We start from the raw sequence: 72,089 nt of genomic DNA, 5'->3' as shown, positions 1-72,089 counted from the left end.
TTGTTTGTAAAACCATCTACATCTGAATAGGTTTGGAACTGCCAGTAAATGTAGTGGTGCATACACCAGTGTATGTATTGTTTTTGTGTGATCTGATGTATCGTAACATTTTATTGCATGTTACAGTGTGATGGTGACTTCTTTCCGGAGACTAGGGACTGTACGCACATTCTAAACAATGTGACTGTTCTTGTCCTCCCTGTGTACACCATGTGACATGTACACATGATACATTTTTCTTCCTTCTACCGCAAGAAGCGATGGGTCACACACGACTATAAACCAACTCCCACTGACACAGTTACTTAAAAGAATAGTCACACTCCCTGCCTTATATTATATATAGACATGAAAACATAATTCATCCTGATATAACAAAACTGTGGAAGGACATTAGTTTTAATTTTGTTTTTGTTGGTATGAACATGGTACGTTTATTGATTTTAGATGATACATATATCAACGTAGAAGAGTCGTTTATATACGTAGAGGTATCATGTGCGTAGACTTAAGTATCGTCTACGCAGATAATGTATCTTCGACGTAATTCTATGATCTACGTAGCTAAGAAATTGTTTTAGGACCGTTACTTTTATGCGCTTCAAAACAAAATTTCATAAACCTTTCAAAATGCATGTTGCATAAGGCATAACTGCAATACTTCATCGGCTTAAAATACAACTCACTCACTTCTCTTCGCGTGGAAGATATTTTAATTTCATGTACTGTTTAACACTGCGGAATTCCCCTTGTTGTTATTTCCTTAATAATATAAAATTCGCAGCAATTTAGGTTAACCTTATCACTAAATTCTTAGTCCAAACGCCTCTGCAGGGGTTATAAATTTGAGCGCACTGTTCGACACGAATAAACCGAACAAGCTGAAATACTCATTAAGTGAACACTCGAGGTCACTTTATAATGAAGAACACACCCCTCCCACGTGCTCGTTACTATGCCACTGTTAAGAGTTGAGGTGGAGGTCTATTGTATTACTACTCGCGTACCAAGTTTGATAAATAAGAAGATATTAGGGATTGACAGACAGTAAACATGTCTATTGGAGAACATGTTAAAGGCCAAGTGTTTGCAACGATGACACATAGAAGGAAAATTTAATAAAGAGATACACAGCGAAATCAATAGTTAGTGTCTGCAGTCGGGGAAACATCAATGCTTTGTTGTGTTTGTCTTGTGTAAGTGACTACGTGTGACGCATGTATAGATTATGGTATACAGCGTGTTGGTGTGCTGGAAATTTTAACTAGACTAACGCTTAATCTCTGATTGAAAAGGAGCCGCAGGGAGACCAGAGATTCAGAACCTGGGGAAAGCTAGACGTCCTCCATTAAGGGCTTGAGGAGTCTTCAAATTGAAAAGGAGCCCCGGAAAGACCAGGGATTCCAAAACTTGGGAAATCTAGACTTGCTTCATTTAGGGCTATGGCATTGCAAGAAGAACTGTGCTGAAGGGAAAATAATATTGTTTATTGAGATCGTTAGTCAGACTAGGGGAGGGGACGCGAGGGTGGCATGTGTTCATTGCAATACCCTAAAAGCCTAGTTTTTTAAAGCAAGGACGGTACATATTTGGCATGTGCCATCTTTGACGTTCATTTTCACAACAAGAATGTTTCAGAATCCCACTGCATGTTTCAGAATCCCCCCCCCCCCCCCCCTCCCATCCACCCTTTTCTCAACAGTGTCTTCCACCCCCACACCCAATGATCTATCACAAGTTACCCCGGAAGTACCGCCTCGCGAGACTATCAGGCCCTACCCTATACGTGTCGAGGGAGGGGAAGCACGTAATGCGAGGTCAATCACATGGAACACTATGCACGTTACATTCCTTTGTCTGAAACCACTCCATCCTGCTATGTGACGTCCCAAGGCAAAAAATATTATTCTGACCTTGCAAATTTGCGAAAATGTCGGAATAAATCCACGTTCTTTTGAAAACGTATTTTTAGTACACAAGAATAGAAACATTATGTGTCAGTCGTGTATATTTTTATTGCAATGACATCCCTTATTACCATCAGGCAATGGCTAGCACGGATCGGATACAGATCGACACATAGACAGGCTTTTGAGAGGTCATAGCAATATATATTATGGTATCGTTTTGTAGTAAGCTAACATCCAAGGGGTTCTGTGAAGGGTTTGTACCGCTGTTGATATTTTTAAACGTGTGATGCACATCACCAATGAATCGTGGAACCTCGTTATAAACAAAGGTGTGTTTCCTCTGAAACATCTGGACAATTAATTATAGCTGGAAAGAAATAGGTTGTTGGTAGGAAAATTATAATCATACTCGGTGCCATGCGGATTACAAAGAACTGCGTTAATCCATCCATTCATTGCTATTAATGATGTAAATTTTACGAGCGCTTCAAGCTTTATTCTGTTTCGCACCTTGTCAAGTATGTTGGGAAAGGCCCCTATTGTGTTGACAGGTCGGTGACAGTTTACCTATGCGATTAGCCCGGGTAGGAGAGAACAGAACAATGGGTTGTCGACCTCTCTACCCAGCACATCTGTCGCGATAGGAAGGGGTGGGAACAGTATGTGGGACTATGATAGTGTTATCATTTATGGCTATACTATGCCACTAACGAGCGATGTGCTCCTGGGGGGCATTGTTACAAGCTTATGCAGAAGACAAGGTATCGTCATAGCATGTGATTGGGGTTTAAATGCTGTACTATTACCGTGTCCCCCATCAATCTCAACTTTTCATGTAGATTTTCATGTTTGGTTTATGTATTCCTCAATTGCACGTCCTTATTGTTTCTGTAATAACTATTTTGAAAGTCGGGTTCATTTATTTGCTCACGTGGTTACCGATTATGTCCTTCAAGACTTTTTCTGCAATATTTTTCAAAATATTGTATAATAATGCACTTGGGTTTGGGCTTCAGTTTGGGACTGAAGTTGGCGGGGGTGTGGGTGGGGTGGGGGGTGGTAAGAGAAGGGGAGTAAGTGTCAAAGAGCTGTTTATCCACTGGGTGTTTGAGAATAATGTGAACTCAGTACCGTTTATTGACCAATATTTACCTACTGATCTTCTAGTAGAACTTTATGTATTTAATATATTCATGTTTTGTTGTGGCAGCGAGTGATATACACACTATACTATTTACATTCCTGTCCTTCAGTGTGGAGTGATAAATCAAATATTTACATCTGCTTCAAACAAGCTTCAACCAGCGGGTAGATTATACAGAAAAGATTGTCATAATACGATCTCGTGTGGTTGTATTTGCATTAAAAGGACAGCATCGAGTACCGCGGTGGAGCTGAATCTCAAGAGAGTCAACACAGAAACAACAACAGATTGCCCGATCCATGATGTGAACTTCTGACTGTAGCTCCAGTAATATGTGGTCATAATTTCAGAGAGCTTGCATAGAGCTAATGTGCATGAGTGTTTTTGCAAATAGAGATGTTAGAACAACACTATTTAACATGTTTGTTTTTCATTGTTTTTTTCTGTCTGTCTGTCTCTCTCTCTCTCTCTCTCCGTCTGTGTGTGTGTGCACTGTTGTTTTGTTGTCGGGTTTCGGGTGTGTGCGTGTTTCGTTTTGGTTTTGCTTTATGGGTTTTTAAATTTTTTTTGTGCCTACAACTCATTGGTGACCCCCACCCCGGGACTGCGACTGTATATACGTAGCTGTGACGTTGACATTTTAGGGACAAACACAACAACATTCACCTATTAAATCAAAGATACAAGAAAGGGGTGGGGGCGGAGGGAAAACCCGGGTGCTGTCTAGTCAGTACTGTCAAGCATCGCGCCAGAAACGTAGATTCGACTGTGTATTTCGGAATTAGGGTAGACTAAACATTATACGCATATCCAGCCATAACTGCCCTCAACTGGTCAAACCTCAGCAGCTAGATAAATAAAAAAAACCCAGATTTTTAGTTTTTAGGAAAGCTAATCAGGGTTATAGAGTTTCCTTACGGAAGAATCGACAGATGTGTTGTATTTAACAAAGGCCAAACGTGTTGATATCATTTTACAAATAACAAAGACTAGCAAGGCTGCACTGTATTGAGTTGTTTGTTTCGTCCGGGCTTTCTTTAAGATTCTTTTTTCGACGACTTTCTAGACAGGAGTTCACACGTATTCAGTAATGGCGTCGCTGCACTGACTTTAAACATTATTAACTGTCTGTCATTGTACCTGACGTCCATTGATCACACCTCCCCACCTGATAGATACCTGTCAAAACACATGTCGGCAAGTGGGCGGTGCCACTGATATCAACGCCGGCCCACTCACCTGTCCATTTGAACACATCTCTACGCACATCAAAGTAGTTCCAGGGGTTGTGGAGTACAAAGTTCAACAAGGAAGCTTCATACGATCAACGAGTGGATATAGCTCCTTGGGCCTACAACACGAGCAAATATTTGCTCAAGTAAACATTAACACTAAAGCCTGTGGTTTGCGTTGCCAACTTCTCCCTATATATTTATCAAGTCATTACCTGGACAAGCCAATCCCTCAGTGTTATCATAACTAAAACGTGCTTCGTATCAACGCGTTCCATTGATTTCAGGTGTAATTGGCTTCGATATATCGATCACATATCGCGTACCTTCACCACGACTGACCCGGGGGTCTTTCGACTCGATAATGGGCACAGGAGATGGAAACTGGATACGGAGGGAGGCTGACCCGGAGTGTAACATGCATCTCGGGTCACGGGTCCCCTTGTTCGCAGTGTGAATTAACACCGCTGTTGGGGAAGACCTGAATGTGGTCTAATTGCCATGCAGTGGGTATTGCATGTCATAGATGCATGTCCGACGGGACAACAGTGCGATGTGGGAAAGTAGTTTTATCAGCAGGTATTTGTAATGTGGCGGCAACTCTCATGTAACTTCGCACAAAAGCGGTTTATTGGAGAACCTTGAAAAGCGATTCTTGTTCGCTTGACTTTGAAATTTTATCCTTTTTTGTGTCATAGAATGGTAATATTGTCGGCATGATTGATATATGACACTTCAGTGTCTGTTGACAAATGCCTGTTGTGTGGTGCGTTGATTCAGACCGTCATGAATATTTATTTAAAAATACTGTTTGTTGATGATTACGTGGTGTAAGGCTCCCCCGGGGCATAGCCGTGTGTTCCAGATTGGTGATATACGGATACAGATGTTATCTTATTCCACGCAAATTCATTTTATTCCAGTCATTATTCTTTACAGAACGGTCAGCTATATGCCCTAGTTATCACAACATGTATCCATATATCCAACCCAAAACTTATTCAACTATCATCAACAAGAAATTGTGTAGTTAATTACATAAACCTTTGCTATATCGTTGTAATGAACGCTGCCGGTATAATGTATTATTAATTCTGAGATTATGACATAACTTTGCCAATCCTGTCCTTGATATCGAAATAATAATAATAATATATATATATAATCATCATCATCATCATCATCATCGTCATCGTCGTCGTCGTCATTATATGAAGTAAATCTGTATGACCGTCACCGTTCTTATCGCCAATAACACGAGTAAGAAATTGAAATAATTGACGTTTTTCGAACCCATACTGATATTATTAGTGACAAGTAAACTGCCTTTAGGTCAACCTGTTCTGAGAGGTTCGACAGAACTGCAAAAGTATGACTCAATGGCAAATAACAAGATTCGACCGTCAGTTCTACATATTGTGCTTCGAAGCACAGATGTTTCATGTTCTTAGAAACAAAACGAGGGGTTTTATACAAAATAACAAATCTCGCATATGTCTCTTTAACGTTATATATATGAGTTCCCAATCCTGCGATATACCGTCACCATTGCACCAATGTAAGAGGATTTTGATGTTACAGTACGAAAGGTTCTTTTTCGATGCTTTGATCTGTTGTAAACCTGGCGCTCTTTGCTTGTTACATTAGCTCACTGGTTTCTACTGGTCGCACCTACCTCGTGGGAATCGCGGATAACGACACCCATGCCTTGATAATCATATCTCCCAGGTGACTTAAGGAGGCCTGAAAATACGCGTTAACATCACCTGAACGGAGGCTAAATTATACATATCATTGTCCTGGCCACCTCTGGGCTGTTCAGTGGGTGTGTTTTCGACGGCACTTACTCACGGTAATGCTGAGACGATGTAGATGAAACTGCCATTATCAAAGGGGGATATTTCTTAACAAGGGTCGTAGTGGGTTTTTTCGTAATTTGAATAAGATTCATTTGCGTCGTCTAGGTCGGCTTTGGTGGGATAAGTTAAAGCTGTGGTCACTGCTTCCATGGTGGATTATCTCAACCGTACAGCCTATCTAATCTCGACTTCTCATACTGGCAGAGATCGACCTTCATCCTGTCTGATCTCAACCTCTCACTCGGGCAGATCTGAACTTCTCACCCTGGCTGATCTCAACTTTTCATCCTTGGAGATCTCAACCTCTCATCCTGGCAGAGGTCGACCTTCATCATGGCTGATCTCAACCTCTCTAACTGGCAGATGCAAACTATTCATCAAGGCTGATCTCAACCTCCCACCCTGGCAGATGTCGACCTTCATCCTGGTTGATCTTAACACTTCACCTTGGATGATCTAGACCTTTGATCCAAGCCCATGATCGCCCGACCATCCTGTTTAGCTTATCTTCACCCCCAGCTACAAGAACGATTTCTGCTCATATATACTACTTCCATAGTACATATGAATGAGTATTTGTTCAAACTGCCGGGCGACGGGAAAAGTGGCCGTAAACACTTACAAATTGAATCTGGCCCCAAATTTACGAACGTTATCAAGCTGCGGCCATTTCAGTCAAGATACAATGGCAGGTTTCAGCTCTGTCCTCATCTACGGAGACAAGCTATACCTTCCCTAAACCCAAATCACTCGCCATCATCACTATGGGCAGCTTTAACCTGTATCCCTGATGGTAAAATGCGTAGAACAGACAATATACTGGTCGGTCCATTTTTGCCACCCTTTGCTCCAGACATCATCCAAATGCTGTTTCAGACCGTTTACTGTCCGTCTCATTGTCCAGAAGTCGATGTCCAGACACGTCGCTGCCATGACCAACGTAGTAGCCAGTGGCGTCAGTACCAGCCACTGAAACATTGATGAGTATTTGATTGGCTTGTGACGAGATCATAGACACATGACAAGGCAGTGTGATTGCTCAGATGCCATTGACCAATAAATGACAAGATCGCACTATAAACTGACCAATCACTGATAAGCCCGTGTTTATTGACCAATCATTTAGCAGGATATCGATCGCGGTGACGTAGGGCGTTGATTACAAGGGTGCTGTATTCATTTCGAAATCAAATAAAAATTTAACTAAGTGTGCATCCGCAGGCAATCTTTTTCTGCTTCAAAGAGATGGATCATGAAGTATTTCATTTTCATGTCTGGGCGAGGCAGGTTAATGATACTATTACATGATCAAAGACCGGGGACTAGCACGCGACTTAACGCGCAGAAACCCCATATACTAATGAAAGGGGTTTTAATTATAGGGCTTTGTCTGGGACGACCTTTTCCTTGGCGTGAAAGTCCCTCGTTTCTTTACATCTTTCTAGTTAAGGTGACATCTAAAACAAAGCTTACCAAGAAAGCTGAGCTAAAACGTGGAGAGACGGGCATCGATTAGTCAGAGGTTTGTATGTTACTAATTACATATTGAGGAGAAATACATGTGCGATTAGTCATAAGAGCGATCAGGCTTGATGACATAACGTACAGTGTATGCTTGGAAAAAACTAGGCCATTTTATTTCTCCTTTTTTAAAACAGCGGTGACAGTATTGAAATATTCATTGGCGTCTGTCGTTACAACGTTGAAGCAAATATCTTTTAACTATTTTCTTTTGCTTATGTAATTATTTGCTTTTTGGTGTGATGAATTGTTTTGCTTTCGGTGTTTTGTTATATATCTAAAGTTTAAAGTGTTTGTCGATGTGCCAACAAAAACGTGCTTAATCCAACAAAACTGCATTCAGTGTATAGAAAAGGCTACAAGGTATCACAGGGTTACGTGGGATATAAGCCGTCTAGTACGTATGGTATCAAGTGCATCTGTTGTACGATGTCTTCAGCGCATTGTGTGTAGCTCCAAGAATATGTGGCTGAAGAAGTACCTCGAGAACATTAAACTGCTTATATCGTGTGCAGAACGTAGGGGTTGCAGTTGGGAATTCAAGTGCAGTAACCTATCCTGAGTCTAGATTTTCAAAGCTCTCGTAGCACTAAGAGAGTCGTAAGTGCCATACATTGACATTAACTTTCGACTATCTTAACGCTAAGAGAGCTTCGAAAATATAGGTCCTGGCTGCAACAGACAACCGACGGAATCGAATGGTAGTCAAAACCAGTGGTAGTCGGTCGGCATCTATGACCTCCGTGGTTTATTGCGTGTCATCGTGTAAGTGTTCATTGTTGCTCACAATGTCAGTCATTAGATTGTCTGGTCTGGATCATTAGATTGCTTTCCAACAGCTGGAATATTGATGAATGCAACAGTAAACAGCAATGAAACCCACAGACAGACTTAAACAACAGCAAACCCGTCAAACGTTAACGATACGATATATATCATCATCTATGTTAGGTATAAATCACTCAAAGACAAAGGTCGTTTAAGTACAGTCGTGTGTTCAGAGTGATCCCTCTCGAGCCCTCGGATCATAAACCATAAAGTATAAATATAACCAATGATACTTGGTGCCCACCCACGGTAGGTTGCCCTCTAATGACATTTCAGTATTCTCTTAAGGAAATATCTGCAACTGCCTATTCCATGATGATATTGCTTTGCTAAAAACTACTCTCATTGCCAGTTCTTAATCTTACATATAGACCAGCCATCATTTCTGATATTCACCGATTCGAACCCAAACTGCGACAGCGGATCCCCAAAGCTATTATATCTCGTATGCCGTCATAATATTCCTCAGAAAACAACACCATCGGGAAGAAAAATTCCAAGTGATGCTGGACGAGAGATGGGACGCATATTTATGTCTGTTATTTACAGATTCAAGGCGTCGTTTGATTCCATTGCCATTCATTAAATAGAAACAGCACATATAACTATAACAGCCTCTATAAGCGCCGCTATGTCACACAGTAAAGCTTAAAAACGATATTTGTCTCTTGGCAACTGCAGACCTGTGTACATGTAATTGTATGACGGGTACACATTCAGTCCTTGCATCAAAGGTGACATATGCGTTTTTCTTCACCCTTACCGGAGGCCGCAGTGTCCAGTCATGTGGATAAACAAGAAGCCGAGCCTAACGGTGTCCATATGGGAAACACAGCTAGTGTTTGACAAACATCAAACTAGCTCTATGTCAACTGATGTGATGTTTGAATCGTTCATCCTAAACAGGCGTTAGGTAAACCATATCTGTTTTTTTCTCAACTTCCTGGTAAATGATAGCTGAGGACAATGATAAATCCGTAAACGTTGTATTCGCTGTGGGCGATTCCAAAAGTGCTTCGAGTTCTACGCATAACATGAGCTTGAAGGGAATCCATCTGTTGGTTAGCCTAATATTTATACTAAGTGTGTGTCTATTAGACTTTCTTGTTAGCCTTGAAGTAGAATCACTCTTGTAGGTTTTGAATTGTTGACCAGGCTACCCAAACCAGGAACGCGTTTTGTTTGTCAGCTTAACTGCAGCGATAGATTGGGCATTCCAAACACTGCTCGTACTTAGCAAGCTCAAACTTTGGCAGCCTTCAAGACAAATACAAAATGGCGATCAGATTTCAACTGTTTGGAGTGTAAATATAAACACCGAACGATCTCCTCTGTTTAATCGGTAAATATAAACAGTGAAAGGCTTAAGACCGTACCATCTCTACATATAAGGGTCGAGGAGGATATATGGACATGACGATTTCTTCCTGTAATTGTTCTCTCGTATTTCCATGCATTGAGTCACGTTCACATTTCCTTCAATTATGAAATAAGAGCTGCTATTTGTACTCTGCAAGTTATCTCCCCTTTGAACCCTTTCAACGTATTACTTTCGGATTACGGTAATCGGACCAATAGCCTGTAAAGACATGCGCGATGACATACAAAGTTTATTTTCGTTTTCCCATTTGCAAACGACGTCTGCAATGTGATATCGGGGCTGTATTACATCTCGTCTTTCTCTGAACCTTGTTCGGAAGGTAAATGTTTGCTTTGGATGTTTAATTTATGAGTTTAAACATCAAAACATATTGACTGCTTGCCATGACAATGTGATAGAGGGATGACAAAAGTACCAGGTAGGTGTTGGGGCTTGGTACGAGTGTGCGCATACAGCTAGGTGTTTATCAATAATTAGACTTTGTTTAATATGTTACACGGCGCGTTTTAGACCCAGGTTGTATATTGATTAGCTCAGTCTTGAGTAAATGTAATAAAAATAATCTATATCTAATGTAAACCTTCGTTTGAGCAATTGTCGATTAAATGTCTGCTTGAATATTCATGCCCTGATGGCCGACGTTCGTATTAGAGTCAGTGATAAATCGGTTTGTAAGCCTTCATAAAGGTATATAGTCACAGACTTAATTATATTCTGGCATATCTCCGTTCTTAATACAAATGACAAATTGATGAGACGGGGATATAAAGTTGGCGCCGTCTATTCAAACACTGTTCTTTCTGTGAGCTCCAGACCAAAGTCTCTGCAGTTGTAATGGTCGTTTACTTTGGACTCATACACCGTGCCTCCTATGAAATGATTTCTATTTAATCGGCGTTCTATAAACACAGTTTGCTCTATAATTGACTTCTTGTTTATTTCACGGTGTAATGTACGATGTCGATCAGCTGCAGGGATTGGAGGCCGCGAACCAGTTCAAGGGAAAAATCATTATGAAACTATTGTCCAATACCTCAGCTTAGTGAAGCATCAAGGACACCCAAGTGCTGCCATACTTTGGATTGTGCTTTTGAGTGGATGGGTGAATGAGGATTAATAGCACGCAGTTCCTGGACTGTTGGCATCGACGTGCCAAGGATGTGATGCTACACTGAATCGGATTGAACTTCGAACCACATTGTTGGATGGGATGTTACACAAGAACAGAGAGAACCTGGAACCACATTGCTAGACTAGAACAAATTGCAAGTCGAACCACATTGCTAGACTAGAACAAATTGCAGGTCGAACCACATTGCTATACTAGAACAAATTGCAAGTTGAACCACATTGCTAGACTAGAACAAATTGCAAGTTGAACCATATTGCTATACTAGAACAAATTGCATGTTGAACCACATTGCCATACTAGAACAAATTGCAGGTGGAACCACATTGCTATACTAGAACAAATTGCAAGTTGAACCACATTGCTATACTAGAACAAATTGCAAGTTGAACCATATTGCTATACTAGAACAAATTGCATGTTGAACCACATTGCCATACTAGAACAAATTGCAAGTTGAACCACATTGCTATACTAGAACAAATTGCAAGTTGAACCACATTGCTAGACTAGAACAAATTGCAGGTTGAACCATATTGCTATGCTAGAACAAATTGCAAGTTGAACCACATTGCTATACTAGAACAAACTGCATGTTGAACCACATTGCCATACTAAAACAAATTGCAAGTTGAACCACATTGCTAGACTAGAACAAATTGCAAGTTGAACCATATTGCTAGACTAGAACAAATTGCAAGTTGAACCACATTGCTATACTAGAACAAATTGCATGTTGAACCACATTGCTATACTAGAACAAACTGCATGTTGAACCACATTGCTAGACTAGAACAAATTGCAAGTTGAACCACATTGCTAGACTAGAACAAATTGCAAGTTGAACCATATTGCTACACAGGTTCAGACCACACAGGGTGCTATGCTACAATAATTATGATCAAACATCGAAACATATTTTTGGATGGGATGTTGCACGAGAACCTTGAACAACACTGCTAGACTACAGCAAATTGAAAGTTGAACCACATTGCTACACAGGTTCAGACCACATTCCTGGGTGCTATGCGACTCTAATTCAGATTGAACCTTGAACAACGGTGCTTCACTAGTGCAAACCGAACCTTGAACAACACTGATGAATGCCATGCCTCACCGCTAACTTGAACCTTGAACAACACTGATGAATGCTACGTCTCACTGACTAGATTGACCTTTGAATAATACTGCTGGTGACGACTGTGTAGCCATCCCTTGCATAGATTACATCAACCAGTCCCCTCAGACTGACAATGAATCAACGAATACTCGACATAAGAATCATCTGATCATGGAATACTAGCGTCAATCCATGCAGATTTTGGACAGCATTATCTCAAGCTCGAACTTGTGGTCTAAGATGTTCGACTGGGTTTCATTAGTGTTTGTCTACTAATTGACAAAAAGGCCCGACGACGATAGGGTCTAGCCTTGTCGCCTATGAAATTTCGGACTAGCAAGGGGATGGTCATCAAAATATGGCACGACGGTAATATGTGTTCTGCTCGTTATAGCGCCCCCATACCCGACAACGGCCCTTGATAATGTATAGAACACAACGACTCTTATCAGACCAATGAACCCAAAGCCATGTCCTCAATTTGCGGAAGAGCCTCGGTGCGTGCTTCACGCCAGACTTACCTGTCTGACCAATAGCCGACATCCTCCACCCTCATTTGATAATGCTGGTGGAGAATCGAACTCTCATTCTTAATTCCCGCGAAGTTCTTGGGCTTGTTTCTTGGGATGGGACCAGGAGTCGGTCATCACATTCATTGGTCCCCATCACCCATCGTACTGAAAATACCTAGTTGGTTAATGTTCAGGCCAGCATAGATGTTGCGACAGGATATCTCTGCGTCAAGCATGCCAATACCTCGTTTTTTCTGAAAGAAATTACGATCTGCCATCTCTGTAAATTTATTTTTCAAATCTGATCAGAAACGTGTAGAGCACATATTGCAATTTGTAAAATTGATACCATGGTGTGTACGGGGGTCTTCGCAGCGCATGAATATGGGTCTTCGCAGCGCATGAATATGCCACCCACAGTTTCTTAGAAAATGTGTGAAACATGTACTGTATATGTGCTCTCCAAAATGACTGGGTAAGGTCGTCGGTGCGGATAAGAGTCACGTGTTGCCTTAATAATTCTCATGTGTATCACTGTGTGTTGGCTTGGTGTGAGGGGGACATCCGAAGTGATGCAGGTGTAAGGCTTTAACCACTTCGGTGAAACCTATGGGCAGAGATAAGGTGCTGATAAACATAGTAACATTACCAGGGCTAACCGGGATTCGAATAAAAGTTTTATGATGTACTCAGGGACTCGATCGACCACTCATGCCAACATGTTGAATTTCTGTTCTTCACGTTCAGTCTGTCTACATGTTTAAAACGTAATGTCTCTGACATCACCAGTTCGATATTCGTAAATTCGTAAGTTCGTAAATCTTGCCTCCAGCAGAACATCACGTCCACATAACGTTTCAGGATGCATCGATTCCATTCATCCTCCAAATGTCAAAATGTGAGAAACTGTTTGACCCGCATGACCTTCCATATTTTCTGTCAATGTGTCCATGTATGTCACAGTAGCAGCATGACCTCCCGCTGATTATGGGAGATCAAATGGGACAAAACTTCCACGATTTATATCGATTTGCTTTACTTTTCTTGACGTAAATTTCTCGAGATACGATATGACCCGAACAGTATACCATACTCCACACGCTCACAGCGTCAACTTCCACCAGCCCCTCATGGTCCACTTTGAGATTATGAAGTTACCTCCATATGTTTGTTTGATGTCAAGCCTGTTATCTTGATATTTTAGGAGAAGCTAAACCCAATGATAGTGAGAATTCAAAATAGCAAAGAGTTTACGGACAGCCTTGAAATTTGTTTGCCGACACATCAGCTTAAATCAAATAATCTACTTTGTCAAAGCTCTGAACACTTTTTTCGCATAGATACACAACCGCGTGGTTTCCTGCTATCTTTTATTTGTCTGTTTTATCAGGGTTAAACCACTTTGTGGTGATTAATAATGTCAATTTAAGAGGACTGTTCTGTCAACAGTGTTAGTAAAAGGTATTTAGAAACACCCTGTTAGAGAGATTTGCTTGGCAATATCATAAGATTAATTTAAAATCTTGTGGTGGCGTTTCTCTGTCTGTTGTCACAGGATACAGATTCCAACGAATTCTCTGGCGTGGATCTGTTCATTATGCAACATTTATTTCCCAGAATAAATTATGTCATGGCACGTCCTCCCGATAGAGGAAGAATAAATAACAGATTTGATCGTCGACAAAAATGACGAATCACGTTGTCATACTGGTCAAAGATTAATACAGTTTACTCATTCTCCTTGTTAAATATCTCTTGAATCGTGAACATTCCTAATAAAGAATATGAACAGGCAGTTTACACTTGTATATGGCAGCTCACTGATGTATTTATAGCTTTAAAGAATAGGTCTTTTGTAACAGGCGCATTGACTTACTGCCTGTGAGATCGGGGTTCGATTCTCAGAAAGCGTGAAAGACAATTCCGTGCAACGTGGGTCAGTATTGTAATTGAGGGTTTAAAATGGCGTTGTCCTTTTTCTGTGTATGCTTGTTGGTGTATGAAACGTGAGAATGTATCTCATGATCCGGTCAGCTATGACAAATAATCAAAATCAACTGCTGACTTTAATCCTGAATGTAGCTTGTTCAAATATAATTCTTGTTCGAAAAAACGCCTTAAAGTTTTTATACAACACAAGTTTGCAGTTAGGAAAATAATGCCTTTGCATCATTGTGGACACTCGCTAATCCGGACTTTATCTGTAGCAGTTTGATATTTATGAGGCTTATTCATAAGCGCACTCGTTTTACAAACCCGGTAACTGCTCAGCTACCATTCCAGCGCATGCCACTCCCCATCCCCATGTATAGCTAGCACTATCCCCACCGGCCACGGGAACCGCAAACCTTGTGGCTTATAACAAAAACTCAGTTACAGAATATATCATATCCGGTGTACTATGTGAAAGAATACAGTTTGTTTGTTTGTTTGTTTGCTTGTTTGTATAACACTAAACTCATCAATGTTCCCGCTATTTGAAGGCGGTGTGTATATACTAGAGACCAGATTCTCCAGTGATTGACATCATGGATATCGAGCCACCCTGTTTGAATGGGATGACACACATCATTCATCATTTATTTTATTCCGAAAAAATGACCATAAGGCCCAAAGTTCAATATGCGCAAAATATGAGCGAACAGACATAATGCGCCGCTGCGACACACAATAGTATAGACCAATAGTAACCCGGATGTTCACGTGTCTTAAAGGAGATAGTATTGACACTTGTCATAACCGCTAGTAATTGCGTCTTAAGCCCCAGCTATGTATAGTTGTGTGACTCTGTATAGCTGATACATTGCAGTTGCGGTTATTGGTATTTACTAAAGATGCATGCTGTTTGAATGACGTGTTTATCAAACCAACATGCATACCATGTGCCATTTAGATAACACAGCCATGTTTGGAAGATTGTGTCAAACCGATGACCTGGAGGTATTTAACAACACACGATATTAACACGTGTGAACACATGGGTATGGCATGTGTAGCATGTAGTATGTATGTAAAATATATGTCATAAGCCATGTCATAAAAAATGAAACATTAATCTGAATAGAACACGTTCATTTCAGAAACGTTATCAACAACTCCATTCTAACGCGTGTCCCCATCTGCGTCCGTAGTATTGAGGTAAGAGATATATATCACTATGACGATTTCTGATAGAGACGTAAGTTTTCATCCCAACTGGCGTTATCCCCAGTAAAGTCGAACTGCGCCGAATGCTGTCTCTTGAGGCCATTTTTGCGACTGGGTTCCGTCTAATCGTATACAGTGATGTGTCAACATTACAAATGCTGTTTAAACGAACTCTCTTGCTTAAACTGATAAACAGTGTGACCGAACAAAAACAAACTGATTTTTAGTATATTGCACTGGGTACTTGGACATACAGTTTCACAAGTCTGTAAGATAATAAAATTATAATAAATAACAAACTTGGGTCCTTACTGTCCTCTTATCTACACTTGCCTTTTGGAAGGTCAGAATTACAGTACATCCATGGGCTTAACATTCTGTACAGCACTGGAGCAAGGCTGAATGGAACAGTACACTGTAACACATGGCCATCAAGTTTAACCCCCCCCCCCCCCCCCCAAAAAAAAAAAAAAAAAAAAAAAAACGTTTAGAAATTTATTGGGTTCAATTGCTGCGTTTTACACTAAGCCTTCTGACAAATGATTACAGTCAGATATTCAATGGATTGAACAACATCGATGTTTAAAAAGTGACGGCATGGAACACCAGAATGATTGAAAAGAAAGGTTAAACCCACTGTTTTGTTCCTCCTTGGATCCAGTATGCTGCTATTGTGGCGTGATCATGAGATTTCATTTCGAACAGATGCCACTTAAGTCATCTTAATCAACTTGGAACTGCTGCCATTAAACTGTATCATGCACGGTATAAAAAGGGCTCCTGCGTCAATTTCAACGAGTTATTTTCAAGATCGATATTCGTTGTATCAACATTTTCTCATAGAATTGCGTAAAATAGAAATGAAATGGACCCTTGTTTGGTTTTAGGGGATGGTAACCATATATGTTTGTACCGGCAGAAACCAAGAAAAAGTTGAAAAAACGCACACATTGTTTTACCAAACAGGAATATGCTGCTGGCGACTCTCGACGACTCAGTTTGCCGGATCACACGCTGAAGGTTCGGAGATCTCTTATGCTTCGTTTTCGTAGAGAGAACGAATCGATGAAAGGGTTCTAAAGGACCCAATGTATATTTAATAAAAAATAAACCTTGCAAGTGTATTTCATACACTGAAATGATAGCATGGAGTTTAGTCCACTTTTAGCTTTTCGACACTCGAGATGAAATGCTTTTGAAATTAAATAACGCTGTGACTTTCTCCAGGGTCTCAATACAGATCTGGTCATCTTGAACTACGTGTGTTTAAGTGGGTGCTTTACAGAGGGTCTACGGATTCAAAAACATTTTTATTTTGATTATTTTTTTTAAGCTGATTGAACCATTGAAACTTTTTATTTTTGTAGAGGGTACGAAATGTTTGACATTTTAATGACGTGATCTAATTTCCGGTATTCGTATTCGTAACAACTCGCTTCTTTCCGTGACCTACAAGACGACTCGAGACGCCACCCGGCTTGCCTGAGTGACTCGATCAGTTACGAATGGGCTGGGCAAAAAGGAAAGCACTATTGTACAATGAGTGTGAGTGTGATTGTCAGACGCAACTGTGTAAAATATGACAGTTTTAGTACAGCAGTCGGGGAAAAGTCGAATCTGAATCCGACCGGAGATGTCGGAAACACGCCATTAAATCACCCTGTAGGATCACAACGCAATATACGTAAATGGAAAGGAGATTATAGAATGACAATAATATCTCACATAAATTGTCTTATTAAATGGTTTCGTCTCACAGCCACGAAGAACGTCTCTGTTTGCCTATACATGTAAGGTAAGATCACTTGAATACGAAGTAAGATTCTGTACCTACATTTATTGGACGATAAAGACGCACAAAGTAAGTATGACTTTAGGCAAAGTTTACCAACATTTTACCAATATCTCAGCGGGAAAAACTGGAAATAGACTTCACACATTGTGTCCATACGGGGAATAGAACCTGAGTCTGCAGCGCGACGAGCGGACGCTTGTCCACTTGGCTAAACCAGAGTCCACTTTCACCATGGTCACTTTCATTGAACGGTTTACGACCCTAACAGTGCCTACCACAGTCACCACTAAGCCACAAGCAACCAATTACCGATCGGAACATCCGACAAGTGTCTCGAGCCGTCAACATAAATTCCAAGTGGTGTTATGAATACAACGTACCACTTAGAATGTGGTCAAACATATGTAATATCTGGGGTTGCACCGTGTGCTAGCTTCGGAGTCTGAGTGAGTTAAATGGCTATGCTAGTGTAGTGGTGCCTGACTCGGAGAGAGTATGGGTTCAAAATCGTTCCAGAATCTGTAATTTACTCAGACGCCTTTACTCCAATTATAATATATGTTATAACTAAAGTTTTGTTGCCATTTTATTCAAGTAGTCAATATGCATAACATAAGTAACCGTCAACCAGAAGAAAAATACACTGTTATGTTAGTGATTTTATTTTACACTGGTATGTTAGTGATTTTAGTTTTTCTCCGCTTTCAGCGACATTCCAGCAATATCACAAGAAATCGGCTTCACAGACAAAGCCCATGATGTTAATCGTACCCGAGTCTTCAGCGTAACGAGCGACTGCTTTAACAATACTATCCCAAAAAAAGAAACGCATGGGCGATTTGTATTTTGAAACATCAATTTATTACCGCTTATGTTCAAACAGTCGTCAAAAACATGTAACAGAAGCTTTGATAACATGATTTTACACAATTGTACATGTAAAATATCGATTTAACCTGAAAATGTTTTGATGAGATTTCTTACAAGGATTAGAAAAGCATCGACACACCGCAACAGAAAGCACCTTCCAGTTGAAATTGTGCAGCAAAATGCAGTCACTGTCTGGCAATAAAAATCAAGATTACTTTCAGAAAGTGGCATTCGTTTTGAAGGAGTTTCAAGGTCAAATCACTACGTCACGTCTTGACTCCAACCAAACAGGTATAACAAATGACCGTCCCCGTACAGGCAGACCTGAAGTTACCACTGCAGCCCCAAATCGGTACATCTGGGTACAACAGTTGCGTGATCGTACTGACACGGGTGAGAGCGCATCAGCCAGGGTGCCTGCACTTCAGAGAATATCCGGTCAAACTGCACGGAACAGGTTGAAAGAAATTGGTCTGAGAGCCAGGAGACCCGACGCCGGGATCGTGCTCCGTCGTCACCAACGTTTGCGTTAATTACTAGTATCCACTTGGTTTATAGACATTATCCTCTTCTAAACTGGTGTAAAATGTCATGCACTAGAGTCTATATGTGGACGAGTCTATTTATTTCTCATCTATGCGTTTCTTTTTTGAATAGTATGACTAGACAACCCCACCAACTCGACAAATTCACTAAGTCACATTGTTTCTGTATGTTTGTACAAAGGACCAAACAACGTACAAAGGTGTTCTCCATGCTTGTCGAAAGAGCCGACTAACAGGATTGGGTATTCATCCCCGTTGATCTGGTGGGCAAATGCGGAGATCGATGTTCATGATATCAATCACTTGATTCTCTAGTCCAGACACGAGTATTGACAGCAAATGTCTTCAAATAGCTGGAATATTGCTCTTTGAAGCGTTAACAACAAACAAAACAAGTAAAACAGATATTCACAGAGTTCACCCTTCGTCAGCCGGTGTGTAACTACTTCGTCGCCATGTGCCTGATGGCTGTCACTAGTCAGTACCAGCATACAACACACTGTCACAGACGTAGGAGGAAACCATGGCGAAAACTTGTTTCCCAAAACCCATGGTTGATATCTGAGCTGACTAACCGGTTCGGGGATTTCGTTGATGCATGTCAGCATATCGTAACAGAGTGACTTGATGGACGCACTAACCCATATAAATTGAAAAGTATCCCACGGGAGACCAGAGATTCATCCTGAGCTTGAGGAAATCTAGACTTGCGTAATTTAGGGCTTCAGCATAGCAGGAAGGACTAGGCAGAAGGGAAGTGTGTGGTTCAGGGCCTGCGAGACAGACTCCTTGATGATGCTCATAATGTCAATCTTCGTTTTGACTAAAGCGCTTTACTAAAGACGTCCCTGTGTATATTTCTACCTAAGAAATATAACATACAAAGTGCTACTTTATAGCCTTTCGAACTTCAGAAAACTGATATTCCATTCAAAGATTACACATATTAATATACGGCTTACGTGCAACAAGTGTAAATGATAGTGTAACACCCCTGACCTTAGTGCAAGTGGGTTGATTCATAGCCAAATGCTTGTGTACTCTAGTCAAACCCAGCTTATAGTTACACTCGGAGTACGACTCCGAGATAGTAAAAGTCATGTAGGCTGAATATAAAGTCCTTGACGTACACTTTGTTCCCGTGACTGACTAGACATTGGCCAAGTCGGACAGCCATTCACCGGTATTATGTAACGGCCTTATACAAACAACCGATTTTAGGAGAAGATAGTACCATAATCGGGAGTGAGTCACCGATTAGAGAGATATAACTGATATTATTAAGGGAAGCTTCGCCCTTTGGGTCGAGGAGGGTGACGGCAGTGGAGGGAGTGAAGACGTGTTCCGGGTCTCCTACCTGTAATGACACCTGTCAACACCTGTGCAAGGTGATCTTTGATATGATATCATGTTTCAGGCCACGTAGGTTATCGGGGACGTGTCACGTGGCACCTCGTGGTTCACCTGGGAGAGAGGACCCTGAGCAGTGCTAGATACCCATCAATTACTCCGATAACCCGGGTCACTCGATACACGGTGCTTGAGATTCTTAGCCCATGATGTTCATAGGCGATGGTGTTTGGAATAGGCACTCAAAGCAACTCCTTGACTTATATATCAATACAAACCTACTTTTATGAGCAAATATTGATATGAGTTTATGGTTTTGTAACGGACATTTGGAGCTATTTACACAGCCGTGTCAATATTTGGATATAATTGTGGTTAGCCATGTCTGTGGGAATGGCCGTATGTTAAATGGGGTATTTGATTAGGATTTAATTTAGTGAGAAACGTGTAAAGGAGAGTCCAATATTGACCGATGAAAAAGATGGAGGTCTTGGATAATATACCACTTATAGAAGTTATAGAACTACCCACCTCCGTATACCGTTGATAGCATGTTTTGGAAATACAGAACAAGGGTGATGTAGATTCATCGATGTGAATGTACTTGTGACTTTTGGTTCTCGTTTTCGAGCAAACTGATTTTGTGCCAACTTGACCGTATTTATTCTGGATGTAAATACAAGACTAATGTAACCTAGATGACCAAAAGTAACACACACGAACAAATAAGCCCAATTGCATAATTCGCAGCGATCAATGTTTGATTTAACAAATTATATCATTTTAAAGAAATTAGAAGCAAGAAACATTTGTAGACTGAAAATGTAAAGAGTTCCAATACATCAAGGCCAAATTATTGATGAGCATGGGAATGTCCCTTTGTCGATGCAGGTTCCACTAAAAACCACTAAAAGCCTATTCGTGTACGTTTATAAGAAGCCTATAAGGAACATGAGCATCCTTCGTAAAACACAAAATGTAGGATGCAATACTCAATTCATTATGATTTTGTATCGTGCACCGTTCGTATGTCTAAGGTGATCGTAACTCACTAAGGTAACCATAGTGCAATGTTACAGAATGGGAGTTAAAGTCAGCCTTAGTAAAGGTTGCTTGTGAAAGGAGTCCCTGAGCTCTAACATGATGCATGCTAATACGGACGTTGAGTGAGTTGAGTTTCGCGCCAAGTTATTATTATTGGATATTTATATAGCGCACGTGCAACTATTGCTTGCTCAAGGCGCTGGTATTTGAATAATATTCCAAATTACATACCTTACTGTATCAGTTTAACTCAAGAAAGACGCAACTGACGCAACTCTTAGGAATTAATATTTTAGCGAATCTTGTAGCAGATGCTGGTATAGGAAAGGGAGCATCTATGACCACTGAATCATTTTTTTTAAGCTGATTGAACCATTGAAACTTTTTATTTTTGTAGAGGGTACGAAATGTTTGACATTTTAATGACGTGATCTAATTTCCGGTATTCGTATTCGTAACAACTCGCTTCTTTCCGTGACCTACAAGACGACTCGAGACGCCACCCGGCTTGCCTGAGTGACTCGATCAGTTACGAATGGGCTGGGCAAAAAGGAAAGCACTATTGTACAATGAGTGTGAGTGTGATTGTCAGACGCAACTGTGTAAAATATGACAGTTTTAGTACAGCAGTCGGGGAAAAGTCGAATCTGAATCCGACCGGAGATGTCGGAAACACGCCATTAAATCAATGAATAATGAATCAAGAGATACTGGTATATTACTATAATGATAGAAATGAACACTGGGGTTTGTCGTATAGCACCGTCTCAAAACATCTTGCCAATTCTGTCATGCGTGAGAAAGTATGATTTACGTAAATCGGCTCACTGGTTAAAATTGTCTTGGGGCGATGCGGAGGACACGCATAATCTTGCAATCTTTTAGCTTCAAGAGTTACTGAAGAGGGATTTACGCAGGTCTGTCGATATAATAACGTGGCACACCAAGAAAGGCTCCATGGGGAATGGGACTCAGACCATCGACGTTCCAAGCGAAGAACTGTTGTTTCTTTTTTTTGCAATTAACAACGATTCCGTAGAGTGAAAATCTTTACGAATGATTATTTTTTTGAGTGGTAGTACCCTAACTAGCTGATGTGAGACACAGTGGTCGAGGTCAGAGTACGCTCAAGCCTTACACATCAGGGTGTACACACCTTCACCGGACAAAGAGTTAAAATATCACGACGTCTTGACAATTCGCGTCAGGTTGCTTTTTTTTCCCTTCATGAGGCCCATGGGCCCGCCACCACTTGAGGAGCAGGTTTCCACACGGAAATGTCCCTATGTTTGACGTGTGCAAGACCTGGCGCTCCTTTGTTCAACAATGAAGAGCTAGAGCGCCAAAATGTCAGCGAGCAGTTGTCGTCTGCTCCACAACCTATCTCTACAACAGCCGTAATGACGTGCTAACAAAGATGGGATTAAGAAAAAGTACGAGGAAAGAAAATACCAGCTTTTCTTTCTTCATCCTTAAAAGTAAATTTGTTTTTTCTTGTTTTCATGATCTTCTATGTGAACTCGGGATTACCGGGAAGCAGTCGAGGCGCGGGCCAGCCTATATTGGACACCATCTTGGATCGTCTGCCAAGGGCCACATATAAAAGATGGAACTTGATTGAGACATGTCGAGAATTAGAAAAGAGACTGTAATCCGTTTTTTTTATCTAGCTCCAGGGGCATTTGAATGATTGCGTCTTCTATGACAGTGCTAGATGAAAGCTGTCGTAATCGTGAGACATGATATTACAGCACGTCTTTGTAGTGCGATTTCAGCGTTTGACTGGGAATTGAACATTTTTTAAAAAGTGTGCTGTTCGCTTATATTGTCGTGGCTACACAAATATTGAAACTAGTACTTTTGCTTTATGTCTTACCGTCCTGTTTGATTTTTTTTGCCAGTGCGCTCTAAAATGTGATTGATGCTTGAGATGCATGAACCAACATCATGGAAGAAGTTCCACAACGGCAAAGACAGAAATCTGATTACCTGACGTTAGAGGTTCTGTGAAAGTAAGAGCCCTGAACATCAAGCCAACCTAAGAAGTAGGTTGGTAATATCTAGGTATGGCATCTAGGAAGGACAACAGAATCACTACTAGTTCAGGGAACGTCTGAGACCACGCAAAAACCAAACGCCATATGAAACAGATACACAGATATCTGATGGTTTGCGACCAAATAGTCCGCGATTGGTTTAATTGTTGTGTATACATCACTCCGCAATGTTACAGGTATAATATGGCTGTAAATAATCCAATGAGACAAGACAATCCAGTGACTGACACCATGAGTATGGATCTAAACAACTGGAACACAATGACACCAAAAATGTGAGCCTAATCACTAGATTCCGTTAGCCACCTCCTACGACATGTATGATTACTGAAGAATAACCGTAACACTGTATTCAAGGGTATAATAGTCCTTGAAATGGGCTGGTTTGAGCACGTTCAGGGAAGCAGTGTTTCCACATCAACACCGACACCCGCACCTACACATACACATTTCCCTTTTCCTCCATTTCTGGAAATCGATTTTATTTTATTTTGTTTTTACGCATAGAAAAGTAATGCCGCACTGTGTCACGCCGTCTACTCTCAATAATGACATTATTCACGGTAATGACTGGCATTCCTGTGTTTTGTGAAGCCTAATGACTATGACAATATCCTTATGAAAAACATCGGAAGCACAGATATTGAAGACATGCAAAGACTGTTGACTTGAGATCCAGATTTTCGCCATCCTGCAGGCTCTGTCGAGATGGTCGATAGTGGTTGCGATTGCACAGACCACCCGATCCATGCTCCATGTTTCGTTTATTGAGAAGATGTCCTTCGATTCTAGGAGTATTACCGTTTCCTGTTTAACGTATTCACGTCGAAAGACACTGTAAGGTCAAACAAAAAATACACATAAGTCTCATAGGAGGTGTTGGTAGCTTAGTGGATAAGGCGTTCGCTGGTCATGTGAAAGGCCTAGGACCTTCCTCAGAATCGACACTGGCGGTGAATGGCTCCTAGGTCTTTTTTAAAAACTTTACATTGTAAAGGTCGTATATTATCCCTGATTATCGAGGATGGAGAATAGTGTTTTGAAGCCTACTGGCTTTTCAGCGTCTTTTCTTAATGACATTGCTGCCCAGTAACTCTTCTAAGTCCTCTTCAAGGCGTCAAGATGCAAAGAAGGTATATTATCTTGAATTATGCTTGAGTTGGTGTTAAACGCCAGAGTCATCAATAATCCAGTCATATGGGGCGGTCTGTAAATAATCGTGTCTAAACCAGACAATCCAGTGATCATCATCATGAGCATCGATCTACGTAGCTGGCGTTAATATAAATGAACGAGAATGGTTCCTTTCCGCTTTATCACGGCATGGGGAATACAGAAATAGGCTTTGCACATTGTACCCATGTGCTGAATCGAACCGGGTCTTCGGATTGACGAGCGGCCGCTTTACCTCTTCCCTTACTCCCGCCGCCCCAACCTACGTGGATAAATATTCGCTTACGTTCGATCATACTGGAGACTCTTCATTGTCATATCAAAATAAATATGTTGCAGTTTTCTACCACTCATTTGTGTTGGAATTGATGCAATCGTGGCCAAACATAGCCGTTCATAATTAATAATTTATCTATACCATCACAAACATTTTCGTTCTGTATATTTCAGTACGAATAAATAGTCAAATTGATTGTATTTCGCAAAATACAAAAGCTTCTAAATCCACTGAAATAACGTAAGTAAATCGATATATCGCTTCAACATCGATCGTGAGAGACAATACGACATCACGCGCACAGAAAACAGGCCTGATTCCACAGCTTGATGCGACAACCCGCTTCCCAACACAATGTTTCCCGTCGATTCAGAGAGTGATCATTTGTTTTGTATTCGACTAAAAAATAAACATGAAACATGTCTGTACTTTCTGACAGCTACATAAACGATTAGTTTTCCACTTACAATATCAATGTGCCCGATGTAAACAATACGTGTAATTAAAGTGGTATTTCACAGACCGTTGTCGGCCTTCGGAAATATCCATTGGCTGTGGTCTTCTTCTGACTGGAGAGGCCTGAGATGGGTTCACATTCCTTTCAGAAGGACTCCCTCATGTGGGCGGCCACAATAGTTCGGGAAAGTGCACTTAAAACACTAGGAAGTACAACTAGTTTACAGAGAGTCAACACCACTCACACACTACACCCTTACCATAAGCATGTGTACTCAGTCTCAGGCCTCGTAAATATCTACAAATATAGATATAAAGGCAAAGGTTTTATTGTTTTGTTAGGACATTTCCTACAATTGTGCTCCGCAAGAAGGAAAGGCGTTGTGACTAGAGTGACTGAGTGCTCAAACAAGGTGATGCAGTTAGTAGAGTAAACTATACTATTCAACTTTGACAAGGAAACTGAGCTAGTTAATATCCTTAGGAAATAAGAGAGGAAGTATTCGGAAATGTTTACAAATATTTTTCACGCATAAAGTTAGCTTGGCCTAATGCTTGGAGCAAATACTGTTCTTATATGCAATAAGAGCCAAACACGTTCACGCTGAAGATATCCCTATCAACGGCGAGTAACATCCACTTAATTCTTTACCCGGGCCTAGATGTTTGAGGCTCTTTTAGTCCTATGGGCGATACATAAACTTTGACTACCCTTACGCTAAGAGAGTTTCGAAAATCTAGGCCCTGCACCTTTATGCTACCCACAGATGGCAGGATTATGCCATGTAAAGTAGACAGTGTCAATTGTGGATGATATTCTGATACACTACATGTAACGAGTGAGGTAGGCTTTACGCCACTCTAACCAACATTCCAGCAACTGGGGCTCGTGTCGCGAAGAAGCAGTTAGAAAGACACATACGCGTTTATCCTTTTATATAGTACATCTTTAAGTGTGTACACCTGTATGCTGTTTTTGTATCACCGTTTCTAAGCCATACAAGCCTCTCTGGTTCCAGCAATATCACGTGGGGGACACCAGATATGGACTCCACACACTGTACTCATGTGGGGAATCAAACACAGGTCTTCCACCTTATGAGCGAACCCTTTCACCACAAGGCTACCCCACCGCCCCAGTTTGCATTTACACCGAAAACAACGTATTCAAGGAATGCAATAGGTCAACATCTGATTTCATGTGGAACGGCAGCTATGTTGTTTGTCATGTTGTTCCCTTACCTCATTTCCCTTTGCCAAGTCCATTCGTAACTACTCGTGTAGACTAACAGCTAGTCTCTGAAATGAACATATGTTACTGAAATAACGTTCATAGTGAAAAAAAAATAATATAATGAAATGGAGCCCTGAAACTTTCTTCATTTTCAGAAGCTATGAAAATCTAGACTTGCCTCATTTTCTAGACCTGCGTGGGCTTTCTTGGTTATATATATACTTCAGGGTCTGCACGGCAGACTACTCGTGATATTCCGGCAAGTAGGTCAGGGAAAGAGACGAGTAGTTACGAATGCGCCAAGCCCTAATAACAGCCACAACCCCAAACGAAGCATCTATATTTTCCCCACAGAAACTCCCATCTCAATGAGGCACCTTTCCAATTTACATTTTACTATCCAATTGTAGACTTTCAGTGACAATGTGGTCTTCAAAGTGATGTGGATACGGAATATTCTCTTCCCAAACCAAATGGAAATAAATAAGCATCTAATGAGGTCTTCATGTTTGGAGGGATTGGGTATGGATTCAAGCTGCCGTTGGCAATATCAAGGCAGAGGACACCAGAAAGGGCTTTTCACTTGGGGGAATCGAACCCAGATCTTCAGCTTGATATACCCTTTAACCACTAGGCTAACTCATTGTCCTTTTCATGTTCTTATCAAACATGTAGTCCTTAGCAAATGTTAATCTTAAATGTCTTCCAATAGTTTGGCTGGCAAGCAGGCAATATTTCATGGTAGTCCATGGTGCCTTGAACTTGAGCTTGGAAAAAACGGAAGCAATTTTCTCGCTTCTCAACAACAACTGACTTCTGGTTTAAATTCATAGGTAACAATTTCACTCTTCAGTCCTTTATCCATTCTTAATGAATCTCGAAGAGTGAGACAGCGCCTGATGACTCGAAATAAAACTAAAGTCTTTCTTAGATGTGCTGGAAACATTTATTCATGATGTCTATAATCTTCACAAACAGTTTCCTCATTCAAACGACAGTAAATAGCAACATTCAACACTCTCCCATCCATTTTAGCGATCAAATATGGCTACCATGCCCACAGTGTCACTATGGTAACAGTCCTCACAGGACAGCTCCAGTGCCACTTGTATTCCAAAATGGCTGCCAAACGAGTCCATCATCATGGTAACAGTGAAGGCGACCAGCTCATAAATGACCAAGTTCAGCACTTGACCAACTATTGTACACTCAAACCTAGTCTTTACAGGTAATTCACATCTGTTCTGAAAACAATATTTTTTCAATAGTTTTACTGCAAATTTACAATGACCAGTATAAAAGAAATATGAATATACAATGCACTTTGGAAAACTTATCTGATCCTGTTGAAATTTTGTGTACATTTACTCTTTGTTTGAGATGCAGTTTCAAGATCAGGAATAGAAGTGATTGGGTCTTTTTTCTTTGTTCCCAGTTCACCAGGGTGCCAACAGATATGTCAATAAAGTATCCACAAAAGTTTATCCATAAGAACATAGCACATACACAGGAAAAGGACAGTCCCCTCGCTCCGAGGTAAACACAGCAAATCGTCCTTGCTGCAGAAATGGCAGAAAGTGATTCAACATGAATGACCGACACATCTTCAGTCTTTGAGAGCTCAAATTCCAAAAGTTCATGAGATACCAAACATCAATTCAAAGATTTGCCATCTCCTTGAGATACGAAACACAAAAATAATGCTAGCTCTCCTTGATCGTGAGATCACATGATCAGTCACATGGTCTCACATCACATGATCAGTCACATGACACACAAGTCCAGGAATGGTTCACTGAGGTACACAAAATAAAATGCATGTATTATGCTGCTTTGAGATGAGGGAGGGGAAGGGGGATGAGGGAAAATACACATTATCTCCCAGGACTGCTCTCTGTATGTTCCCCACAGACAGCTAGGATTTATGGAGAAGCCAAGGAGGCCATTCAGTGGAAATAACTGAAGACAAGCCAGCATGCGCCTGGAAAAAGTCAGGCTTACTTTCTGGTCCAGTAACTCCAATATATCCGCAAGACTATGTTAATACTGAGGCTGAAAATCCAAATATATCTCTCCAACTTGTGTCCCTGATACCCTCAGAATATGACTTCATATAGCGTGGCTTTCTTGTCGCCAGAGCCAGTAACTATGTACTTGTCATCAGCTGATATGTCACAACTCAACACAGAGGAAGACTCCTTGGACTGAAATAAGAAAAATATTATTTTGATGAAGACATACACAATATCTACAAGCAAATCTTTGATTGTTTAAAAACATAATACTACAATATGTCTGAAGAATCCACAATTCGAAGGCTGCATGTTGGAAAATCAACCATGGTTCATTAACAGTTGATGAACATATTATGATCATTTTGTGTGTTCTGGATATATCTGATGTAACCATTAGTGTTACCAAAAATTTTGGAAAGTTAAAATGTTTAAAATGAATACCAGCCATACTTGCAATACATGTCTTTTTTTCAGTTTTACATCAACTTCAATTCTGAGTTGTCAGTTTCTGAAGTGAATGGCACACCCACCTGGAAAATACTTGCTCCGTATGGCGTTCTCCATGCGTTGAGGAGATTGTCTTTACCCGTGCTAACGAACCACTTGCCACAGTAAGCAAACTTGAGGGAGAGGACACAGCTCTCGTGCAGATGAAGCTGATACTTGTCTGGCTTGCTGTGATGCAACACCTCTACATTGCTGCTCTCCATGCTAAAAGGAAGGTACACTGTAGTGTGAGACATACTGGGGCTTCCTAGAAAACACCAGGGCCTGCTAAGACACACTGGGGGACATACTGGAGTGAGGTTTAGGTTTACACCACTTTTAGCAATATTCCACCGATATCAAGGAAGGGGGAAATAGAAAAGGGCTTCACACATTGTACCCAGGTGGGTATCAAACCCATGTCTTTGGAGTGAAGAGTGAAAGCTTTACCCTTTCCGTTACCCCACTGCCCCTGGGGGCTTACTGAAAGATATTCGGACATGGTAGACATCAGGGTACATGGACTCCAGGGACAAACTGGGTTGATTTCTAAGAGACAGCATGAGATGCTGTGACATACTAGGATGTGAACACCAAATAAACTACAGGATCAGTTCCTTGAGAGGCTTTTTAAAAGTCGTAAAGATGAAGGAACACCAAGATCAACGGACAGTTACCTTCTTTATTGCAGTGGGTGTGCCGTCTGAGCAAAGGTACTAACACCTTTACATCACTTGGTTGAGAAGAGTGTTGATACCTACGCCAAAATGTCACAAACATTGTGATAAAGAGTTGACTATTCATAGCAGTTTGTTTTCACGAGATAAGAGACTGACTAATACCTACCCGACAGCCAGCCAGTCCCCTGTAGGACAGTACCCCAGGGAGAAGATCTGTGATGTGAAGTCATGCTGCTGCAACTGACGACCCTGGGGACAAACACGTGTCAGTCTTCATCTGAACAATCTCTCAAATATGCACATGAAAATTAGCTAACATTTTTACTGTATTTACAACACAAGTTCCCTCTGAAAAGCTGAGTAATTCACTTAAGTTTTATGAAGTTTTCTGTTGTTTGACACTAATCCACTTTACCATGATACGATGGCATACAATCAGCTAGTCCTGACCCCCAAAGTTGTTGTAGCATTAAAACCTTCAGTAACTATTTAGCAAGCTAAAGTCATAACCCAGATAACTTGGTTGAATGGGACTTGAGGTCACACATAGTGACAACAAATCCTATCTTTATAATCTTTGGTAAAGTAATCCACAGTAGTTGACTTGTTACCTCTCTGAGATCCCAGGATCGGACTGTGTTGTCCAGACCTCCCGTCCAGAGTTTGGTACCATCGGGAGAAATATCAATACAGCTTGCCCCATCTGTGTGACCTTGGAATTGCCTGAAGTCATACGTGCAAGATGCAAATGAAGGAGATGAAATCTACTGAGCTTAGGTCAACATTACTATTTATATTTCTCCACTGAACATACAATAAACATGAACAGGTCTGTGCTAGATTGGTTTGTTGCTGATTAACTAAACATGAGTTAGTGCATGTGTTTCTGTAATCATTTGTGCATCTTTCCATCCTCTAGGTGGAATGTTGTCGTTTCTAACTAGAGTCTGGTTAAACGTGTACTTGTTCCTGACTCTCCAAACTAATACTTCGAGTTAGGGTGGTTTTTTTTGTGGAGTATTTAACCTGTGTCTGGTTGTGGCTGTGTTTTTGTTACTCACCTAAGCGAGCGAGTTTAATTTTACACTGCACTCACCAATATTCCAGCTATATGGTGGTGGTCTGTACATAATCAAGTCTGGACCAGACAATCCAGTGATCAACAACATTAACATCAATCTCCGCAATTAAGTTAGCAAGAGTCACCACCCGATCCCGTTAGTCGCCCTTAACGACAAGCATAGTCACCTTTTATGGCAAGCATGGGTTGCTGAAGTCTATTCTACCCCGGGACCTTCATGGGTCACTCACCTAAGCAGTTTCTAGTTATGGTTGTGTTTGTTTGTGACTTACCTAACCAGTGTCTGGTTATGGATGTGTCTGTTTGTGACTTACCTAACCAGTGTGTGGTTATGGATGTGTCTGTCTGTGACTTACCTAACCAGTGTCTGGTTGTGGAGATCCCAGACTGCAATGTTGCCATCACTACAACAGCTGAAGCAGACCTTGCCGTCCGGACTGATGGCAAGGGCATAACATGCAGGGGCACTTGACGTCAGTTCGGCCTTTATTCTTGGGGTGGGCTGAAACAGAAAATTACTTAATTACGCTCTCCATTCCTTTGAAAGTTGACAGTTTACAGTCAGTGATATTTCAGCTGTGTCTTGAAAGCATGTAAACCATGAGCCAGACAGAGGCATTTAGCAGGTAATATAAACGTCCATAGCAAATGGCGATGATGATGTCACGCAATCAACCAAGTCGACTGACCGGTTCAGTTCATTACCTAATCAATCTAACAAGTCCACAAGAAATTGCGCTCAAGCAAATGAAATGGTCACAAGCTAGTTCATCACAGCAATTTCAGCAACATAACACTGAAAGTGTAATTATGATTCAAGTAGTCAGTAAGATAGATACTCACTGCTGCCAAATCCCATATTGACAATGTGCTGGCCTCGCCTCCCACTATCAGTGTGCGGCCATCTTGCAATAACTTGATAGACCTAATGTAGTTATCTCTTTGCTGGAAGAAAAGACAAGAAGTTGATAAAATATAAAAGATCCTAAACATTTTATATGTCTTGATCTCAAACATGTATCATTATTTTTCAAGGAGTATTTTGAACAGTTTGGCAAACATTTGCTATGGCTCAATCTTTGGCAGGAAATTGTTATTTATGGAGAAGTATTTTGTGTAGCTCACCAAACAGTCAAGCTGGGAGACAGGAGACTTGTTGCCTGGTTGACTGATGTCCCAGACCTTCACACAGCCCTGAAACAAACAACACATTTCAGATCAGACATTAGCCTTACATATGATTGTAACATGACAGTGTAAAGCTCTATGGCTACAATATATGTTACATCTTTAATGTTTTGTTTGATAGGATACATTTAATCAAACTCTCAACCATTCCTTACCTTGCCTCCTGTATACACGTGTCTGGTTGGGTTGCTAACAGTAACTGCACACACAACCTCCCCATGATTCAATGTGTTGATTTGCCGAGCATGACGTGGAATTCCTGGACCAATCAGAGCATCTGGAGGAAAGGGTACCGGCTGCATCTGACCGTCTGCACTGACGTGAAAGGAATATGCTCTGAAATCCAGAAAATAGTATTGCAATAACTGAACTTGTAAATACAGTTCTCATCAAGCCAAATAAGGAGTGAACAATATTTACTTAAAGTCTAGCAGAAAAAAATCCATGATGTTCGAAACTATTGTTTATATCAATCACTTAACAGAAATAACTTATTTTTATTAGATGAAGAGACGAGGATTTCTTCTGATAAACCTGTTTCCAAGGACTCTTGAAAGAAACTCTGGATGGTGGCTGATAATAACAAGACTTCTTATTCAGTAAGATAAAAGAGGACACTACGGTACTACTAGACGTGTATTTTTTGTATAGCTGTATCTTTTTTCAAGTGATGAGACTGAATGGAAATTCATATTATCTACAAATGGCAATAAAACACACATGACATATAAAATATAACATGAATGACATGATTACATAATAACTGATGATGCTACACATTTAATAGAATGGATCAGCATTACATCCACAGATAAGACAATATTTATAACCACTGAATGTCTTTCATACCAAGAAGGCCTTTGTTGAGAACCAGATAAAGGTCTTAATAAGAGTTGCCTCCCTTGCAATGCCCTGGGTTTTCTTCCTCACACACAAAACTTTCAAGAGGATTACACAAAACATGAACAGCTTGTTAATCCATTGTTGTATTACCACATACAAAATGTTCATACACATTACAAATCTATGAATACTATTGTGTTTCACCCACACATACACCAATGAATATTTCAAAGGGAAATGACTTAGCCATTTCATATGCAATGTCAGATTTGATCTTCTCGAGTTGTACAACGGGCCCCAACAAGAATCTACTGAACTACTAAGGTTTGGAGATACAGATGCAGCATGGTGGTACTTACGGTTTACCCCCTGGAATGCTGCCGAGTGCCGGTCTCATGGGCCCCACACTATGAGTTGTGGGTTCAAACCCCTATAACAGAACCATCACCATTACCAACTGCTTAAATGACATACATACACAGACACAAGTAACTGTAAATCATGGACTCATTTCTTCTACTTGGAATGTTGAGAAGTATATAAAACAAGTACAAAATATAACACAGGTGATTTGTTGCCTTGATCTCAAGAATTCAAATATCAGATGGGCCACCAACAAAAATAGTACAAGAATTTGTAGTTTCCTAAAGCATAATGCTAAACACAAGAAGATTCGCCGGTCCAACTGGGCCTTGAAATTTTAGTGACTCAAATTAGAAGTTTCAACAAATTCTTCAAACACAAATAAAGATGAAATGTTCAGTTAACTACTTTCAAGGGCACCGTTTCATAAAGCTCTCATAAGCCTACGATCTTGTAACGTTTCCCATAGCATTAGTATCTCCTGTGTTACAGTATAGGAGACAGAATACTAAGAGAAAATTTTCAAGAACTTAGGCTTAAGAGAGCTTTGTGAAACGGGGCCTAGGTGATAAGGTCATTATCCTATCAATGCATGTCAACTTTATACAAAGATGAAACAAAAAGGTTGATATCCACACCACACTACAGCATAGCAACATGCACTTCTGCAACCTGTCTGGTCTTACCATGGGAGCTCTAGAGTAGTTGTTGAGGGGGCTTCCCCCGATGCCGTTAGGCATCACAGCGCCATTGTTAAAGGCGCCTGGGCTCAAATCTCCTGGCAGTCCTCCATGGGCTGCAGCGGCTGAATGCGGCATTAAAGGAAAACCACCTATACAATTAAAAGACGTAGACATGTACCATTTGAACAAGTCTGGCAAAAAAGGGGATCACTGTGTAATCTGTAATCTGCATTTTTTCAATGTTCTTAGAAATATTGGCAGTTGCCCAACACAATTGCTGACATTCGGCTTTATTTCAGCTATCTGAGAGCAGTTTGTAAATAATTAAGTTTGAATTAGACAATCCACTGAATGACATCATACTACGACACACATCAAGTACAATGAAAACAACACAGAAGGGTGCACCCCACAAATTGTGTTAGTCACTTATTCCAATAAGTATAGGTTGCTGCCGAATGAATCTATGTCAGATCGTCACAGGTTAGACATAACTTATGCAAGACTATAGAACAGATTAAGTTTATTTTGAGATTTATAGTATTTATGTATTAAAAGTGTTACAATGCAGTAAAACATGTTAAAGTTGTTTCCATTTTAATGTTTGAAGTAGAGATAATAAACCTCTTGGCACTATTGAGTCTTATTTTACGTTCTAGTGATGACTTACAGTGGGAGTAGATAAGTGTTGTTGTTCTTCTGAATGAATTTTATCTGGGCATTCATATCCTCACCCTGTCCCCCTATTGAAGATTGTGTTATGACACTTCTGAGGCATTCCAGGCAAACTTACTATGTGACACCTGATATATCCTATATCACATCTCCATGTAGACAACTACAAGACAATCCATATCATGACAGACCCTCCAGAATACTACCACAAGACCTGAAACCAATCTACCTAAACTAATCAATGTCTACATCAAGCAGCACTGAGACAACTGGCCTAGATTACTAGTCACTAGGCCTTACATCTACCCTATCTAGTCCTGAGACACCATTATCCCTATATTACTAGTCAATAGGCTTTACATCTACCCTATTTAGTCCTGACACACAAATAGCGCAATAGTACTAATCACTAAGATGTACATCTACCATATCTAGTTCCGAGACACAGATAGCGCTATAGTACTAATCACTAAGATGTACATCTACCCTACTATTTAGTCCTGACACACAAATAGCGCTATAGTACTAATCACTAAGATGTACATCTACCCTATCTAGTTCTGAGGTGCTAGCTATCCTCAAAACTCCCCATACCAAGAGGATGGACTTTGGCACCTGGTTTCCCGGCAACAGAAGGGCCTGATGGTCCGGGGGTAGCACTTCCTGAACTTGTGGGTGTGGCAGATTTGGAGACGGGCGTAGCAGCCTTGTCATTCTGGAACGAAACAGAGCATGACTCAAAAACAAATACTAGACTTTATAAAAAATCTTCAAATATATTTGCATGAAAGAACGAGAATTTATTTCTAAGTTATACATAAGCAATATTGATTATCTGACTCTATATAAATAATGCGGGCTATTACAGGCTGCATCTACATACCTCTTTGTTTTTCAAAGATGAAGAGCTAGCATGTGAAGAAGTGTCACTCCGAGGGCTGCTACGGTCGTCTACCTTCTTATTGTTAAGAAGGTCCTTATTCTTTTCCCGAGGTGACATTTCTCCGTTTAAAGGAGATGCCGTATCCTGGAAATGGTGGGAACCAGTTACATTATTTCAATATTAAATTGGCTCACTGCTCTACCTGATAGCAGTCGACACTTTAGCAGTGTTTAAAAACTCCATCTCAATGTGGTACTTACAATGCCACTTTGATCAAAATCAATGAATAAAGTAGTTGCACAATGGCACTAAACATATTATTCTCCTGAAATAAGTGACTGATTCTCTTTTCAGTATGAAAATCTTTGACACAGGCAGCATTTTCCTACTTGTACTTACGTCTCCAACATCAACAACTAAATCCTGATCACTCTTCTCTCCATCACTGTCCTAAAAAAAGTTACAAACAATTGGTTATATTTGCGATTATCACCAGGTTAAATAACTTGTATACTACCTACCCATAACACTACATCAATGTACACAAAATGGCATCAGGGCTCCAGATGATCTTCCAACATAAGGAGTATGTATGCGTTATTTTTTCAATACAAGAGTACTGGGAAAAGTTTTTAGAGTAATGAATGGAATTTAATGGCATGTAAGTAACCTCATGTTTCGTTTCATATATGCACCACAACATTTTTACTCTTGTGTAAACAGGTCAATAAACAATAAAGCAAAACTTTTTCAGACAAATACATGCTTAAATGATTCTAAGACCGTACACCATTGCTGTGGTGCATATCTGCTACTTTTTCTGATTTTTCCCCCTACTGTATCATGCATATTTTTTATCCGTACATACGCCAATACGGCCCTTATCTGGAGCCCTGTGGCATCTTGGAATCCCTGTCCTGTATCACGACGTCAACATTAGCTCCAGTTCAGGTTCACACAGACAAACCAGGGACAACACATCTTATATCTGGGATTACACTCTTTCAGTGAAGTACAGACTAGTACTTTTGTTGGGCCAAGTCCAGTCTGGGATTCGTTGGCACACACAGTCAGCCTCCAAACTCATTCAGCCAATGTGGAATCACAGTGAAAGTTGTGATGGTTGAATATGGTTGTGTGATGGCAGTGCACAACTCTTGAGTGTATGGATACAAATCCTTTAAGCGACTCAACCCAACAAAAGTAGAAGAATCTGAAGTTTACTGAGAAAATGTAATTCCAAATACAAGTTAATACAAGTTACATGTGACCACTTTCTGAAAAGCATTGTGTATTCCCAGAGTTGATATCACCTAGCATGGGAAACATGACATATTGCTACATTGTGAAACAAACCTGTTATTATAACTATCGGTAATATCATTAAGACATCAATCACAGTGAGGCTGAAAATAAGAGGACATCGAATATCAAGGTATCATGAAAAAGTACGAGACCATCTGTCTTTACCATTTAACAAGAAATGTTTCATCATAGTTTGAAAGACTTTCTTATGACCACAAAGTATGATTGATTTAATTTTAAACATATCAACTTGCATTCATCTATACATGCCAAAGATTGAGTATGTTTATACCCCACTACTAGAAATATTCCAGCAATGTCATGGGGGTGCTGTCAGTGGGTGTCACATATTGTACCCATGTGGGGAATCAAACCTGGAACCACTGAGTAACAAACACTTTCACCACTGGCTTACAGTCTTCCTCAAATTCCATACAGCAACATAAGGCCCATCACAAAATATTACAAAAATAAGTATTTGTGCAGTAGAGCTGTTGTTGCAGACAGTACATTACTGTATGTGGATTCCCATCACGTGAGATGGACAGACATATCTATTCTGATCATTCTGTTTTAAGCCAACAGGCTATTTCACTCAAATGCCTCCATCCTTTTCATAACCTTAAGTATATGACACAAGACAAATCTGGATTCACATTGTCTGCCTGAGATCTTGTTTTAACACCAAAGAGCAAAGATAATAGATAGTTTCTACAGAGGCTAAAAGGGTACAAAACTGGACATTCAGTATAAAAAAAACCTCATTATTACTCAATTTGCATTTCAGGACTAACCCTTGAAAATTCTCCAAACGACAAAATATACTTACAACTACTCTCTCTTCAGGTCTTCTTTTCTTCACTGAGTCATTCATATCAGGAGATCGACTCCGATGTCGGTATTTGTTTTCATGAACTGGGGGTGAGGCAGACCGTCTCTGTAAAACAAAATCCAATTATTTAAACAAAAAATCAAATCACAAGGCCCACAATTAATGCTGAAACAAATAAATTAACAAAACCAAACTTTCTTAACATTTAAAATATGATCCACAAGATTAGTGTGATTTCAGTTAGAAGTATACAGCTGCTAACAAAATGATTCACCAAATCCAATTGAAAACGAAACCATAAATAAGAACCTTAATTTCTGTAATGTAACGACTCTAGAATCTCCTCAGTGCCAACAACTAAATATAAACAAAGACAGAACTATGACTTCTTCTCATGCACCTACTCCATGGTAGCGAGGTAGTGATATTAAACCAGGAATGAAAGCCCTAAAAAACTAAATCTTGACCAACTTTGCACTTTTAAGCCTTGGGCGTGGTAACAATAACACAAGCATTCACAATGACTCCACAGAAATATTTTCAAAAAGTGAACACATATTTCTCAAAAATGTACCTTGAGATTTAATTTCAATACGCCTTCATGTGTATTTGCAAACTCAAGAACGCTTTACATTTTGTAATTCTCAGGGGTGTCCTTAAGAGCCCTAGGTATGTTTACATTGAATCAGATGCATTGCATAGTCCAAGTCAGTTTCACGAGCTGTAATATTATATTTGACGTGTTGTTTGACAAAGCACAAGGTTGTATTTACCCTGTGTGTAATATCATTACGCAAACAGCAATGCTCTTATCCGAATTCATAACATAAAGTGGTCCTTGAAAATCATGTTTTTCTCAGTCAATCAATGAGGAATTTTTCATTTGCTTATGCCATAGCTTTAAGTGGTTTATTAGATTTAACTCTAATCCAAATGCACAGACCCTGTTTAGTTCCAGAGTACACTGTGTTAACCATATTCAGTATGCATTGCTCTTAATAAAGAGGAACATTAGCTTCACAAGCTTGGCAGGTTCAAGGAGTGTTGTAAGCTCACAACACACTTAACACTGCTCTCTAACGCGTCTGTTCACCTTTAATATCTTAATATATCACATTCCGCAGTTAGTTTTCTTTAATACGCTTAACAATAAACCATGCTGTCAAAGGGCATTTGATATATGACATTACAATTCTTTTTCAAAATTCAAGCCATAATAACAGTTGTTTATCACACAAGTCCCCTTGGGAGAATAGGAAGGCTCCGTGGGAGTGCTCTTTAGTATTGGAGGTGCAAAAAAAAAGATTATCTCTAAGGAAGCAAAGGATTTTCTACAATCTGATTGGTGCATACAAGTATTTGACTTCCACGATTGGTCAATATTAATTCCTCCACACAGACTTTGTCAGAATAAAGTGAGTCATTTTTGAAGTCCAGAGCGACTACAGATGAAGTCTCCATGTGGTAAACAAAGAGAATACTTGAGTTGTATTTGACTTGGCTGGGCCTAGGCTCTTGCTAAGCGATGGTATTTGCACATTACTGGTTCTCTAGCCTCTCGGCAATGTACAGTGCTCGTTAAGAAGCAACGAGTGCAAGTCAAGCACTTCGTCAGATGGCGAGGATAAGGGATTATAGCAAATGAAATATTACAGTGTTTGGATAAATTTTCAATAGAGGTGCCAGGCTTGCTAATATTTGATGTACTATGTTGAGATATGGTTCTGCAAGGCCAGGGAAATCCATTACACATTGTGTCAATACTATCAGATGATCAGTGCAATTTAAACTGGCGAGAGTTATGGCAATACTGATAAGTTCCGCAAATGTTTTACCTCCGTCTAGAACCTGGTAAATAATACCAGTTTGGTTATAGTGGGTTTAAAAGTAGACACCAGTGTTGGTATAGTACCTGATGCCATGGCTGAAGGAGGTGACCTCGGATATGAGATAATGTCTGCACACACACTGGTGACCTCACAAGGATCTTGCTGTAATGACAACTGACCTCATGTTTGTAGGAGCACGCAGACTAAGTATTTTCAATCAAACACTGCCAAGGGTCTCAAGACTTAACACAACCCAGTAGATTATCCCACACTTGTGCTCACACAGTTGTAAGTAGTTTCAGCAGGAATAGCAATTGAGATTCCAATCAGTTTCATCATATTTCAAGGCTTTTTAATACCATTTGTATTTCAGGATAATATTCCAGTGTAAAAGAGCCATTAATTAAGTGCTGCATCTCAAGTCTGGCTACCATACACAGCCACTAAATGCTGATTTGTCATTGCATGCAGTAAAGGAACATTGAAGTGTTGGACAAGTACTTCCAGAGTTAAAATATCTTCTTCAGGAAATGTTTTATGTGGCAATGGCCTAGTCATGACTTGAGTGAGTGAGTTTAATTTTACACCGCACTCACCAATATTCAAGCAACATGGTGGCGGGCTGTAAATAATGAAGTCTGGACCAGACAATCCAGTGACTAACAATATGAGCATTGATCTGCACAATTGGGAACCGATGTGTCAACCAAGTCAGCGAGTCTGACCACCTGATCCCGTTAGTCGCTTCTTACGACAAGCATAGTCGCCTTTTATGGCAAGCATGGGTGGCTGAAGGCCTATTCCACTCCGGGACCTTCACGGGTCTAGTCGTGACTTAACATGTTTTGGCCAGTTTTTCAGTAATACAATGGTAGATCAGCTTATTGTGGAAGTATAGCAGTCTGTTGACATGCACATCTCCAGTAAAACAAGTACACTATAGTCATAAGACAGTTGGACTTTTACTCATTACTAGCAGATCCAGTACTGTGTAGGGGACTACAGTATAAGTTAAGGCCCCTTGGCAGTTCACCCTTACTAACAGTTACCAGATTACTTTCACTCCTACTTTCAAGTGATTATGCCAGATAATACTCAGAAAAGCAAAGAGCTCCTTTAAGGCTTCATATTCCTCATCTCCCAACGCGATTTAACATCCACGAAGTACATGCTGTTATCACTTCCTCTCAGTACTGATGATGAAAGCAGAGCATTTCCACGAGATACGATTGTGACACTTGAAAATCTACCAAATTACACACGGATTTCCTGTAGGCGGGGCTGGCACGTCTGCACTGTCACCATGGTGGAGCCACTTTGCAACAACCTCTAAATGACGTGGAGCATTGTAAACACCACTCATCAACTCACTAGACAATTTTTGAAAAAAAAAAAAAATCCAAATAAGGCCAGGAATAAATCCAAAATTAATCATCACAATCTTCAATAGGCTATCATTTATGTCGAAGTCTTGAAATTACTAGCCGCATGTCAGCAGATGTTTTTCAATGTTGAAGAAAGGTCAACATTAATGTGTCACGTCACTAAATGCCCTCTGAATTGAACTTTGGTCTGTTCACTAAGCAAGGAAGTTCATTACACAATTTAAATGTGAAGAGCAACATCCAAATATGAAGCAAAAATAACAATACAGCGTTATGGATAGATACAAATGCTATGTCTCATTTTCAAAACAACCTTGTGACTACACAATGGGACATATTGACACACTGGGCGAACATCCAAAATCAGATAAGACTACTAGTTGGGGTGGGAACAATGAATTTAAAGTGTCAAAATGGATGTTACCTTTTCCCCAGAATCCTCATATTTTATATTCAGTATCATCCATGAAGGATAGTTATGCTGATACACAATGTCGGAAAGATGAGATTATCATTTCACCAAAGAATCAACTTGTTCACAAAGATTCTTTCATCAGCCATGTTGGCATATAAAATTTCAACCAGTTAAATATCAACCAAATCAAAATATCAGAATGGCAAATTTATTCCACAGTTTCCTTGCTTCCCGGGCACCATGTCATGAATCCCCTTCAAACAAGACTGCTCTATCCATTATCTTCTAGCCTGCTATTGGATAACTCTTTACATCTGCCCAATGGCAAGATATTTACATAAACTGTGATATTCTGGGGTAAGTATTGATCATAACCACTTAATTATTCCATGGGTCAAAAAATATTTACAGTCAGAATCATTACCAGCCATTAAAAAGGACTTGCACAATCAATATGTCCAAACAGAGTTACACTCACCTCACAGTGCTTCAACAACTTCTACGAAAAACATTACATGAATAACTCTTCGATATGAAATAAATATCTAACACAATAATCAGAACTGCCAAGCATTAAACCGAAATCTTCTTATTTTTAATCGCAGGGTCGCCAATCATGAGCAAACAACAAGCCTACCACTACTGATCCATCTAATTGATGGGTTAAGAAAAATATCTAATTTGTACAGCGGGGAAAAGCACTCCCTCAGGGAAAACAAATAAACGGCTGCTAGGTAAATACCACCATAGGCTAGAGTCAACACTCACAGGCAGGATTATTGTAATTCCACCATTTTCATCGTCACAAAGTAAACTTAGACATTCTTGAATATTTGCTCCTGGTTCCATTTGAACCAACATCCCTTACAAACAGCCTCAAAAGGATGAATTTATTTTCTGTCAAATCCTGAAATTTTATTCATGGGGGCTCCCACACACAATGCTGTGTGTTTGGCTGACAAGTATTTGAGAATTTGAATTGGCTCTCTACTGGTGATTTTAGTTTAATCTTTTCAAAGATAAAAGAACCCACCAACCACTGTCACATTATCACCACCAACACCTTGAGACGGAATTTCTAATCTTGGGCACTAGGAGTGAAGTGTGTTTAGGGATTAGGGACAAAAAGCACCTAATTAACAAATAGCAATGAATGCACTCGGTGGCCTGTCAAAATGGACAGCTCCTGTGTGACAAATTCCTTTTCAAAACAGTGCGAGCATGTCTTATATCTGCTGAAGTAAATATTTACTGCCAATCTTTTGGACTTAAGCAGTAAAGAATCAGGAAATTAGGAAACACAATAAGATGGAAATGATGAGACGACATGTTATTGATTCCTTCTCCTGGCAGACTCCATGATGCAATGGACTTCTATTTAGTTTTGCCATTAGGAGTCAAAAAACAAAGTTTATTTGTTTGATAATATATTTTTTTAAATATGAAGTTCAGCGCCTAATAATGCTTCAGCCACATCAGCACTAAATATTGAAATAAATACTTCCTCATGGATCATCAAAGCCTTGTTATTGCAAACCAAATTATGTAAATATAGAAGCATAAAAAATAATTTTATATCTTGTTGATGATACATAAATATAAAAAAAATTCTTTGGAGTTCAAATCATTAGCTAAACCCCAACTAAATATATGTTTTAAAAAAAGATATCCATTTCAGAAATAAATATTTTGCAATCATCACATTCCATAATAATGATATATAAACGATAAGACTGTAATGCTACTCATTATATCTCTTCATATTTTATGCATGTTTCCAATGTGATTTGTTCATCTTATTTCACATGAAGATATATAAGCACACAATACATGAAATATGACGTTAAAATTATACTACTGGCATTTCATACGCCAGAGATGAGGGAAGATATACACAGTTCAACAATTTTGATCAAATATTTAAAGCTGTGATCCCATTTTGCATAAAAATTACTTATTGATTTCCTGAAAATAAGGAATTTATTACATGAAATATTGATGATATGTCAAGGAATACTATCAAAATATTCCTTATCTAATACACTATGATATTATGAGAGCAACTCTAACACATCACTGACAAGTGATACAAAATACAATTGATACAATGCTCATGAAAGGGTGACAGATACCAAATGTTAAAAAAACTCTCATCAGAGAACTGATGTCAGCTGTTGAAGGGCACTGAAAGGGTGTCCATTTTTCTAAGATATGGGGCCCTATTTGGGAAATTAAACTCAAAAATTAGTTGAGGCCCTATTAGGGTAGTGCAAGTGCAGTAAACATTGAAGAATCAATACAACCAAACTCATTTCAGCCAGGCTGAAGATAATCCTTTGTCACTTGTGTGGGCAAATACCCCCCTGTATGCAGAGGAAGACCTTGTGTTTAAACAGCGCCCTCTATATTCGGGTTCAGATGAAAGATGTCGCAGGATGAGAATCGTAACCCACAGACTGCAAATATTGTCCAAGTCGCGGAAGAGCAAACAGTTAATATCTTATGACAACACTTGCCGCTGGCCGTTGTTTGAATTTCACACTCCCAGCATGCACTACACATCAAACCAACAAAGGCTTTCCTGACAAATTGGACAAGTTTTATTTAAAACTTTTTCTGACATTTGTTTTGTTTCATAGTTAATATTTTCAAAGCAACAAATATTCTCGGCTGTTTTCGTTTGATCTACGTCCGAGATACTAATGAATCCTCTATTGATATAGCAAAGATTTGCGAACATATTTAGAAATGTGTTCAGAGTACTATGCTAAACTTAGATAGGCGAGTTTTCTGTAACAAAGGTAAATATTACTGTGAAAACGGCTTTGTGAAACATTGAGGCTACTGTAAATAATAAAGAGCCATGCAATTTACTTTGAGGGATGTACAGCAACTCTCAAGGAGGGATGGGGCAAGTAAACGTTGTGCTAAGAATAAGGACACAGGATGAATATTCAAAAGCGTTTCACCCTCGTTGTAAAAGGATTAAAGCGAACAGGTCAACAACATATCAAATATTGAAATAAAATCCACTTAGGGTTATTTACAGACCGAGGCATAGTACATCAGCGCCAGGACAATGTAAATATTGAAACTTTGTAATTTCATTATATATATTTCCCAAATAGAACAATCTTGTAAATTTGCAAACTGCAACTTCTAGCACACTACTTACATCTTTTAAAGTTGAACTTTTAGGGAATCAATCTCATACGTAAAATGTCTATCATACCATGTCAAATTGTCGTCAAAAAAAACCCCCCAACTCTTTTGTAAAGCATGGCATTTTGGAAATAAGACAGCACTGTTCATCTTTGCTTAGGAAACATATTTCATGAAGTTTCTAAAAAAACAAAGAGAGCTTTAAGTAAGAGGCATTATCTCTCCACTGAGACATTTTCCTTTGTAAGAAGTGTTTGTTTGGACAGAGAGAGGCCAAACTCCAGTTGATAACGCTGGTGTCACAATCACAGGAATGGGGTTGAAATTTGCCGACCCAATCCAACAAACACAGTATAGTGTTGACGCCAAACGAACGAGTAAGAACAAACATTGCACAAACACTGAACACAGTGATTCTGTCCACATTGTCCGACTGATTCCTCAAACAAAATACAGGATTCATTTCAGACTGTTTGAATGTGTGTATTTAGATCTCAAACTTTACTCTTACCACCTCTGTCCTGATTTGTCACTCAAAAACAAATGAACATTTCCTCACTTGTTGTCATTAGCACACATGACTGCTTCACTTGTTGGGATAGAAAACCCCTAAACAGCTGATAATGATGCTTCCCTATAAAATTATGGAAATTAAACTTCTCACAGCATGTAATGCAAGAATTACTTCTGTCTATATTGAGTATGCATAAATAAATAATTTGTTGCTGTACTGTCATACTTTGATTTGTGAAGAAGACAAAAATATACTTACATGCTTATCTTCTGCTGAAAGAAATGAAAAATGTGTTATTAAAATGTGATTTGTAATCTTTCATACAATCATTCCCATACAATCAGTTCCAATATAAACAATTAAAAATTAGCAATAGAACAGACAATTCTTCATATGGCCATTGTTAATCATCCATTGCTACAACAGCTTTACTACTGCAGTGTGAAAGAATCTCAAGTCCTATAACCTTGTAGTAGAATATATATGTATATTATAATTATCTCTAAAGATTGTGGAGGTTATGGGCTGAATAACTAGGTCTGCATTTGAAATATGTATTGATTTTTTAATATTGTGTGCATATATTTTTCAACTGTTTAACATTAACATGTCAAGTACATGCAATTGCCATTATGAACCTCAGACCCATCTGACTTGTGATATTCTTAATTAAGTCATAAAAACTTGTCAATATTCGCATTAGAATAGCATCTGCTTGTAATGGTAATTGATCTGATTAAAGATTAGGCGTAATAAGTCTGTTACATGCCTTTCATCACAACCCATCCACTGCCAAACACATAGTGTAACATTGTCCCTAAGTACAGTGAACCAAAATAGCTTCACAAGTTACTAACTTGCTGCAGTTGATTAAATGCACCATGGAGTATAGCGTAACCATCTTTTGGGATCTACTCATTGATAGTAAACGTACAATTCCTTGGAGTTTCAGGGAACAAAGTGACTTGTTTTACAAGTTTGAAAACCTGGAGTAAATTCTACCAAATAATTCACTGTAGTCTTATGAATGTCTGACTCGGGTGTTGACACATCCATGTCAGCATACAGTGTTACCCCGTGGGAGGACAAGGGTGATGGCAATGAACCCTGGAATATGACAGGGATCAACTTACAATAACAATGCCAAGCTTAAAGCTCTTCACACTGACCTGGGTTCAGTTATGCACATGGGTACAAAGTGTGAAGTCATTCTACAAGTATCATTAACAGTTGTGCATTTAAAGAATTTTTTAACAGATTTAAAGGGGGTCTGTGATAAAACCACTACACACCTACATAGTTCTGGATATTTCCCAGCCCTATTTACAACCCTACACTACTGATAGCCCCATAACATGGATGAGTGAGAGAGTTTGGTCATTGCTTTTAGCAATATTCCAGCAGTATCACCTCAGGTGACACAAGAAATGGGCTTCACACATTGTACACATGTGGAGAATCAAACCCAGATCTTCATAGTGATGAACAAATGCCTTAAACACTAGGCTACTCCATCATCACTAATATGGATGAACCCAACCATCTTGTGTGGAACACACCCTGTGCTAACGAGGCGAGACTTCCCTGGCCTGCAATCACTTTCTATTTAAATTATCTTTTAGTGTTACATGTTAACAATGCAAACTGATCATTAAACACTTCAACATAACTGACAATCACAACGTTCAAAACTTCCACTACAATTCTAAGTGAAAAATGATTTCTTCTGAAATGAGGCATAAACTAGCATGTTGATAGGAGCATACAGAAACAGTATGTTAGAATATGCTACCTTACACAAAATATATAGTAAGTTGAAGCTTTCATCCAAATGAAACAAAAGCAGCAAAATGGCCAATTACATTACAATAGTCAAAAATCAATACATATTTCAAATGCAAACCTAGTTATTCAGCCCATAAGCTCCACATGCGGTGGATATAATTTTGTATAAAAGCAATAAAACTGCCGAGTAAGTAGGCATTTACTTCCGGGCCACTAGTTCTACCTGCAGCAAGGGTTAACATTTATCAAGACTAGTTCCACTCACTAAAATGCATCAAATACTGTAGTGTTATCGATATGACAGACCAATATAAACGTGGTGGCATGTCCGGATAATTATGCAAATGAGACCAAATTGCAAAATATACATTCAATAAACTTCATATTTCAATGCAGGGCCTGCTCAACAAACTGTAAGTAAACATTTCAGATACATCTAGATTGGGTTTTCCCGATGTGGGGGTGCCAAGTAATCAAACAGGGCTAGAAATCATTCAGCACTATTTGATAACCAGCTAGGCTAACTGTGAAGGGAATTGGTAACTTTGATGCAAACTAATGCTAACATTATTCTTCATACAGTTTCTAAAACTTCTCTTCACTTTGATTCCTTTAAGGATCATATTTATGACTGACTTTCAACTGTGTTGATTTCTCTCATCAGATTATCATATACTCAGAGGCCTAAGACAATGGTCACCTAGGTTACACGGTACCATATTCAAAATGTTACCTTTACAGAAAAAGACATTATGAATCACCAACATGATAGTATTGAAAACCCAGGTTCTGTTTGGACAGACACGATGACAGTACCAGTGTGTCTGGCATATACTGATGGCGTGGTGTCTAACAGAGGAAATACGGTACAAGGAATACAACATGGGCATCATATCCACCAATGGCCTGCACAATCTTTCCCTTCCCCAAATAGGTAAAACTTGCACTTACCCTTGTCTTCCTTTAGAAGGTGGTGGTGAGGGAAAGCACTCTGAGGGAGCCCTAGAAGGCTGGAGCCACTCGACACTGGGGGGATGGGGGGCTGCAAGCCTGACGGGTGAGGCGTCATCGGGATGGGCGGGGCATGGGCGTGAGGGAGATGCTGAGCCTGCATTTGCTGCTGAACAACAGAGGCATGACGATTACTTGAACCAACCAGCGGCATGATAAATACATCAAAAAGTAAATGGTAACAGGAAGGTCAAATTATCTTATGACCTTTTCTCTTTTATAATATTTTCCACTAGTGTTTGATGTTGCCCTCACACCAACCATCTTAAACCTAAGTGATCATTCCAAATTTACAATGATCCTCTCAGGATTAATGTTTCAAAGTCCCATTCATCCAAAAAAACTACTCTTGTTGACATGTTTAGTACCAACATTTAAAGGCAGAAATGGTCTCAAAAACTAAGAAACATTTGAGAATCCCTCATTTAAGGGAGTGAGTGTGTGAGTTTAGTTTTATGTGGCACTCAGCTATATTCAAGCTATATGCTCTCAATCTGTAAATATTTGAGTCTGGACTAGACACTCCAGTGATCAACAGCATCAGCATCGATCTGCGCACCTGGGAACCGATGACAGTCAACCAAGACAGGGAACCTGACCACCTAATCCCGACAGTCGCCTCTTATGACAAGCATAGTCGCCTTTTATGGCCAGCATGGGTTGTTGAAGGCCTGTTTTACCTGGACCTCCTCGGGTAAACCCTCCTCATCGAAGTAAACCAAATGTATACAAGATCCCGGACTAGTAAATTTAATTGTCAAGGAATATGTAAGTGTATATATTAAACATGATGTCCAGTGAACACTGTATTGATAAATTTCGATATGGACTGGAGTAGGTGAATAGGTCAGCTTTAATATAAATTATAGTATTGCAAATGAATTGTCAGAAACTTTAAGAAAAAGTGGGGCAGCACTAGAACAAACTAGATCTATTTTTCCTAATAGCACCATTTATTACATTCATGGAAAACAATTACTTATGAATATTTTGCTTCTTGTCATTAACTTCTGCAAGTGTGATAATAAAAAGGATTTAAACAAGAAGCCAACATGTATGTCTAGAAGCAGCTTCCCAAACAACATATTGCTTATTTTTAAGAAATAATCATATTACCTACACAACCCATACTCCCACTAATACAATTTCTCCTTAGTTTAGAAATAACTCAGATTCCATATTCCAATTATTTGCTATGATACTGTTTATTCAGATAGATAAAAATTGGTGAGCAATAAACTATTTATTCCACATATGGACAATGTTCACAAATAGAACCAGTAACTGGGTTAGTGATTCCAGCTGTCAACTACAATTTAATATATCTTGCCACTCAAAGGAAATGGATATTCTAGTTATAAAAGTATCACATCTGCTTGATATATATCTACTGAATACACATATTTAAACACTTCCACAAATAAACTGTTATTGTGCTGGAAACTGACTATTCAAGGCAGGATTGCAATCGTCACAAAAACCTTAACAGCAGTGTCATGTGACTGCAAAATTAATCAAGTCCCTGAGTATTGTTTACAAGAAATCTTAGCACAAATGTGACTTTAAATAGGTACTTATAGGTCATTAATTAAAAACAGATCTAGTACCCACCCCAATAATTGCGTTAAGTTCCTGCATTGTCACCTGTTTGGCTCTCTCAACTGCTGCTGCCACCTGCTGCTGATGCTGAAAAGAAACATCCACCAGTCAGAGACAAGTTTACAACATCATCAACCAATCAGAAACAAGTTTACAATGTAACTCTCCAGATATTAATGCGAGTCTTTTAAATGTATATACAAAAAATGTCATCACAACAAAATATACTTATTCAGTGTTTCAAAACAGGAAATAAAAATGACAAATACAAATTTAAAACAAAAAACTCAAATATATTAAATGCAGGAATTTTGTTGAATACTTACCTCTTGTGACAAGAATGGAATAACCTGAGCACAGATGGCATTCAATCTCTTTGCTATTTCAGTCTGCAAAAAATAATTAGTTTCTTTACTTTACATAATTACAGACCAAAACACTCTTGCACATCCTTGAAGGTCCCCCCAAACCAAGTTCATACACAGTGCTCACAATATGCTTGCAAATCTACAAAAAGTGACAAAAGGGAGGTAACTCTTTTCATATGATGAAATTTACAATACTGACCCAGCGACCCAGCTGTTAAAGGTACCCTTCATAAATGTATGCAAATTCTAATCCATACGTAATTGATAACCCTGCTTCTCAAATTCAAACCATAATGCAAGCCTCTAAACAGATGCCACTAATGAACATGCCCTTTCAAGTATACATGAATCTATACTATCTACAGCATCTCAGAAATTGAAATGTTTGTAACCATTTTACAAGCAAATTCATCACTTTGTAGAGTAACCGACTGCTGTTCTCACCATTCTGACAGTAAACTACGAGTAAGCCTGATGCAAGCCATTGTACCTTGGCTTTGTTGGGCATCAACAGACACAACATATGCCTACAACAGAAGCTAGGCAAAATGTCACAACCCCCCCAGGGAAATAAGACTGTTTGAGGATTTGCAGTGAGTTAATGCCACTACCATGTCTCCCCTTAGTAACTCAAATATGTTCCATGTTTTAAGCAGCGACTGAAACATGATTATATTCTTGTCTCCTGAGCAATGAATACCACAGGGTAATCAAATCTGTCTTATTATGATAATCACCAAATAATCAGATAATGCATTTAACATGAACTCTTTGAAGTAGGAATATTTTGCAAAATGTAAAATATGGTTTAATTGTCTCTTGGATGTAATGGAAAACAAAAAGAACCAAGTAAAACAAAAATAAACACCCTTCTCCAAACATATAAATGAAAATGTAATCTTGTAGGAATAAATATTTTTCAGACTGATCTTCCATTATGTAACATACTTTCACCATCACCAAAACATTTGTGTAAATGACGTCAGTCAACTCAAAACAGTTAAGTTTTTTCTCAAGTGACTTTCATCTCTAACAAAAAGGAAATGCTTCATTCACTGGTGTTGAAAGAAAGACAATAGGCATACTTCCATTAAAATGTTGACAGAGAAAAAAATGACCAAAACAGTTAGGAGTTTTTTCCATGATACTATGAAAACAAATATAACAAAGTCTTAAAACAAATCCAGATCTCCACCAGAAAGCTTGGTAATAGTGTCTCCATATTCAAAAGTATAGCCTACGGGACAGGTTGAAAACATGTTTTTGCCCCTGCAGGCATAACACTGGGAAATCTGCTACAGTCTGCTTCTCTATGCAATTCTTTTATTAAATGCCAGTATAAATCAATACCACTCTCATTGCTACAGCTTATAAAAATTTGAAGAGGTCTTCTGATGCACTTGAAGACAGCCATGACGCTTTCAGCTCTTTCAGCTCATTTAAAGTCTGTTTTTTACCAAAGCTATCCAAAACGGTTCCTTAAAATGCATTAACGAGCCTAAAAATGTTGAATGATGACTAACTTTTCTTTATCAATGCACAAAGCCCTTTTTTAATTTGGAAAATGTGTTTCTAACAACAAAGCGGATATCTAATTAAGGTGTTCTATTGGAAACCTAAAGCCTATTGTTAACAGTGTGATGATCATTTTTACAGAGTATCTCTGTGACATGAAAGCCTTGATGAAGAGTATGAACCGAAGATTCTTACTTAAGGAATTTGAAAAAAGTACACCATTTATATTCTCTTCAAACAAATTTCCACTCTTAAGAGACTGACAACAAGGATAAAGCATTCTTGGACACAGACTTTAAATGATTTTCATCATAAACACATATTTCCATTCCTACACACCTGCATATCACACTAAATGGATTTTTTTTCAAGATTTCTGACATTTAATAAATTTGTAGAAAAATTAGGATGAAGTGTTGTCCACCGATTCCTGAACAAAATAACACTCTTTAAATGAGCATGGTTGGAAAATTTGAAAATTTGCGATTGTATTTGTTTAGTGCTTATCAGTGCACTGGCTAATGTCCTTTTCAATGACATCAAGCATATATTTACACTATATCACTTAGAACATCAAGACATGTTTGAGCTTTATCAAGGGAGTTTCTCTTATAACATTTACCCTATTGCAATGCATTTTCATTCGGCATTTTTATGAGTTGGGAGCTCCATAATTTTTGTCTAAATATTTGAATCCACAGTTTCTATTACTCTATGCATCAGGACAATAAATACTGCCAGTGTTCGGACACATATTATCCAAACATAGATGCATTTACGAGGTGTTAGCAATCATATTAGTTCTGGCAAGTAATGACAAACAGTTGAATGGTGTTTAGACAAACAAAGTCAAATATTAGCAGAAAACATCATCGGGGAAAAGTAATTTTCCCTCAGACACTATGTTTCCCGCTCATTTGTCTTTTACTGTTTAATGGCCATTTCCCCATCAGAACCTGAATCAACATCAGTGTCACTGCCCCAACCTTCAAACCTCTCAGTCCCGTGTACCATGTTATGATTAATTACAAACTTCGACAAATATTTTAATTGGCGAAAAACTAATATTCCTCCATAGAAATGCCTCACGGGAAGTGATGTTTAAGCGGCAATTATTGCTGTTGATGTGTTTACAGGGCAAACACTGTACAAGCTTGTGAATACGGAATATTGATTACGTAGCACCACAATACAATCTTGTTTGTCTACTCACTGCCAGCTGTAGCGATACAGCAATGATATAGATCACAAAGTATATGTGGGTTCCATACCCACGGAGATACAACATCTGTACGCAGTACGGATACGGAGAGGCATTGTTCCGTATGTTTGTACAATTCAAGAATCAATCTCAGACCGTTATATTTTCAAGAGTGCTTCAACACTGGAGTCTATTATATGGGGAAGATTGCACTGGCATGACAACATTTAAAGTATCTACTGATAGCTTTAATTGTTATGTGACATAATTTCTTGGGACCACTTATACTCAAGCATATGCTGCCAGAGTGGGGTGGGGTGGGTGGGGGTGGGGGTGGGGGTGGGGTGAAGTGCAAAGTGAGGGGGGAAGGATTACATAATGTAGAAATAAGATGCTTGAATCTCGATGGGTTGTTTGTTATACAGTCTCATTTATCACACAAATGTTTAATCAGTATGTGACAGGTGACAGTAAATAGAATGAATACAATTTCGTGCCACTTTTTAGCATACGAAATCGGTTTCAATGATAGAACCCTTACAGGAAGCAAAACCAGAGTCTTAAGTTAAGTGTGTCAAGTGACCCCTCTATCCATAACGTTACAGCTCCACCCATTTTAAGTACGGTCACTCCTCCAGTGATATCATTAATGAATTGTAAATTACAGAGGAATATTTCTGTCAATAATATATGCTTAACCACACTGTGTTATCAAGAAAATTCTTACCTGAAAATTGATAAATATCACTGTGTCATATTTCAAAAGTTCAAATATCTAGGTTGCTAATGCAATTATCTTTTATTTTCCCTTACAGCATTTATAAATAACTAACATGCCATTCATGTATGATAAAAATAAAATTCTTTTGGGGTTTTCAAAAAGAAAAGTTATTACATTGGTCTTCAATGAAATGATACACAGAACATGTTTATCATGTAGCTTGTGTCTTCAGAAAAACGTTTCAAAACCCAAGGTCACTGACAACTCTCACACAAACAAAGTAAACGGTAGGACACCATTGAAACCAGAGCCAGTATCACACAGTCCACAACCAGTCTCTTTGTCCAATTTAGTCATCATAAATGACAGGTCCCTGCAGTGCTTATCTCACTGAGCACATGTGCAGTCATCACTAATCAGAAGAGTTACCTCCCCTAGTCTAATGGCCCAGAAACTGCTTTGCATGCTCAGATGAAAATCTGTCATTATTTAACCAAAACCAATGAACACAACTAGCTTCCTATGCCATCATGCAGGAAAATGGCCACAAAAAAAATTATCAGTTAAAAGCAGGACATACAAAACCGATGAAATGCATTTGATTCCTTTGGTTTCTGCCCAGACTAATAAACAACATTAGCAAGGCACGATTTGGTTAACTCCGATCATCAATGTTGGATTTTTCTGTTGCTAAGTGCTTTTGAAACATGCAAGTAATAATAGCATTTAGATTACATGTTCACAAACAGTATCGGATATTTGACAAAAAAAGGGGTTCAAATCTCCTTACCTGTTTATGCATTTCAACGTTCAGTCCATATGACATCTCATAGTACTGAAAAGAGAGAGCAACATTAAAAAATGGCAACCCATTTTGTTGTCTCGGGCTCTGTAAATGAACTCGAAACAATCAATACAAAACAAATCTGGCTGCCTCAATATTTCTTGTACTCGCTTGTAGTTGTTTTTTAACTTCAATGCAGACTCATTTTGTTGTAATTAAATCCCCAAAATAGAAAATGCACAAAGTAAACTCCATGCAACTGTCCAATGAAATGATTCTCGTAGGAAAGTCATTAATCATTAACTAATTTTAATCATTATCAATTCAAGTAAAGTCAACCAAATGAAGGAGATGCTGGGGCTTTAGGATACCTGCACTAATTGGAGATTTGGAAAATTAACCGTTATTTCCATGGATACGAAACCATACAGGCATTCATTTCAAGATTATACAAAATCAATGATCATTTCAGTGACAACGATAAGTAGTTATTCAAAGGCTTCGACAATGCGACTCCATTTCAATACTTATAAAGGGAGTATGTGCATTGGCATATTACCCCAGTGTACAGATATTGTCAAACCAGAATAACAATCAAATGTTAGCTTGAAACCCTTAGAATAATATTTACATAACCTTGCAGATTATTTTTTACCTTTCCTTTGGCCATGATTGGAAGTACAACATCAAGATGACTGACAAGGATTCAGAAGCTATTCTGCAAAGCAAATACTACCCAACAATGTCTTCCATGTTTTATTGAAAATGCTTCACCAGACGTTACTCCCATGTAGATCTTGCTTTGCCCCATAAACAATCATATACATTTTAGAAATAATTTCAGGCCTGCACTGTTAAATATCAACATGGTAATAGAGTTATTATATGTAAATATTTGATAATACTTATTCATGAAGCAAAAGCAGTGTTGCAAAAACAGGGCTAAGCTCATGAATAGATTAAAGAGGTCTTCATACGCACCATAATTATCTCTATACAAACATCAATTAAGCTTAAAACATTGTTACAAAATAACACATTGGTAAACACATCTAATTCTTCATCTGAATTAATATTTTAGGTTGTTTTCATTTGTAACATATGCCCGAAAGATATTACTAGAACAGAATATATCCTTAGGCTTTATTCCACCCGATCTTGTGTTAATAATATTTGTTAAGATCCAAAAGTCTGACATGGCACCTCTACAGCACTGAAGTAATTAGACATTCTTTGACGCAGCAGTTTCAAAAGAAGTAATTGATTTCAAATTGAACTTCATTTGAAATATTTTGCCTCAAGATTTTACAGCATCAATTTGAAGAGAAAATATTAAAATGAAACCTGTTATGAATGGGAGTCATTTTCATGCTCTCTTAACATTAGTTTGGGACCGATATGAGAATTATGGACGAATATTTCAAATCAATCCAGGACATAATAGTAATAAAAAATATAATTTTCCGCCTGGTAGGTGATTGGCAGGGAAAAAGACAAGACTGGAGAGGAGGCCTGCAGCAAAATGGCGACATGAAAGAAAATGACCCAAACCTATTCATTATTCAAAGCACTTGGCGGCTAAAACTATTTTCGGAAGCCAATTTCTCTAGTTTACCATCGTCATTCGGCTTGCATAATCCTGGGCATAGGATGAAATTCTGACAAGTGCAGAGAAAATCAATGAACATCGGGCCATTTTAACACGAGACAAGTGAGGAAAGAGAACGCCAAATGCTAAAAAAGCGATATTAGCTTTCGGGCTACGAGTTGTCGTCTATTGACGATTAGGTAGGCTGCAGTGCGAGGATTTTCAGACCCAGTCAAGATCTGCGATAAGAGACTCTCTCTAAGGAAATTATCCCATCTCAACGTGGGTCTGTACCTAAATTATTCATTCCTCCCAAGGCGAGTTCCAGCAATCCTCGACAGCGGATATTGGGTCCGGAGTGTTTAGCACATGGGCAATAATATACCGAACATTGCAAACGTACTCCACGACATGGCGTTGTCACTTTGTAATGAAATGAGAGGGCCTACATGTAGATACAGACAAGCCAGCAAAGCAGTCATCCAATTCTGCCCGTCTGTTGATAACAAATATGGAGATCTGATTTATCAAGCTATCATTAGATGGAACGATTGAAGCTGCGTAAACACGGCCGTCTTGATATCGGAGATTGGGCTCCATTGTAGAGAAATCACTAGGGCCACGCTGCCAATATCAATATTAGTTTGGGCAATATTTTCATACTTTCGGTCTGATTACAACATTCGTCCCCCTAGAGGTTCTGTAGCAAATTAGGAAACCTTACACATTTAATTTCATTGGAAGGGTTACAATCAAAACAAGTTGAAGGTTTAATCCATATAACCTTTATGAAAATCCAGATTTACATATTTATATTAAAAAAATCCTTTCTTTACATATACAACATAATTGTTATGTCACATAAACATGCTGAGTTCAATCCATTTACCCACAAGGCAACAAACAAGCATTATCTTATCTCACACATGAATGTCGCTTTCTGATTGGCTAAGCACCATTCTATTATTTTCAATGCACTCTGCTTACAGGCGATGTATTATTTTCAATTGAAACCGCTGGGAATTCTGAACTCTTCTGGTGCTTCATGGTAGTACTTCTTTGCCTCGAATAATATTGAATCATGCATGAAGCACGGAAATTACTGATGTTTTGCAATTGAAAATCGATGGAAAGGGAGATAACTCTAAATCTGTTTACCTTGTGTCTGTAAAATGGCGATTCAACAGAAGTGCTTCAAACGGTTAAAAATTAAAATTCAAGTGTTCGGCAAGATACATACTTTGTTCACTGGTCCCTCAGGGTGCATGGGCTCATGTACCCTCGGGGCTTGTTACATGAGACCATGGCCCACTCGTGACCAGTGGAGTACTTATACTGTATGATCCTGACTGTGCCCATGTCTACAGTTTTCCCCCTTAAGGGAGTGAGTTTGGTTTTACATCGCTTTTTAAGAATATTGCAGCAATATCACAGCACAGAGACACCAGAAGTGGGCTTGACATATTGTGCCCATGAGGGGATTGAACCCAGGTCACAATCATGACAGGTGTACACTTTAACCTTTAGGCTACACCACCGCCCCCTTTCCCCTTAAAGGAACATTACCCTTTGACAATTAGACAGCCCCAGCTTAACTCCTCAAACCATATATACAGAATTGTCTGACAACTGACTGCCAATGAATTGAACAAGTAACTCAGGACTAAATACAAAGAAAAGACGATCCAGTTTCGTACCTGTCATTAATTAGGCAAGACATGACCATCGATCATTAATAACAGCAAATACTGTGAATTGAAATGATCAAGTGAAAGTCCAGTATCAAAGTTCTGGGTGAACGGATGCAGACCTTACCATGATCAGTGCTTCTTTCATCTTAAGATTTAAACAAGGCAGGAAACTCTGCCCAAATTTAATATGGTGAAGGTGGTAGGATAAGCAGCATTGTAATTACCATTTCAAACAAGACACGTAAAAAATTAGAGAAATATGCAAGGCATTGATTTTGTTCAATCAATGCATGTATAAACCATCTCCAAACTCTTTAACAGGACAACAGATCTCTCCAATACAATTGGATCAATCACAATGATCTATATTCACTGCAAACTGTTCACATGGCACAAAATATTTGATGAAAGAACACAAGTGTTAGCAACACATTGTCCCCCAGCTAAGCTAGGGCCATATGTTGTGTGTCAGGACAGTGCAACTGCAACTGTCATTATTTGTTTGCCGATGGCTTACATTGATTGTGACTTTGCCCTCCCGTTATAAAATGAGAAGCATCGTAACAAACATCATTGTATAGGAGCATAGTGTCTATGTTGGGATTAGCAGTACCTCTTCAGTTCAAAATACTATCCAAAAATAAAATACTGACCATTGTTTTTCATATACCTGAAATTGTCATCCTTACTGACTTCCAAGTTCATGATTAATTTGACTAATACTGACCTGTTTTGACAGATGGGAAATGCTTATTTTCTAAGGTCTGTATTTGTAATTATCAAATAGAATACCAAACTAATCTTTCAAATATCTTGAAAATCCATGAGCATACAATGAGACAAAATTTTAGCCAACAATAAATCTTTATCCTTAAATACACATATACCATGCAACATAAGTTGTACAACGCAGATAAAACTGTAAAAATACTGCAGACCTTTAATACAACTGGACACCCAAACGCTATGAATTCAATGAAACATGTCAACTAACAGATTCATACACAGTCCATTGAGTTAAGCACATTCTGAGACAGCAGTATACTGACATTATCTCAAGAGTGCTGAAAAACATTCCAGTGCAATCAAGTTATTGTTTTACACAATATATCAAACAAATGGCCTTCACAGTGTTTCACTACATATCAATTAACTGTATTGAATTACCAATATACAATAATGCATGCCTTACAACAGAATGGGATCAATACTTTTAAACCAATACAAATCCCATCTGCACCAGTTTAACTCCAGCACAGATGTTAAAGACCTTGCATATCTAACATATTTTTAGTTCATTGTTGTTTTGTAAAAATCAAGAGTTCAGGACTCACAAAATAAAATCCAATGCCGTTTAATCATGCCATGCATGACACATCCTCTACATGACAAGTCATGTGATCCGTAACTTCATTGATTTTTTTTTTTAATAAGGTTGAAATTAAAACCTTGTTTCATATTGTGCATACTGATGAGCCAATAATGCAGAGTCAGCGGTTCTCAGCATGCGACACTTGTCTTTTTAAAATATCTGTCACACACATTCATCGCTAACAACTATTTCCTGGTATCCATGGTAACGAGAGCAATTTCAAGTAGACATTGTTGTTCACTGAAATGATCTGCTTACTTACCATAACATAGTGTCTCTGCATTTCTGTTTTTTCTTGGGCTAGTTTTTCACATTCCATCTTCAAGCTGAAAAGACAAACAAGGAATTCATAAGTACCATATTCCAAACTAAGTGAGTGAGTCAGCTCATTCATGACAACATAATACCAAGCTTAATTCCATACTCTGAGACTGACAGTCTTGATCAAGGAGCCAAGCAAGAAAACATTAAAAAAAAAAATTGTACATGGACATGTCATGCCAATTCTTTTTTGATACACAGCTAAATGGATAATGGTCGCAAATATGCATGTGCCTCTAAAGGTCAGTTAGTGCACAAGGAACCCTTACCCAAATGTCAGATAAAAACTATTGTTCATAAGTTTAATAACATTTTGCTTTGATCATTTTAGGAAAACACCTACACTTACCAAACAAAAGACAAGAATTGGGGAGAAAATTACCTATTAACTTGTTATGATCGCGAGGCTTGCTGGCAACTTCAACATAATGTATTTGAACTCACATGTCTCGTGCATTACCCTGAACAGTATCTCAAAAACATAACAAGATTGGGGGTTCTAACCGAAAAAACCCAAATCAATACATGGAAATCAATTTTCAATTTTATGATTGACTGGCAGTGAATAGGTTTAAGAGACTGACACGGACATAAAGACAAAGTCAATATTCACCCATGTAACCAAGTGCATGCATGTGTGAAATATAACGGCTAGAAGCAAATTAAAAACCAATCGCAAATAACCATTTGGATAATTATAGGTCATAGTGACCTATTTCTGAAAAACCATCTTCTTGGGTATAAATCCAGAGGATTAATCAAATCAGTTCACAAACACTGAGGGGAGGATTTATAGGAAAATAACTAACAGTCATATATTACAGTTGATCACCTTGTGATAGAGACCTGCAAGATACACATAACGTCAATCTGTTTTGAGAACAGTCAGAGGTATGATTCTCAATGATTCTTAGAATACAATCACAGCTTCTTCTGATCAAAAACCAAGGTACATAATTGCCCATCATTTGGTTACGGAGAACATTTCCAAATTCAAGTATAAACCTTATTGTTGGTGGTGTGACCACAGTATTTAAGTCAAATAATTTTGGTTGCTACTTTTAGCAACATTTTATCAATATCATGACAGGTGACACCAAAAATGTGCTTCAAACCTGTAGGGAATGGAGTCTGGGTCTTGTTGTGACTTTAACCAGTAGAATACCCCAGGGCACCTGGCCTTTATTAAAGGACCAGACAATCCAGTGATGAACATCATGCACCCTAATATTTTCTATTGTGATATGACAAATAACATCAACTAAGTCAGCAAGTATCACCTCAAATTCCTGTAGCTGTCTAGGAAGGAAAGTCTGGCATGGTGAAAACCGAGACCAGTCTGTATGCATGGTGCACTGATTTGTAAAACTACCTCCTCAACATTCACCATTCTCAAGCAACAGGATGTTTGTAAACATGTTCCGTTATCAAGCCTTGTCACGTGTCCTTGTATACAATATTGTTGCTCCGGGACAATCATGTGTGTCATCTGTACCTTTTTGTATTATTCAGAGATGTTGCAATGTCAGTTTTGACAATGGCCACATTCCCCAAAAGGATTTACTTTCCCCATTAGTTCATAAATGCATCAGTACTTCAGCTCTTTGCAATATGTATAGTAAGGACCTTAGCAATTGTTTAATCATAAATGACCTCATTGGTTCATAATTTCATCAACAAATATAATCCTCTGAGAGTTGTCTGAATGCAAATGAGAACTTTCCACATCAGCAGACAGACAGGCAATGCTGTATGACAATCAAACAATGGTTAACACGCCTAAATGACATTGGTAAAATTCTTCTAAATTAGACTTTCTCATTATGTTATTCAATCCATGGATGAATTTCATCATGCATAATTCCCTACATATCTATCCACAAAGTGCATTCATTTCAATCATACATATTATTGACGTGGATTGTTTATGTTCAAATGTGTGTACATTGTATTATACCAAGCAATATATTTTTTAAAAAATTCTTATAGCTATTAACATGAAATTCTGAATAGATAAACAGAGACACAGAGTAAAATACTTCATACAACTTCATTTCAATTTCTTTTTCATTCGGTATCCGAAAATTACTACCTTATGAAAGTTCTTCATTACATAAGTCTCATTTCTTGGACTAACAACAAACTTAATAACCTCACCATATGTCCATAAATTATTAGATTGCCTCTCATTTGCTGATCAACAATACAAATGTTATATTAGTAAGAATTAATGTAAAAATATCACAAAGCAAACCTTTCCGTTGCCATGACTACTGATTGGTAACCCTAGCTGGCTGTGACATGCCTAATGGATTGCAAATTTCAACATCAACAAAGCACTGAGAATGGCTACTGTGTGGAGTAGTGTTGTGTTGCACTATGCTTCATTATGCGGCCTCTACAACAAAGGCTGCAATGTCCTGTGTAAATCATGGCTCAGCTCATCTCAGTATGTCTGTGGAGACTACGTACATGAGCATTTATATGTCTGTCTATATGGAGCTTGGATCCACATTAACTGAATGGTGAACCTGACACGGGTGTGGCTGCCTTTTGAACGTGAGGAATCCTAGGTGGTTAATTTGAATCCAACAGATGATTAGACAAGGTCACAAATTCATTTAAATGAGGTGTTATTCCTCCTGAAATCTAGACATTCTACAAGATCAATCGGATTAGATGAACAGACAGTTGGAATAAAACAACTTGCGTCCATCCATTACAGCAAAGAAATGTCTTGGAACTTCATCAGGTGAAGGTATGCTATATACTGTCCTGGTATATTTGTGAATCTCATTATTTGACAGAAAAATAGAAATGTGTCATTTGATTTCAATACATGTAATAACTTCAGGTTTTAGACCTAACAGTGAAACTGTCTGAGCATGGTGAGTACCCTGAAGATTTTTTAAAAAATGTAATTGTCAAGGTGCTTCTTTCAAGAAACATATTTGCATGTCACAAAGCAAAGACCTAAAATGTATGTATCTTGGAAAGGTTCCTATCAAACCATGAGTTCCAAATAACATGCTGGTACAGACTCAAGGGAGACAACTTCAATTAAATGACACTTCTAGAACATCCCGAATCTTGCAAGTAGTTAAATATTCAAGCAATCTGTGACCAAATATACAGAAGATGCCATCCATATCAGGGTTTACTTTGAGTGCTTAGTTTGTCACAGACCTTGAAACAAACATACCCTAGACAGCCCATTCAAGTCAAGAATTTGTGGCAAGTCTTGATTTCCACAGTAAGTCTCAGAGCTCCTTTGCATTATATTTTATTGTTTTAATTATGTACTTATTTCTGTAAAATATGTTCATTTCCGAGACTAGGTTCAACTGGAATTAATGTGATGTGTGCGAATATCCTCCCATGTTTGGAATCAAACCCTTACTTTGTATGCAATGAGCAAACACTTCACCACTAGGCTACCATACACCCATATATCATTAGCCTAATATTGATGTATATCACTATTAGAACATATCACAAAACTGACAACTATTTCACAGACACATTTCATAAACTCCTTTTCTACACACTAACCTATAACTACACATCCACTCGCAAAGATCAAAACAGCTAGTACATATGTATATATTTTTTCAAAATAACTAAAGGACACTCTCCATTGATTAAGAGCAACATGATAAGTACTAAACCAGTTCATGTTTTTCCATCTCACTGATGCACAAATGTATTGATTATATTTTCAGTTCTGTCATTACTTCATCATTATTGCATCATCTTACTAATGGCTGCTACAGCAGCTCTCCAAATAGAGAAAATTAATCACATAGCACATTGTAGGCAGTAAATACATGATCCCAGATGTGCCCTTAGGCGATGTGTGGAGAAATTTAACTTCCAAGCCCTCTCACAAAGTCTCATATTAAAGGCGGACTTGCATCACAACATGTTAACACTTCACTGAGCTTGCTACAGTAAATGCCAATCTGTCAAGCCAGCGGGGTGAGTGGAGGTGTAGAGTTTTACACAGCTGTTAATGAGACTGCAGAATAGCACTGTGAAAGACAACATGAATGGAATCGTATTAAGTCCATTCTGGGAATCAAACTTGGTGTGATGAGGTAACACCATAGCTCACCAGCTACCACTGGTTCAGTCACAGCCATATATAAAAGATGAAAGTGAATATAATATTTAAGTTATGCCAGAAAATATTAGACAGAATATTGCATTTTGATGCTTTCACTAACACACATCAATAACTGTCATGAATATCAAGATACAGATATGGTCCTGTGGTAATTAAATGGTCCAGTGCAAAACTGTATTCCTGGGTTCATCTCCAAATGTGGTTACAATGTATAAACCTCATTCATAGTTAGGTTCTTGTTGACAGTCAGCAGGTCCATAAATATATCAAATCTAGACCACATAATTCAGTGATTGATAATATGAGCAACAAGCCACACATCAGTGTACAAGGACACACCAATAAGCAGTCACCAAGCTTTGGTAACAATCCACTTGCTCACCTCTTAAGATTAGCACAGATAGCTGAAGACCTACTGTTACCAATTCCTGACATTCAGATTCACTGCCACGATAAGACTGTCATGTGACAGGATGAAGTCCAAAACAAACTCACATGTAACTTACGTACATATAAAGCACAACACCTTAATTATCATAAATGCTTGTCATTTCAATGAGCTGAAAATTATGATAAAGATGCCAAGCTACATAGGTTGAACATTAATCCCAAACATGCAAATATTAGAAGTTCACCTTTTCAGTTTGCAGTGTCAGTTTGCCTTTAACTTAATACAATAAATATTTCTGGTTTTAACAAATTTGTTTTCCCCTAATTTCATTTGCCATGCATCTTCTCACAAATATTTTCATGCATGATGTCATGAAATATGCCTTTAGCCTAAGTATAAGCTGGTATTTCAGTAACAGGGGGCAAAAGAAATTAAAACAAATTACATTCAACTAAACTAAAAATATTACACACAACAATCATAAAAAACTGTATCAATTCAACATAAATAGACAAAACATCAGATTCACACAAAAGAGGAAGTGCACCTTTAAGAAAGCAAAGGTCTGATTGCACTGACTCGTCCTTTTCTAGTGACTTTAGTATGATTATCTTGGCCTAAACACTGACATGTGATCTCACAATGCAAACCTTCTGATAAACATAAAATACCTCCAATGTGAGTCATTTGTGTACCTGCATTGTGCTGTGCTATCAGACCTATCTGAGTAACAGTCCACACTCCAGTGTGTTTACTGCAAGTGACTGATAAATCAGCAACACTATGCACACTAAACACCCGTGTTCTACTTAAGGCTCTCTAGGTCTTCAAGTACTCAGTGCACAAGGAAGGCACAGCCAGCCTGACATATTTAAAGAATGATCACACCACATCAGTCACAGGTCAACTTGGAACAACAGCAATACACACTGGACAATATTGTAAACACATCCTAATCATACAGCTTAAATGTTGTTTTAAAAACTCACATTGTTCTAAAAATAGATCTGTTTGAATCAAATTGCATTAAAAGCTAGTGAAACCTGTAGCCTTTTGTGTGAATATATATCACTCAAAACAAGTTAAGGAATGCATACATCTGAAATGCTGGATTTACAATAAGCATGACAGAATATGCATACTGAAGGCAATTCAGCTGTTCTAGAGTAGTGTAGCTTCAGGATTGAAGGTAATCACTGAAACATATAATCAGTGGTCATTCTACCAGAGCTGAAGTATATACTTCCTGCAAAATATATGGCACTTAACAAGACAGAATGTCTATAAACCCTAGATGAGGCACAGTGCTGAATAATGGTAACAGCCAGTTAAACAGCTCTGTAATGCCATCTGACAGTCAAGCTCTTTGATCTTGAGAAACAACCTTTCCATTAGGCCATGTGACCTAAATTTAGATCCTGAACAAGGTCCTCTGTCAATGGCAATAATTACATGTTCCATAAGACCCATTGTTTATTCAACCTGTGCTAATAATTTAATACATAAAACCGTTGAACTAATGTTCCCCTCTACAAATAGTGGTATTTACAGGTGAGTGTTTATTCACAGCATATATTGAATCTGCAAAAGCTTCCACAGTGATTAGCCTATTTTTTAACAAATTAGATCTTTCTGATTATTTTGCTACTTCAGCTGATGGACCAGGCAAGTTTTAAAAAAAATACTGACCTATCACAAATTTCAAGCCTGTATTTGTTGTATATACTGCTAACAAGCGGTCTCTGTCAATTAACTTATAAAATAATTTGTTTGTTGTTGGTCATAATGAAAACTAAACATGAACACATAATATCAAGTGTATGACAAAATTGCAAACAAAGTGTAATTAACCCAGAGTCACTGTGGCAACAACTCCATGCTACCACTTAAAACAAACATAGATGTATATTTGAAATCCAGGACATGTTGCATGCAAAAGTGCTCCTCAAATGCTATCAAGATATAAATACCACCATTCCCAGATGCCATATGGTGGAGGCAAATTACAGAGATAGCTTTCAGCCCTTGCTAACACGGCTTTCATTGACTTTTGTGTGAGAATTGATTTCTTCAATATGTTGTATCGCGTCTAGACCAAACTAACAGAAGCTTTGCTGATTAAGTTAAAAATAATTCAAGCTGGACCTCAACGTTATTTCATCATACTGTGAAATAAAGAACCATGTTGTTGTACATTTCATAACAACTTACCACTGTACTGGTCTAAATTTCATATCATACCGATTTTTAATAATATTGTGCAATACTACAATGGGCTTGGCCTGTCAATTTATTGTGAATGTTTTGATAGACAACTTAACACTATGTACATTGTTCTAGTTTATGGTGTATTTAGCTTTCATAAACACACATCCGCTCACATAGCTTGATTTATAAACCTTCGAGCTGTCTGTAAAACACCTATTCGACTGTCAAACAAGCAAAGCATTTGATTTGACAAGTGGGTGTTTATTTTGCCTACATCGATCACTTTCGAAGTGACGATAGTGACAAGAAGGCACGCCAGTACCTTGAAATGTCAGCGACGGTGCTGACCTGGACTCGAGGGGCTTGAACAGTCGAGTGAACATGGCGCTTACATGAGCTCATGTAAACAGAAGAAGCGGGAGGGAAATAAAAACAGCGAAGAGCTGAGTCTGGGTGCTCGCGTTCTGCTTGACTGGGTTCAAATTTCGGCTGTTTCTTACCTGTGATACTGGGCTTGCAGGAAACTGAATTCTTCTTTCACACGATCACACGATTCAGACACCGTGAACTTGAAAGGTTGTCCTGGCTGGGGCGGACCCTGAAACCAAACGCACAAAAATACGATAACCTTACTCCTTTCACAAACTACATCCCGAATGCAGAAATCACAAAAATCGGAACAATTTAGCAGAATTCCAGATTCAATTCACTTATGTGATTCTGCATTAACTCTTCACCAGGCGAGATGATAGTAGGCCACGTGACGTGATGGAGAGCCTAACGGACAGAAATGGGAACAAAGAGAGCAGACCGACGCTCGTCGATTCACGTCTCCACGGCGCTCTACACTTACCGGGTGTCGATTTGGATACATGTTGTTGACTTGTCCGTCCTCTCGCAATGTATACGTATGTTATGTAGGTAATATTGGTTCCGGGGGATGAAGAAATAGCCTCAGAAACGAGGCGAAGTCCGCGAGGGCTGCGGGTCGCACTCGCTAGCCACACAATGAGGGCCAGATAGCTGAGTTGCCGGGCTAACCGCCGCGAACAAGCACTTGAACGGGGAACATATCACAATGTTCGTAGTCTACACCTCCATCCGCATGTAAATTGATTATGAACACATCGCAATCCACTCGCACAGAATCTAGGTTAAATATATCCGCAGTTTATGGTACGAACTGCAAGCGCTGAAGGGACGTCTTCTAGTGCCTCGCCGATACCACACACACATTCAGATAATTGAGCTCAACGCTAACTCTCTGGTAACAATGGCAGTGGGAAAATACGCCAGTCATGTCAGCTTCTCACTGATTGGCCCTATCCTCAACTAATCCAGCGTATTCATAATCCACGTGAGCTAATTTCTTATTCACAACTTCACGACCCACTCGACCAATCACAGCACAGGGACTGCGAGTCACCTGAGTTCTTTAACATAAATTGGCATAATGTGTGAATAATCAAGTGTGTCACGTGGAGTAAAGAGCACTGCCTTCTTTATTTAGCAGGATTTTCACTGAAAACACAAGTTTTTAAGGAACTGTTTTCAGTCTCCAAGTACATATGCATGGGTTTTGGCGTCTTGACGGTATTTGTGCGAAGACAATAGGCTACCTTCACCTGAAAGTAATCATTAGCTACATTATGCAACGGAGGGCTTTTTATTCATTAAAACTTCAAACGAAATATAATATACGTATCCTTTAAGCAAACATCACCCACTGATACAACATTTTCAGAAGCTTGTATTATGTAATTCGTACAAAAGTTTGTTCTTGTTGGCGATCAACGTAGAAGACAAAATCTGATTGGTCTGTCTGGGCGAGAAGAGTCTTGTACTCCACGTGACTTTGATAAGTGGGAGGAGCCATCGTCAGATTTTGACAGGTTAGCACTAAAAGTCGGCTCGGAACTACGTGTGGATCATGGATTCATTATTAAAACTCTAGGGGTTTTTTTCACGTGAACATGCACATACATTCAACTATTTGAAAAAATAAATACAGATGCACAAATATACGAAATGTGCTGGGTTTTTTTATAATATATATTTTTTAGAGTACAACCAGCGTTAATTATTCCCCATCCTCTAATCCCCCTACTGAAACATAAAGACACGTTTGGCATCATCTTAATCTGTTTGTTTACATAATCCACTGACAATTTTGCAAGACACACTATATTACCTAAACGTGACATCTGTTTAATTTACAAGAACCCGATTACTTCCTTATGCGCGTTTGTTACCATGATGACGACGCCCGGCACGATTTTAACCAGATTATGGAATATAAGTACATACAGTTATGACGCTTCGCACACTCATACTTTTCAAATCGTTATAATGCAGATAACATTAGTCAAGTGTAAGGTAATCCTCTTCATATTTTTAACAGTCCTATGTTACACTTGACAGGAAATCAGAAGGTATACGCTTCTTTTTTTAACAGCAATTAAACATGTTCATCTCTACTTCTTTTTCGTTATGGAAGATTTTTTAAAACTTTCATCTCAGATTCCATACGATAAAACAATGACGTAATAAACACATGTAGTACGATTTCTTTATGTTTGAAGCATTTAATTAAATGTGTATGCTATGCCTCAGTCATGTCATGTCTCGTCTAAATAATAATATTATATAATAATAAATTGGGAAAAGAATGTACTTACTAACAATTTGACTGGCAAGACCTGGCAAATCTTATAAAAAGTGTACGAATAAAAACATTCGCCGAAACATTGCAGATTTAAGGTCCCAAATACAACTGTGGCATCCCTATCCATATACTATCCTAATTTACCAGACTGTATACTTTCTTTTGTCCGCAAGTATATGTTTTGTAGTTTTATAATGGGTGTTGTACTGACTGATCCATGGCGCACGTAGCCCGGTGGCAATAGTTATATGTATACACGAACGGCTGTACGTCAGCTTACTTCAGCTGAGATAAATAGTTCAGCAGTTTATTTTATGGAAAAATAAACCCTGAAAGTTAAGGACACACATCGAACGAGAACACGCGTGCACACACACCAACGCACTTACATACTCACACAAATATGTAAATATTAAGTAATTATAAGCTCATGGTGTCTGTCATTGGATTGTCTGGTCCAGACTCCGTTATGAAGAGACAGGCGTGATGAATCCAGGTGAATCCAGATGCCCCAGAAAGACGTTAAAAAACCCAGACAAATGCAACATATCAGTCATAAGTCAAACGTGTGCAGTGATAGCGTTAGACTAACGCTAGTGTCTGAATAAACATCATTTTAATTGCAACAAATAACCCATTTAAACTGAAAAGGATCACCAGGGAGACCAGTGACTGGGAAACCGGAGAAGTCTAGACTTGCTTCAGTCAGACTATAGCAATGGGGGCTAGGCTACTGGGAAACTGATATGTTTCAGGGACTGAGACAGATGATAACGCGAGGTATTTATGTATCGTTATATATAACCGAAATAGTGTAATATTTGGTGGAGTAAGGAGTGGCCCAGCACTCAAAGCGTCGCAACACAGGTTTCATGGCATGTTCGAACTCCAGATTCCCCCTGGCTGTGCTGTAAATTCATCACTACAATCCATGATCTTAGTGACACCCACATCACACCGGACTTACCTCTTACATCACGAGTGAGTGAGTGTACGTTTACGTCGCAGTCCTACATCATGAGCGCCTTCATTCTATACAGTGGTATTAACATTACATGTCCATGTTCCGAAAATAGTCATTAGTGCAGCCCGAAAAATAGTTTCTTGCTTATAGTGACTATACATGTAAGGGTACAGGACTCATTAGATCGAAATGGTTGGTGAAGTTTAACGTTAGACACACCTATATTCACTTATGCCCTTTTCTGACAGTTGTACCCTTGAAGATCCAGGTTAGCACAGTATGCTCGTCGCAAGGGGCAACTAACGGGATCGGGTGGTCAGGCTCGCTGACTTGGTTGACACGTCAGTGTATCACAGTTGCGTTGATCGATGCTCACGCTATTGGCCACCGGATTGGATTGTCTGGTCTACACTCGATTGTTTACAATTCGCCACCATGAAGCTGGAATATTGCTAAATGGGGCGTTTAAGAAATCAACAAACATAAGCAGCTGCCAGTTGTGAAATAAACACTTATGACCAAACAATGACAGTTGATCACACAGAGACATGGACGCTTCGCTTTGTTCCGTAACGTGTGGCTAGTTCGCCAACACAGCAGTTTTACGTTTTCTTTGGTCAACATCAGTCTAAGCTCCGTATACTTCAGTACTTGTGTCAGCACGCGTGTACTTCAGGGCGACGTTTTGTTGTGTCCACAAAACTAGTACATGTAACTCCCATTCGTTTGTATTTTGAAATGATTTTATATAGGATAAAGTGACAAGGAAATCGAAATTCAGACTTTACAAAATATTATCATTTCGAGACTATCCATCTTCCACTACCCCATTTCCTACAGGTATAGCACTGTGGATGTTGCGATGAGTCTTAGAAAACATGTTTTTAAATCCATGTAACAACGCCACATGCGGAACGCGTGAAACATGTGCATATGCAAGGGTATAGATGTTAAATAGTTTTTTATACGCCGCATGCGCTTTTGCTGACCCGCAGAGGACATAGAACGGATATTCAGTAACCAACGCTTGTCGAAAGAAGCGACTAACAGGATCCGGTGGTCAGCCTCACTTACTTGGTTGGCACATGTCATCGTATCTCCTTTGCGTAGATCGATGCCCATGCTGTTGATCACTGTGTTGCCTGGTCCAGACTCGACTGTTTGCAGATCGCCGCAATATTGCTAGATTATTGCTGACTGCGGCGTAAAATTAAGCTCACCCAACCATATAGACATTCTCTAAATCTTTATCCAGGATGTATAGCAGCTGGACATTTTTACAGGGTAGGCCATGCGATGACTGATAGTGCGAGCTAAAAAGGACACGCACCGTTATGCGCTACTCTCTGTAGCTAAACTGCTCGACGTATTATTCCTGTAATCCACAGCATGTTCGGTGGATCTATATTCAGGTTACGCCCCACACTTTTAAACCCGGTATCTAAACCATGTTCATATTCCTTTCAATGCGACACCGTTAGCTAATGTTTCATAAACACTATTCGCCATAAAGTACTACCCGTTAGCTAATCTTTTGTACAGGGTATTCACCACAATGGGCAGCCCATTAGTTAACTTTTATACATGACCTTCCGTGACACTATCATTCCTGGGAAGCACGATAAACACGCCCCAAATTGTAATACACTTGATATCACATGAATGCATGGCCAGACGGTCGGTTTGTGTGAATTCCTACCCCGACGGCGCGGCTTCCTGCCCACACCGCAAAAGATAGTCCGTCTCACAGTCCATGAACAGCATTATATTCCCTTCTGCCATGTCCCCTCTGCAATACGTAAGTCCTAAATGAAGCAAGTCTAAATTTCCTTTTGTTCTGAATCTCTCATGTCACTAGGGCTCCTTTTCAGTTTAAAAGGAATTGTTTGTTTCGATTAACATTTTAGACTCAGCGTAAGTCTACCTGAGCGGTAGATTGTCTTTAGCCTGGTTACAGCCATCCTCGATATGTCCAGGATATACATTCCGACAGGTCTCCACTATACCCTGGATGCATCTACGGTCCTGCCAGTTGAATTTATTACCTCCCTTGGCTGGCCCTTTACCCAATCAGGTGTCTACGCTGGGAAGTTGGGTGAACCAATCACAACTCACTTCCGCGTTTCAAATTATCTAACGGATTAAACTTGGCAGTACAAATGATGCGGGGGTACTCTGAAAGAGGAAGAAAGAGTTTGTACATGTATTTTTTACGTTTCGAAAGTTTCGTAAGTTTCAAACTTGCCAATTTGTCAGCATGATTACCTTAAAATGTGAGTTGCACTCCGAACAAACCTTCGCAGTTGCAACTGCAATCCATGTGGACACTGGCAAGTTCGCTTGTAACGACAGCTAAGCTGATTCGTTACTTTTAGAATGCGGAGCCAGCCAAGGGAGGTAATAAGATTATCTTGCCGAGCCGTAGATGCATCCAGGGTATAATAGAGAGTTGTCGGAAAGTATACCCTGGAGATGTCGAGGATGGGTTACTGCAGGACAGCTGATAAATAGCGGAGATGATGCCGAGTACTACTGAAGATGAAACTCACCCACTCATTCTCTATGAAGGGTACAACTAGGAATTGTTTAAATTCCGCGTCTAAGACTCTCTCTTTGATATATCAGCAATGTGAGTCAGCCGAATCATGGCATAGAATAGCCACACATGTTAGTTGTGTCTGTCAAATGTCACTTGTGGCCTTTTCAGTCGAAGGCTTCAACTATCTGACCACGAACGGGGGTAGGGGCGTTACCAAATGTTCGAGAAGCTAAGTTATTCATGTAAGAAAGTTACAGATAAGTGTAAGAGCAATGGAGTGGCATAGTAGTAAAATCGTTCGCTCGTCACACTGTAGA

The 72,089-nt window shown here is 39.0% G+C and overlaps 1 protein-coding gene across 4 annotated transcripts; it reads right to left on the bottom strand.

Moving 5' to 3' along the window:
- Positions 1-27,507: 27,507 nt before the first annotated feature.
- On the bottom strand, positions 27,508-66,868 carry LOC137277605 (transducin-like enhancer protein 4). 4 transcript variants are annotated; one of them, XM_067809411.1, is made up of 22 exons: positions 66,458-66,868; positions 66,105-66,202; positions 58,821-58,884; positions 53,914-53,958; positions 49,645-49,707; positions 49,331-49,405; positions 47,660-47,828; positions 45,182-45,195; positions 37,616-37,723; positions 35,881-35,931; positions 35,482-35,625; positions 35,193-35,313; positions 33,927-34,072; positions 33,237-33,307; positions 32,190-32,370; positions 31,972-32,040; positions 31,690-31,791; positions 31,203-31,348; positions 30,377-30,488; positions 29,932-30,014; positions 29,130-29,310; positions 27,508-28,788 (listed from the first exon to the last, which is right to left on the bottom strand). In XM_067809411.1, the coding sequence occupies exons 1-22, from the start codon at positions 66,476-66,478 to the stop codon at positions 28,681-28,683; spliced, it is 2,172 nt and encodes a 723-aa protein (XP_067665512.1). In that variant the 5' UTR covers positions 66,479-66,868; the 3' UTR covers positions 27,508-28,680. The 4 variants fall into 4 exon arrangements, with proteins under 4 accessions (XP_067665512.1, XP_067665514.1, XP_067665513.1 ...); XM_067809413.1 differs by having other exon boundaries at positions 35,214-35,313; XM_067809412.1 differs by having other exon boundaries at positions 47,660-47,825.
- Between the last annotated feature and the right edge of the window lie 5,221 nt (positions 66,869-72,089).

Source organism: Haliotis asinina, chromosome 3, assembly GCF_037392515.1.
Source record: "Haliotis asinina isolate JCU_RB_2024 chromosome 3, JCU_Hal_asi_v2, whole genome shotgun sequence".
Lineage (NCBI taxonomy): Eukaryota > Metazoa > Mollusca > Gastropoda > Lepetellida > Haliotidae > Haliotis > Haliotis asinina.
The sequence above is the reverse complement of the archived record's forward strand: the minus strand, read 5'-3'. Positions and strand labels throughout refer to the sequence as shown.

Coding starts and splice junctions, on each gene's coding strand:
- LOC137277605 (XM_067809411.1), bottom strand. CDS start 66,478: ATGTATCCAAATCGACACCCG. Junction 47,829..49,330: donor AACTTAACGCAATTATTGGG/GTGGGTACTAGA, acceptor TCTGTTGTTCAG/CAGCAAATGCAGGCTCAGCA. Junction 31,792..31,971: donor TCTCCCAGCTTGACTGTTTG/GTGAGCTACACA, acceptor CTTTTCTTCCAG/CAAAGAGATAACTACATTAG.